The sequence below is a fragment of the Malaya genurostris genome, chromosome 2 (assembly GCF_030247185.1).
Source record: "Malaya genurostris strain Urasoe2022 chromosome 2, Malgen_1.1, whole genome shotgun sequence".
Lineage (NCBI taxonomy): Eukaryota > Metazoa > Arthropoda > Insecta > Diptera > Culicidae > Malaya > Malaya genurostris.
In genome coordinates this window covers 352,234,866-352,306,954 of record NC_080571.1, presented here as the reverse complement: position 1 = coordinate 352,306,954, position 72,089 = coordinate 352,234,866, and positions in this window count along the sequence as shown.

The following is a 72,089-nucleotide window of genomic DNA, read 5'->3' as shown; positions in this document are numbered from 1 at the left end:
GCATCAACTTTCAAGTCGCAGCATGTCATCCACCTACACGAATTGTAGTTTAGCATTATGAAGAAGCTCTTTGTCCCTTGTCCTGTATGTTTCATTTGTGACCAACCGGAATCGATAGTTTTTTGAAGTAAAACAGCTTTCACACTATACAGGGTCCGCCATCTAACATTTTTTTGAGCTAGCGGTTATTTCGACAATGGTAACCTTAATGTCACTTCTGATTTGACAGAAACTTAGTTTTATCCTTCCGCTGAACGAAAATGGTTGTGTATACGCTTGAGGAACGCGTGAAAATAGTGCCAACTGGGCTTGCGATCAGCTTGAATAAGACGCCGATTTTTGCCAAAAAATCATCTTCTCGGATGAGGCTCATTTTCATCTCGGCGGGTATGTTAATAAGCAAAATTGTTGCATCTGGGGGATGGAAAACCCTCACGTTATCATGCATCCTCAGAGGGGAGCGGGTCATATCGCCGAAAGCCATTTCGCTGAAAGACGTTTCGCCGAATGCCATTTCGCCGAAAGTCGTTTTGCCGAAAGGGTTATTTCGCCGAACTATATAAACTTACTTTGACTTCCCGGTTTCAGTTCGGAAATAGCAATCGAAAACTCTAAAACGAAACTAACGTCGATTTGTCAGAGATAGCGTGACCGATATTCTTAAACTATAATTCAAATGAAAGGCCTTGTCTGCTTTTTTAAAATGAAAACAAATGCTTATAATATCGTCATTAGTTAGATCACAACTTTTATTTCAGTGATTTTCAAAGTTTTCGATTCTGCTTGAAAAGTAATTCTGTTAATAGTTTGAGGGAGCTCAGTCAGGCGAATAAAGTGACCAGGGGAAACAATTGCACCTAAAATCGTTGATTTCAATTATTGTTGAAATTCTCTTGTACACCGTCACATATTTTCAAAAACATAATTCTTTGCGCTTCATGGGAGGCAGTTCTAGAAAACCGATGTTATGATCTTTATTACCTTTTGAGCCTGCCTTGGTTGCTTGGTTGAGAACCAAGAAATCTTTCAACTTATTAAAATGATTCGATGAAGCAATAGCTGGACTCAAAGATGCTTGTTTGACATTGCATGACTCACATAGTCAAAGTTTTTGGACAAAATTAAAATAGTTCTTCATCCAGCCTTCATGCTGATCTAGCACAAAAACTTTTTTCAACTGAAAAAGTTTCAGCCTCAATTTTACACCATTAAAATACATTTCGAGAATCCCTTGAGTAAACACTAGCTCAACAAACAAATGAATCGGGGGACGGGTGTAGCGTGATGAGTAAGTCGATGCCTTTCATGCAGCCCGCCTGAGTTCGATTCACAACCCCGCACACTGCCTCAGTAAGTTTTCCTGGTCCGAAGAGGTGAATAATCTTAAAGGTTAAAACTTCTAGAATCGAAAAAAAATATATTCAAAATGAATCAAAACTTTTAAAACTGATGCTTCATATTTTAATTCATCAATCCAATCTTTTGAACCACATTGAATTCAGTTTATTCTATAAACATATGCCATTAATTTTCCGCAGGATAAATAGTCAAGAGTTTCGAATCGCAGGCATTTGTATTTGTTCAAACTAAATTTCATAATACTCACTTAATGAAAAGTGATTTATAGGATGGACTTTAAAAAATTCTCCCGAAACACCAGATAATGAAAGGCTCACAACTGTTTTTGGCTAGCCAACTGTTACGTAACAGACGATATTTTATCAAACTATATTGTATTATATTCTAAATATTTCCATGTAACAATTTTGCGCGAGTTTTTCAAACGTGTGTCATTGAAAATTATATCTGCAAGGGATCGATCAATATCATCGCTTTTGTCCTTAGAAACAATAGCGTTAATAATCTGTCTTGAAAAATAAATTAATATATTAGCGAGTGGAGTTGAGAGTAAAAATTAAAATCCTCTTATGATGAAGCTTCATGGTTTCAGAGAGATTACCAAATAAATCTTAACTATCCTCAAGTCTCCGAAGATCATTACCAAATTTTGTAGTTAACCAATTTCTAATAGTAAAAATTATTTCACCCAGAAGTATAAAAACCTGAGCATATAATTTGCTTCAGTTTACCGATTGTTCTACGGGTCCTCCATTTTTTTTTATCTAAAACTGTTCCGAAAGCCATTTGAGATTGTGCAAATCATTATAATTTGAAACTCTCGACATTTCTCAGAGTTAACAGAAGCTGTTTTTCGATATTATGTTTAAATTAAAAATACATATTTCATTCGGAGTTCTCTTTCAATTCAAAATTCAAACTATATGAAAACCTAATTCCAGTTTTATGCAAAATATGGAAGAGTAGTCTTTCAAATGTACAATGGCAATATAATACTTGTACAAAAGAGGCGTCTAGTAAATAAGTATATCCGTTTTGGAACACTTTCTAAACTGTTCGGTATAAATCGCAAATCGAAGGATCACCTGCTACTGTCCAAGTCTAAATATTTTCGAAGCTTTAGTTATATTGACAGAATAAAAAATCCAGATGCATGTGTCAAAAATACTAAACACCACATGTTTCATAAGTTAACCATTACTTAAAAAATTAAACAGAACACTGTTTATTTTTGCTGTCTGATTTCGAATATGACTTGCCATAACAAAAATACGATCCAGTATCGATACCAAGATTTTTTTTTCGCTCTGAGAACATTCAACTCCCTCCCAGCAACCGAAAAACCGCACATTATTTTTCCATCCGTCTTCTCCGGCATTCCCCACAGTGTACCACACTCGTCGCCGAAAATGCTTTCAATTTAATCAACGCCAAAATGTTTTAGACGAGAACGGCTTCTAATTTTATCGCAATTCTATATCATAAAAAAATAAACCCCGACGTTCCAGCAATTCTAAGTTTGGAAGACATCCGTAATGCACAGTTATATATACCGGCAGACAAGAAAATTATTTCACGAGTATGGATGTAAGTTTGAAGCGGCATTGATACCGAATCGGATAGACACGGTCAATTTTCTTTTGGGTGAACCAGAGAGGAAAAAATCAGCACACAGGTACCGGGCAGAAATGCTTTCATTACGCATGATCTGTGCTGTCTTCGGAGACCGACGATGGTGGCATTGGTTACATTGGACGACGAGACAAGAGCGAGCGTCGGAAAAGAACTCAACACCACTCTGTGGAAACGCTGACATGCTGATACATGAATTTATGTGTTTCTTATTGATTTTACATTCAGTTTTATCTTTTTGTTTTCTACACACAGCTTTTGTTCTATCGATCGTTCCGTTTTTTTATGCAGCGTAATACATTCACGCTTTTGCAAAAGATTTTCTATCGAAAAGGATGTTATTTAGTCGCTTATGCAATATAGGTAAATTTTATAATTTAAAGGTTTTGATTTAATTTGCAGCACTAGACAATGCTATATTTTAACAAAATGCAAACAAAAACGATTAAGCAAAAATAAATCGTATCGTAATACATTTTCATAAGATACGCTTTTAGAAGTCGACTAAAAAATCTAAAGGTATCTCGAATTACATACCCTAACACTATGCCAGTCCCCATTTCACGTGGTTCTTATTAACCCTTATGCACTCGAATGGGTACCCGGGTACCTTTTCGAATTTCAAAATAAGAAATTTCTGAGTTAGGTTTAAACTAAGATTCTGCAATTCGGTCAATTCCAAGAACTAGTTGGACCATAACTTCTCATGCTTTGACTTTTCATTTTACAGTAAGGGGGGTCGAATGGGGGGGCTCAAATTTTTTTTATTACGTAAACACCCGAATGGGTACCCGGGTACCCACAAATAAAAATGCTTGTAACTAAGGCAAATTCCATCCGATTTGAATTTTTTCAGTACGGGTAAATTCAGAAATTTATCCACTTTTCGATGGCCGTGTATATTGCTGTAGTAGGTTCTTCTGGTTCCCGTTAATCCGGATTTCCGTAGAATGTTCCGACACTTGTGTTTTCCACCATAAATGTCATTTACTAATTTGAAACTTTTCCAAACCAGCTATTTGAGAAAGGCCGTACCAAAATGAAACATATGTAGAATACACAACGCTGCCAACTGTTGCAGGACATCTCACTTATACATATTTACATCGCCTGAGGCCGAGGGGCACGCAGACCGAATTGATTACATGTTCAATTTCAAAATTTATTGTTTTTGTTACATTTTCATTACACTCCTTATATTTTTATTACCTGAAATTTACTACTGCTTTCACTAATTTTGATTGCATTTAATTACATTGCATACATAACACAAAATTTGGTATTGCGTGCTCCTCGCAATAGGCCTGAAGTACATAATAATTTTCAAACTGAAGATAAGAAAGTGAAGTATATAAGGGAACATACATAAAGTACGTCACGCGTTTAGGGGGGAGAGGTTTCAAAAATACGTGACAATACATGGTGAAAAGATTGAGAAATGCTCGACAAAGGGGGAAAGGAGTGGTAGAAAAATTCAAAATTTTATGTTACGTACATAACGGATGCCCCCTGAAATATATAAACATAACAACTCAGCATAGCACTTGATTTCATATAGCAATTCTTAGATAAGATTACAAAAATACGTGAAATCCGTGTATAAATGCCTCGATGTCGGAACTCATTTAGGATATCCGGGTTCCTGGGAACCAGGAGCACCATGTCCATCTTTATGGGTACCAATCCCAAAGAGCTTAAGTTCCTGAATCCAACAGTGCTAAAATTACTTCAATCGGTTGAAAAATGCTCAACTTACAGCGATTTAAAAAAATGGGTACCCGGGTACCCATTCGGGTGGTTAAAGGTGTTTTTTTTTCGAGTGCACAACGGTTAAAAACGTACTGCATGCTGCAAAACGTTGTTGCACGTACGAAAATCAGATCACCAAATGTACATTGTATAAACAAGACGCAATAGTTTCCGGTCAGTCTGAAAGGAATCCATGCGCTTGATAACGAGTTATATTTTTTTTTGTAAAGAGGGCATAGTGTTACCCAAGTAGCTAACATTTATTTTGTATTTCTCAATTCTTCACGTAGCGTATGTGTGATTGGAGTAGCGTACGTTGCTTTCATGATGTGCAACAAGTTTCTTATTAGGTATGTTACACAGTATCAAAAATCGAATATGAAATTCCTCGAATTTAAAAAGGAGATTAGTGCGCACCGAAGCTTTTTTTAAGTAGGGAAGACCGGATCGAAGATGGCCACTCGCAATTATTTGATCACTAAATGTCACATCCCATCGGCTAAGCCCTCTACAATGCTCGAGAGCTACAATAGGCTTATATGCCGTCCTCTCATACACAGCGAAATGGAGCTGTTTTTTTTTATTAAGGATCTTTTAACTGGGGTCGGGTCACTAGATGTAAAACACATGAAATTGATTAAAATGCCACATAACTTAGGAAAAACAGTGAATTTTTAGTAGAAATCAAGCTACTTTTATTTGAAATGCACATCAAAACCGACAAGATATATCGTTGTACCAGATTTTGTCGGGGTAAAGCATCTTCAGTAAAGTTACATAGAATTATGAGCGCATTTTTCTGATGATTCGAATTATGTAACTGACCCCCCTAATTTCAAACAAATTTGATAAAGGTAACAAACTAATCAACGAGCTAATTGGCTCAAGTGGCATGTTCCTCTAGCTATCTAGAGATTTGTACCTGTGAATATACGATTTCACATACAAATACTCTAATGTCGTTTTTCATTGATTCCACTTGCTCGGTGCCAGTGTTTTGCCCTGACAGCCGATCAATGAAACAATTTTGGAAAGTTTGGTTTGCACGCTTGCTGCTCGATAAAGAAACTTATTTTACCTACCTAACAGCTATAGGCCTGGGGTGTCCTTTGCTGTATCAAGCATACGTCTCCACATAACTCGGTCCATGGCTGCTCGACGCCAGCCACTCAAGGCACGGATGCTTCTGAGATCACCCTCCACTTGATCGATCCACCTTGCTCGCTGCGCTCTTCTTCTTCTTGTACCAGTCGGATTAGATTCAAGAACCATTTTCACTTGGCTGTCGTACGATCCTTATGACATGCCCAGCCCATCGTAGACGTCCGATTTTAGCTGTCCGTACGATAGGTGGTTCTCCTAGCAGCTGTTGCAATTCGTGATTCATACGCCGTCTCCACGTTCCGTCTTCCATCTACACTCCACCATAGATGGTTCTCAGCACCTTTCTTTCAAAAACACTGAGGGCGTGATGGTCCTCTGCCAACATAGTCCAGGTCTCGTGGCCATAGAGAACAATCGGTCTAATGAGCGTTTTGTAGATAGTCAATTTCGTGCGGTGGAGTACATTTCTCGATCGAAGGGCTTTTCTGAGTTCAAAGTACGCACGTTTCCCTGCCAAAATACGTCTCTATATTTCTCTGCTGGTGTCATTGTCAGCGGTCACCAGTGAGCCCAGATACACAAACTCGTCAACCACCTCGTCAATATTCGTGGTGAGAGGCGTAGTGTTTCTTCTACAGAGCCTCTTCCTCTCATGTATTTTGTTTTCGACGCATTTATGGCCATTTCGATACGCCTAGCTTCAGCTTTCAGTCCGATGTAGGTTTCCGTCATCTTCTCAAGGTTACGTATTACAATATCAATATCGTCAGCGAAGCCAAAAAGTTGTACGGACTTTCGGAAGATCGTGCCACTCGTGTCGATCCTCGCTCTTCGAATCACACCTTCCAGGGCAATATTGAACAAGATACAAGAAAGTCCATCACCTTGCCGTAGCCCTCTCCGAGATTCGAAGGGACTCGAGAGCATTCGTGCATTATCTGCCATAGCTGTTCTCGATCGATTGTGTCGTATGCCGCTCTGGAGTCAATGAATAGGTGATGCGTGGGTACGTTGTATTCACGACACTTCTGGAGTACTTGTCTTATCGCGAATATGTGATCCGTAGTGGCGCGGGCTCCAGTAAATCCCGCTTGGTACGACCCTACGAATTCCTTAGCTATTAGTGATAGACGACGGCAAAGGATTTGGGAGAGAACCTTGTAGGCGGCGTTGAGCAATATGATTGCGCGGTAATTGAAACAATCTAGCTTATCGCCCTTTTTGTAGACGGGACATACAACTCCATCCATCCATTCCTGCGGTAGAATCTCCTCCTCCCAAATCTTAGAAATTATGCCTCTCCTCCATGTTTGAGCAGCTCGCTTGGCAACTGGTCATTGCCCGCGGCTTTGTTGTTTCTCAGCTTGCCGATCTCCTCACTTATCTCCGTCAGATCATGTGCTGGGAATCTGTCGACGGCTGTGCACCCAGATTGATTCCTGTGTCGTTCTCTGTATCCTGTGTTTCGCCATTCAGATGCTCGTCATAGTACTGCTTCCACCTGTCGATCACCTCACGTTCGTTCGTGAGAAGGTTACCACTGGTATCTCTGCACATTTCGGCCTGTGGCGTGTAGCCTTTACGTGAGCGGTTCACCTTCTCATAGAACTTCCGCGTGTCATTTGTGCGGTACAGTAGTTCCATCGCTTCGCGATCTTGGTCTTCCTGGTCCGGAAAATCGTGTTCTGTCTGTTCCGTGCCTGTCTGTATCGTTCCTCGTTCGCTCTGATGCGGTGTTGCAGCATCCTCGCCCTTGCTGGCTTCTGCTCTTCGACCAACTGCTGACATTCGCCATCAAACCAGTCATTTCCTCGATTCGATAACCTCGTACCATGTACGATTGAAGCAGTGCTACTCACTTTCTCTTTACAGAGAGCAAGCCTACCCGAGCGTCTGTTCCCCATGTTGAGGCGGCTCGAAACAGCGTCTGTTCTCCATATTAGGAGCGGCTGATTACCGTCCTTGTGTCAATGTGGGACTCTAAACAGTGCTGACACGATGGCCCTCCGGCGAGACAGGAGGTTGGTGCAGGCCTAACAAGCCGCCCGAAAAACACTTGTTACGAATAATCAGGTTATAAATACGACTCGATAAAGAAAACGGATGCAAAATAGTGGCCGAGAATTGCCCCGAAAGTGCATTTGTTTTATGCGGTGCAAATCAATGAAACACAGTGCACCGGTTTTGATTGCTCGACTGCAAGAAAAGTGCACAAATCGAGCAAGACATTGCACTAGTGTTCTAAATTAAAGGCTTTCAAATCGTAGTCGAATTACTCATATGCGATCGTCCGTAGGGGAGTTAAGGTTCTTGTCAATAATCGTTGTCCTTGTTGACACTCGCAATGATAAAAGTTTTATTTCAAGTACATCAGATTTCAGTACATATTCGTTAGTAATTATTTTTATTCAGAATTTTTCAAATTGTATTTCATGTGAAACAAAATGTTCCAACATTTCGATTTTTTTTTAAATTTATTTTATTATTAGTTGTTATTGCATTTACCGAATTTTTAAATTATCATCCGATGGAGACGCAAGGTATTTATGCGTTATTCATGGGCTTCAGTATTGACGTAATGATAAAAATTCCTTCGATTTACCATAAAAACAATGTGTTCTTCTAAACTCAATATTTTCAGTTTCTTGCTATTTCCTGAAGAGAGCCCCTTTATTGAACAGTTTCGGAAAATCGTATTGTTTTATTGTTATAACCGAAATATGTATTAACTAAGAATGAATGAGAAACTAAGCTATGTATAAAAATCGAACTTCGTACGCTTTCACAAATATTATTCATTGCAATTACTTGCACTTAGTGGTCTTTTTCTGGTGTTTCAAGGAGTACTTTTCTCATGTATCAGCTTAAGCCCGTCTATTCTGTATCTAGAAGTATCTCTATGACTATGACCACTCTTAGCCAGCCATTCAAGACTCAGATATCAGGTGTACAAATTTGCTTCCGCCGTTTTCCGATAGGTGGCTGTACCGGCTAAGGCTGGTTAAAATACATAGATGATAATGCCTTTAAAGTGAGTGTGTACTGTCCCTAACGAATTGTCATCGCCGTTTCAGTGACAGTTGTTCTTGTTTTCGTATTATTCACGCTCGAAAATGTCTGTTTATGTGCCCAATTTTCGCCATTTGCGGGAAATTTTACTTTTCTGTTACAATTTAAAAAAAATGCAGCTTAAGCGCATCGAATGCTCTCAGAAACTTACGGTGATGCTGCTCTGAGTAAAAAAACGTGTCGGGAGTGGGGAGTGGTTTCAACTTTTTAAAAATGGTGATTTCGATGTCGAAGACAAACATGGTAATGGAGGAAAAAAAACCTTCAAAAATGAACAACTAGAAGCATTGATTTACTACGAGCTCTTAAAACCGGGTAAACCATCACCTGAAATGGGAAGTCTTGCCCCACTCGCCGGATTCCCCAGATGTTGCCCCTTCTAACTTCCACCTATTCCGTTCGATGGCACACGACCTGGCAGATCAGTATTTTCAATACTTCGAAGAGTTGGAAAAATGGATTGCTTCATAGATAGCGTTAAAAGAGGACTTCTTTTTTCCAGCCGGGAAACGAAAATTGCCGTAAAGACGGGAGAAAGTTGTCGCTAGTAACGGACAATACTTTGAATAATACGTCTGTAAGCACTTTTTCGCAATAAAGCTTTTAATTTTGGAAAAAAACGGCGAAAGCAAAGTTGTACACCTAATACTTTCATTTGATCGATCCACCTGGCTTCAGCTGCACGTATGATAGGTGGGTCTCCAAGCAGCTGTTGTGGTGTGGTTTATTCGACAACTTGGCTGTTCATACCATGTGATACAGGACGTCGACGAACAGTTTACCCTAAAACAGATAGTATTTGGTCTCGAATTTTACTTGGTTTTGCGCTTGGTGTCTGACAATACTTTTTCGTCAAAGGACTATAATTTTGATTTTTTCCTATTTTTCCTTTTTTTCTTTTTAACGGTGAATATCACAAAAGAAAAAAGAAATATTGATAGTAGTTTTTAAAACTTAAGATAGTTTTAAAAAACTACTATCAATATTTCTTTTTTCTTTTGCGATATTCATCTAACCAGAGACCATTTTTGTAGAAACAGAAAATGTCGAAATTTTTGTAGAAACGAGAAAATGTCGAGACCTTTATCACTACTTTCCGACATACCATTCGGGTGATTCGCATTGTTCAGATACCTAAGCCCGAGTCCTCTGGTAGAAAGTAACAGTTAAGTTACTAAAAGATTTCTGCTTGCTTAAATGACCCTCTGTTACGTCTCACCTTCCCGTGTTATATACTCACATACTTGCTCTCCTTTGAGTACTATCATTCTATAATTTTCAATTTCTGTTTCTACAAAAATGGTCTCTGGCTAGGTGAATATCGCAAAAAAATAGAAAAAATATAATTATAATGATTTTTAGAGCTTGTACTGAATGTAGCAAAAACGTGAAATGACTTATCAGTTCATAAATAAAAACTTTATGTAAAATGACTTCTGAGTTCATAAAAAAAATTAAATGGTATATTGATACCTGAATATTTGTCAATTCATTCATTCTGATTCATGTTTCTCTCACTAATCTTTTCCATTGAACGAAAATTTTGAACATTTTGTTTCACATGAAGTACGTTTTGAAAAATTCTTAAAAAAAATCAGAAAGATTTCCCATAACTCCTGAAATATTCATGATTTTGTTTCTAAAGAGGTTTTCGGAAAATTTAAATAAAATGCAAATCAGAAGAACCATCCTAACTCCACAAAAAAGACAGTTAAAGGGTTAAAATTTTGGGAAAATCATCTCCAATACAAACTCTTTCGAACAGCTTATATCAATTTTATTTCGATTTAGGAGCAGTTTTTATATGCAAACCCGGATACAACCTTTGAAATATGCAAGTTTTAATGAGTTTTAAATGCTATTATGATGCCAGTTCTGATATATTTATTCATCTCAATTCGTGTTTAACCCTGCAGGTCACTTGTCTGGGACATATTACTGTCAGTGAATCGTCCCTCATAAATACGTTTAATTCATAAGGCATTATATATTAGGTTTTTTTCGCCATAGCATCCGTCCGTGAATCGTAATACAATAATAAAAAAACTGAGTTTATTCTTTTTTCCATTCTCAACTATACTTGTTCAAACACTCTACTACCGTTTTAATATATTGAAGTTCGTGATATGATTAACAACAAACTCATCGATGTACTCATCCAAACTAGGAAAAATGTCCCAAATCCCAGCACCTATTTCCGTAACAAAGTATTCCAACTATGTCGGATTTTAAAATCCCGCAACCAGCCACTAAAGCAACCGCAACTGACGATAAAGAATGTTTCGAGACACTGTCGCTGACTACAAGGCGTCTCTACTTGACGTGTTAGATTTTTCATCACCATCGCTCAGAAATAATAATGCCTACGGAAAGTCATACAGACGAAGCCCGGACACGGGGATTGTGGGTTGGTCTGGTAGGGCGGATTCTTCATATACAGGAATAATCGTTTTGCCAACATTGCTCAACAGTAGAACGAGCAAATTCGTCACTTGAAATTTCTCATCGTCAACAAATTATTTGCCCAGCTTTCTCTCCTGGGATCACCCACTTTCCTTCGGTGGGATGAAAAGACAATAGCAAGGCGGTCCCAGTTGCCTTGCGCTCTTACCCCCGCTAGCCCAATCCTAGTTGATGAATGCTCGACATAATCATAAGTAATAGCGAACGACGTAGCGAGTTTGTGTACACCATAAATACAATACAAAAGTGCTTTTGAATTATAAATATAAAATCTTATTATTTGACAGTGCGAGACACAGAGAGCGACACGCTCGTCGGACGCATCGAAAATTTTCGTATTGTTTTTGTATTCTAATAGTAGTATTAGATGCGCGGTGGTAACGATTCTTAAAAAGCGTGTAAAGCATTGCACCATAGCAAATAAATGTAGACAACGAGTTTGCAGTCACTGGACCGACGACAGAGACAGAAAGATAAGCTGACGAGTAGAAGGGTAAATACATAGCTCCGAATAAATTTGTAATTAAATTGTGACTAAAAATACGATCCATCTTGTCAGCGGGCAAGTGTACGAAGAGCCAATCCGAAAACAACGATAAAATATTAAAACAAGTCCTCTTCATATCGAAAGCCTATGAAGCGTTCGCGCTCTTCTGTCGCTTAGAAACGTCAGCACGGTGCTGCTACAACGAAACAATTTAACCTGTGTATTAATTGTTAGATCATATCTTCAGCAGACAAATTTGTACGAGTAATGTTGTATAAATACATACATTTGTTTATGTGCAACGGCTTTTGTCGCTCCCGACCTACGGTACGAGCCAACCTCAAAAACATCGGAACAATACGGCAGACACGGGGCAGAAGATTAGTTCACGATTGAGGGTACAACCGAAAGACAACACGCTTCTTCGGCGCCCCCGAGGAGTAATATTTTTTCCACAATATAACGAAACCCCGTCACAGGAACCAAAAGAAGAAACATAAATCGAACGCCTCGGTGCTCCTCTTCAGCACAAAAAGTACTTATTATGCTGTGCACATGCACCCATTCCTCATATTGGCGAAAAAACGGCGCTTTCGATGGCCTCCGCCTCCAGCCAATGGATCCATTCTCGCTCGGTTGGGATACGCGGGTGGTTTAATGTCTGGCCTGGCTGGGGCTGGTCCCCGTGAGACATAATGTGCATCCGCGTACCGGTAGCAAGTGAAGATGAACCGATTTCAGGTGGTCGACCGTGGAAACAATCGACTGGATGCAGTACACGAGGACAAAGAATGAGCAAACAGTAGTAGCGATGACTATTGATCATACCGTTTGCGGAATGCAGCATTCCCTTAGGTAAATGTACTCATTTGCTACGTGATACTAATAGATATAGTTTCGAACTCACGATTGAAGGAGTTTCTAAATGAGTACGGCTATGTTTGAAATATTTGTAATTTAACTCTAGCGCATGTTGTGTGTTGTGACCGTCAATATTATGAATCGCAGAGATAGCTCAAGAATTGGAAGTGGTTCAAATGTCACTGTCCCCAAAGCCCATTGGAAACGATTGCAGAAACTCAAAACTCTAAATTCCAATAGAAACATGATAGTATAATATTACATAAAAATGCAGACCTCTTTTTCGATCGGTCGCTATAAATCAATTATCGGTTTGAAGCAGATTTTGGATTCCCTAGACTAGATCACTAATTGAATTCATTCATATCTCAAATCGTTGCAACAGAATTGTAACACCAGAAGACTATTAAACTAGTTCAAACTGAACTGTTCAAGTTTACAGTAAGCAGTTCAATTTGAACTGCTCTGCACTGACGAGTATAAGACAAAACGTAAAGATAGTGAAATTGGTTATGTGCCCTAGCACAAAATAAGGTTAACCCCTAAATGATTATTAAATGGTTTTGAAATCCAATATTTACACTTTTAATTGTGTAAACTTGTATATCCAAATTTCCGAGTTTTTACCATATCTATCCCACAAACCAAAGGCTGTCGTAATCCGCCCACTATTTATAGGGATATCAAAGTTTTTGTGCAAATGCCATACCTCCGAGGCACGTCAAAGTGATGCATGGTAACAGAATTAGACACAATTGCTATTGTTTCTTAGTGAATGAAGTACCCTTCAGCATGGTATAGATATGAAGCTATATTGGCAATGTAGCATTACATTCGAAGTTTTTTGTTTCTTAAGGTAAAGTTCCACCTCAAAATTGCACTTGAGTCACTGATTACGGAGATATAACGGCATAAGGCTTGAACGCGACAAAATCTCTACAGATTAAATTCCGAATAAAATAAATTCACTGTTGGTTCAATCAAAGATGCATATTTTAGTCATCGGAAAACTAATTACTTTGGAGATCAGACATTAGGGTCAGATACAATTTCTCTTGAAACCGATTTTGTTGCTTTTGTTAAAGATTTTCGAAATTTGTTCATAGTTGTATTGTTTATATTGAGAGAGATTTCTCTTCAAGAGAGCCCAATATCGATATCGAGCGTCGCCACTCTGGGCAGTTAGGTGAATTCGCCGCTTCCGGTACGACATGGACTTAATTCACTTTATACCATTCCAAAACATCTTTAGCGTAGTGTCAATATGCAAATCAGTCCAGAACAGCGACCGAGTATCTTGCTGGGTAGGAATGGTGACAATCGCTTCTTTAGGCATTTCTCACAGTATGTTTCCTTGTTTACCGTTCCGATAGTTTTGATGCTTTGAGTTGCTGGACGACAGCTACATATTGCCTGCCAAACTAAATATTTTTTTTGGAAACTTGACCTTTATCTTCGTCCTGAAATGCTCCTGAATGCCGTTCCGTTGCATGGCAATATAAAAGGACATTCCGGGAAGCTGCTTCAAGTCTTCCAGCACATAAGTTTCATCGATCATTATCACTCTGGAAAACTTCGTCAAATATTCGCGATACAACTTGCGAGTCCGTGTTTTGGCCGTCACATTCTTTTTTTAATAATTATTTATTGGAATATGAGTTAAAATTAAATTATTAAGATTTAAATTGGGTGTTCAGCCACAAGCGGTGATTTTTCAGCCCTATATATATATATATATATATATATATATATATATATATATATATATATATATATATATATATATATATATATATATATATATATATATATATATATATATATATATATATATATATATATATATAATTTAAAATATCTACCCTCGCAAAGGGGTTTTTAAAAAGAGAGAACACTTTTCACTTCTAAGGTTAAACTGAAACTAAACTTTATTTTTGTTCTAACTTTACTCTAAGCCTAACCTAGCTAGCTGCCGATCGTGAGAACCCTGTCGATTTACTATTCCCTAGCGCCGGTAACGCGATACAAGATTTGTTTACCGTGTACGTGACTGATGCTGGGGCGACGATTGTTGTTGATGCTGCGGTCTTCATTCTGTGGGAATCTCGATCGTCTGCTATTGGTGACGTTCTTGGGAAACGCTGGCTGTTAACTCCTCCATCCCTTAAAGAAGCACGACCCGTGCGTTCGACTAATGCTGTTGAAGATATTTTGGTTTTATGATAAACGATGCCTAGAATTGTTGTAATCAGGATAACTGCGCATATGAAGGAACCAATTGATAAATGTTGTTTCAATTCCAAAGATTGAAGGTTCTTCCTGTTTTCGATATGTAGGTCATGTAACTGGGTTATGTTGACGTATTTTTCCAAATGTGTTTCTGCGATTTGGTTTGACCTTAGAGGTGCGATAATAGGGTGACGGAATTGAATTTCATAGTTTTCGAATAATTTGTTTCCAATAATGATGGTACAATTGTGGAATGAGACGAGAAAAATGCCTTTCAATTCTTTTTGATTAATTCCACACGTGCTGCTCAATGTAATTTTGTTGGTGAGCGCTTTGACTATTATGGTACCAGGTGCGGGTAATTCATATTCGATGGTTTGTGGCAATTCTGAGAAGGGACATTTTCCGTTCAAACCTCTAATCAATGGTGCGATGCAATCATCTGCACTGATGTTTGTCAATAGTTCTCGTTTACAGATAGTAATTTTGGGCGTTTCTTGGCATCCTGTAGAAACGGCTAACGTCTCGTTTACATGTTTGAAGATTACTTTGTGGTCAATGTTCACTGTTTTGTTGTTCACAGGTAGCGGTAATAAAAGCATTTTGTCAAACACAATAGGCTGTACGTTAGGGATATTGATGCTGATAATGATGTTATCTCCTTGATAAAACGCTGTAGTTGTCAGGTACACGCAAACTTCGTCTAAACTATCAATCTTGAATCCTTGCTTGGTTAGCTTTGCTGCTATGACCTCTAGTTCACTATTTGATAAAATTTGTTTGTTTATTATGTTGACCTTGACGAGTGATAAGCTATTTTCTATAGAATGTAATGAGTTTAAGAGCATATCTAATTGAAATAAGATTGAAATTTTAGTGGATTCAGTTATGATATAATCTTCTTTAAGTAAAATTTTAGCTAAACTGTTCTCATGATCCTTGATCTGATTGTTTACAATATTAATTCGTTCTTGAAAATTTGCATTGATAGATATTTGTTTGTTATTTTCATTTAATAAGCTATTTTCATTGTTTTTCAGTGCATATAGATCTGCATTAATATTTCTCAAATCCTGGGCATCTAAATTTCCGGTGATTAGTTTGATAGTGCTTCCTAACACTTCTATTGATCTTTTTACCTTTCTGTTTCTTGGGAGAAGGCTCATGAATGTATCATTTATCATTGAAAGCTTTAATTCGATTAAATTTGAAAAATCTCCTGTTTTATTGTTGATTCGATTCAACACATTTTTAATTGTAGTAATTGAATTCTGGAACTGGTTTAATTCTATAATGTGCAAAACCTTATCATAGCCTAAACTAATTCTTCCTTCTCCAACTTTCATAATTAACGCACCCGGATTATTCGAAATGTCATGTATTTGAATGAATTGAGGATAGGAAAAGGGAATGAGAGAAATGAGTGCGATGATCCGAAAGTCCATCCTGAAAGAAAGACAAATATTAATTTCAAAGTCTTTTTATGTTTTCTTTGTGAATTTCCCGGCCGGACCTATCGAGGATCGTTCTTTGTTTGTCCTCCATAGCTTCAGTCGGTGAAAATCTTTCTTTAGTTTTCTTTTTGATTCCTTGAATCCTTTTGAAAACTATTTCTTCGTCTGCTATGTGAGGTGCTTCTTCTCTTCCTTTATTGTGGAAGGATAAATTTTTTGATCGTGTCTTATCGTTTGCCAAAATTACCTCATCATAGAAGTTGTCTCTTTTTTCTATCATTTTCTGAATGTCAAGAGGCCGTTCGTGTTCGTCCTTTAGCCCAAAGAAAATCTCTCTCGGTTTGAAACCGGTGGCTGAATGAATCGTGTTGTTGTACAAAGTACAAGCAATTAAGAAAATTTCTTTGTGCGTAAGGTCATTGTACTGGGGCTTTATACATCGAAAGATTTCTGCAACTGTTGAATGAAATCTTTCGACCAAACCATTACTTTCACTGTGATTAGCAGGCACGAAATGCATCTGTACATTCAAATTATTTACCATACCTCTTATGTCGGCTGATCGAAATGCAGGTTCGTTATCACTTACGATAAGCTCCGGTGTACCATAGGTTGAGAAAAGTTTCAGCAGGCCTCTTCTAACATCGACTATATTCCTGGATTTTATTGGGATCAATACTCCGAATCTAGAGAACTTATCTACTGCAGATAAAAAGATGTACGGTTGAGTTAAAAATATGTCAATATGAATTATTTCTAATGGTTTTTTCGTGTTCGGTGTTGAGCCAAGTTTAATTTTGTATGGGTGTCGGTCATATTTGTTTCGATTACATATTTCGCAAATTTTGATGAACTGTTGAATTTTATGCTTCATTTTTGGAAAGTAGAACCGATTGGATATTTGTTTTTCGTTTTCCCAAACTCCTCGGTGGGCTGATTCATGAGTTTGTTCAATGGTGGCACTTTGTTCCTCGAGGGTTTTTAAGTCAACCAAAAGTTTCTGCGTGATGAAAATTTTGAAAGTCTTACATCGACTAAAGTAATTTTTGTATACTATTTGAATCGTATTTATCAAACTTTCGGGACACAATATGCAATTATTGCGTTTCAAGTCCATAAAATCTTTAAATATTGTTATCAATTGGGGGATACCAAATATTAATTTTGTAATGGTTCTTCTATGAACTCTCGGAAAAACCTCTTCGTGAATATTATCTTCTTCGGGGCCAACTTGAAGGATTATTTGATTACTGAAATAATTTAAAGGTTTTTCTGTACACGGAATGTATTCGGAATCATCCGTGTCTGCGGAATGTACTGTTGCGTTATCTGATGATAGTTCATTTTCGTTAACGTTAATTTCTTGAACAACTCTAGACAATCCGTCTGCTACGACGTTTTGTTTTCCAGGTTTGTATTGAACATCGTAATCGAATTCTGCTAAGCTTAAACGCCAGTGGATCAATCTTTGATTCGGTTCTTTTAAATTCAAACTGTAAGTTAACGGTTTATGATCGGTGTAGAGCGTAAATTTTCTTCCATAGAGGTACGGTCGAAAATGTTTACAACTCCAAACGATCGCCAAGAGTTCTTTTTCGATCGTTGAATAATTCTCTTCAGATTTATTCAATGTGCGTGAAGCAAACGCGATGGGTTTGTCTTTACCCAAAGGTCCTTGTGAAAGAACAGCGCCAATTGCATGATTAGAGGCGTCTGTAGTTAAAATGAAGGGTTTATCAAAATCTGGGTATTGGAGTATGTCATTACTAGTGAGGATTGCTTTACATTTTTGAAATGATTTAATGAACTCTTCAGAATGAATGATGGTTTCGCCTTTCCTAAGTGAATTTGTTAAAGGTTTCGCTATTTTCGCAAAATCTTTTATAAATTTTCGATAGTAACCCAAAATTCCAAGAAAGCTTCTAAGTTCTTTTTCGCTCTTTGGCAATGGCCAATTTTTGATAATATTAATTTTGTCTGGGTTTGGCTTAACTCCTTCAGTAGTAACGATGTGTCCTAAAAATGCAACTTCTTTACATAGAAACTCGCACTTATCTAATTGTACTTTCATATTGCATCTAGATAGTGTATCGAAAATTTTTCCCAAATTATCCAGATGTTCTTGAAGACTACTTGAAAAAACGATGATATCATCCATATAGATGAAACATCTTAGGCCAATGTGTTCTCTTAGAACGTTGTCCATTACTCTCTGAAACGTAGAGGGGGCATTCTTTAGTCCAAAGGGCATTCTCAAAAACTCATAGTGTCCATTCTCGACATTAAAAGCCGTTTTGGGAATGTCTGATGCTTCAACTTCGATCTGGTGGAAACCGGATGCTAAGTCTAGCGTAGAAAAATAATTGCATCTCCCGAGTTTATCGAGGATGTCGGTTATGTTCGGGATTGGGTATCGATCATCGATAGTCTTTTCATTTAACTTCCGATAGTCGATTACCAATCGCCATTTCTTTTGACCGGAAGCGTCCATCTTTTTCGGGACGATCCAAACCGGAGAAGTCCAAGGGCTGACAGAGTGTCTTATAATACCCTGTTCAAGCATTTTGAGAATTTGTTTTTGTACTTCCTCCTTATGACAAAAGGGGTACCGATACGATTTGGAGTAAATAGGCAAATCATCTTTTGTTTTGATGCTATGTTTTATTGCGTTAGTAAAGGTAAGGTGTTCTCCTTCTAACAAAAATACACCCTGATTTCTACTGATGACGTTCAACAATTTCGATTTTTCGTCCGAGTTAAGGTGATTCAATCGCAATTGATCGAATAAACGCTGGTTTATCGGCTTGGCAAATTTTGGTGAAGGTTGGGTTTCAAAATTATTTAATTCAAATTCCATGGGTTGACTAATATCGATTCGCGATAACTCGTTCGAACTATTAGTTATGGCTAAACAAGCTCGACTATTCACTGCGCTATACAAGCCTGAGTGCAGGAGTATATTGTTGCAAATAAAAGTATCTTCTGATACTAGGAAATCGCCGTTATTGATATTAACAGGAAAGCTTACGAATTTCGTCTCGTTAGAGTTTAATTGTATTCGTTGAGAATGAGGATATTTTCGTTGCATTTGAATTTTTCCAGAAGCAAATTGAAGTTCGTTACTAGCAGTAAGAATATTGGCTTTCAGCAATTGTAACGCCTCGTATCCAATTAATCCATCGAAATAAGGATGAAAATCAAAGATATAAAATTTCAATTTTTGTGTGCCAGGAATCTGAATAAAGGGGTTAAATTCAACAAATTGATTTATTTTATGACAACCATTGATATTTTGAACAGAGGTTGGCTCGGTAAATCTGCATTTTTGAAGGTTTACGTGCTTGGTACTAATGTAATTCTTGTTTGCACCTGTGTCTATGAGAAATTTTAGTAAGCCTTTGGAAGTGTTTATTTCGATGTAAGGGATGAAATTATTTACGTCGGATGAAAGTCTGCCGCCACTTGATGAAAATTTAGATCATCAATTTCGGCTTCCTTGCTATCGGTTTCTTGATTGGATTCTAAATGTTGGGGGTTTGTTTCGACTGGTGGAGGTTCGTTAGTGTTTTCATACGCAGTTTGATATTGTTGGTTATAATTATCGTAATAATAATATTCATTGGGATCATAGAAATAGGAATCATCACAATTTGTTGGAAATTCCTCTATTTGAAAATGTGGACGGTTCATATAATTTATCTGCCTACTTCTAATGGAGCTATCCACTTCCATTGGAGTTGGCTTTGGTTGTGGGTTTTGAGTCACTCTTTGAGGAAACGGAAATGGTCGTTGTTGGGGATTTTGAAATTGTCCTTGCGGTGAGAAGGAAAATGGTCGTTGTTGCGGGAATTGGAATCGTGGTTGTTGGAAGGGAAAAGGTCTTTGTTGTGTGAATTGAATTGGTCGTTGTGGTGGAAATTGAATGGGTTTTTGTGAAAATGGTGGAAATTGTAATCTATTGTTAAACGGTTTAATGGGCCATTGTGGAGATGAATTTGGCTTTTGTGGAATTGGTGGAGGTGTGCCAAATGGTTTATTTCGTGTGTGAGAGTAATTGCCTTCTTCGATGCATAATCGAAGAGCATCCTTTAAATTTGTTGGGGCCTGAGCCCGGATTATTGGTCCTAACGGATCCTTTAATCCTCCCAAAAATACTTTTAGTCCTAGCTGCTGATAAAAATTGTTCTTCGCTGCTTTCACAGCTGTGTGCTCTTCACTGATGTTTAGCAAATTCACTAACAGAGACACCACATGCGAGATTTTGCTGTAGAATTCTTCTACAGTGTTCACTTGGTGAATAGCGAAGAGGTCGCGTGTCAAAGACACCTCATCCCGTCGGTCGCTATAATGTGTGATTAAATTTTGCTTTATGTCGGTCCAATTCAAATTTGTACCGTACAATTCTAGAATATTGTCTGCTTCTCCCACTATTTTGGTTCGAATTGCTTGAATCCAAACTTGGTGGCAATCTGTTCCAACAGCTCTATTGATAGTTGGCATTAAACTATCAATGGCTCTAATAAAAGAATGCAATTTTATTGGGTTTCCATCGAAACTGGGAAGGTCTCGAATGATCTGGGGAGTCTGGAGAGATTTTAAAATACTCTCGGGATCTCCTGCAGCTCGAGGTAGCATATTTGTTCTAGCCTCGGCAGCTGCTACTTGAGCCGCTTGGGCAGCTTCTGACGCACCTAGAAGCTCCATTCTTAATTGTTGAATTTCGTCCTCCTGTGAGGCGATCTGTTGATTGAGAGCAGCGATGTGCTGTTCCATTTTCACTGATTTGTTTAACTAAAATTAATTTCACTTCACTACAATGTCAATAGCTCACTTTTAGGCAATAGCTAAGAAATGTTAAATGCGTTAAACTTATGTGATAATAGTTAATTAAAAGATTAAAATTACTTACGGTTAGGTTGCGATATTCTCTCGCTGTTAACTAGATGATGGGTCCGGTGCAGCTTCTTCTGGATCTCTTCACTAATCACCGATGTACATTCGGGGATGGCTCTTCGTGCCGAAAGAAATCACTTGAAAAAAAAAAACCGCACTACAATCCGAACGACTGCGCCATTTAAAATATCTACCCTCGCAAAGGGGTTTTTAAAAAGAGAGAACACTTTTCACTTCTAAGGTTAAACTGAAACTAAACTTTATTTTTGTTCTAACTTTACTCTAAGCCTAACCTAGCTAGCTGCCGATCGTGAGAACCCTGTCGATTTACTATTCCCTAGCGCCGGTAACGCGATACAAGATTTGTTTACCGTGTACGTGACTGATGCTGGGGCGACGATTGTTGTTGATGCTGCGGTCTTCATTCTGTGGGAATCTCGATCGTCTGCTATTGGTGACGTTCTTGGGAAACGCTGGCTGTTAACTTATATATATATATATACATATATATATATATATATATATATATTTATATATATATATATATATATATATATATATATATATATATATATATATATATACTATATATATATATATATATATATATATACTATATATATATATATATATATATATATATATATATATATATATATATATATATATATATATATATATATATACTATATATATATATATATATATATATATATATATATATACTATATATACATATATATACTAGCTGACCGGTCGAACTTCGTCTCGCCCGATATTTTTTTGAATTTATGTTTTCGGACAGAATAATTGTAAAATCTCTTATGCTGTTAATGTTTCTTTCCATTATTTTACTGATTACTTGGCAGCGATGAATTCATAAAAAAATGTAAATATGTTAAAAGCTTTTGTTACGCAAAAATTAAGCCAATGCACCATATCATCTTTGAAGTCAGTGTATCGAATAGCGATTGTAGATCTCTCTCAAACTATGGTTTCGATATATGAAATAAAAAGTGAACCAAAAATAACTAAGATGACTACTTTACATTGATTCCACAATCTACAAAAGCTGCCCTCGCGACTTATAGTTCGTCACTTCTCGCTAGTCTGGTGATATTATTTAATCGTGTTTAATGAATGTTCGTAGCGTGACCTTTTCGATTAACAATTTAGCGATAAAACTTTATTTTTACTTTTAATTTAGGACATCTGGTCAGTCAGTAATTATTTAGTAAATTTTTGACATATCAGAGACTCGGATGTTTCGCATCGCTAAGTTCGACTCCTCTGGTAGAAGGTAAAAGTTTAGATGCGAGAAACCTTCTCCTTACTTAAGGGGGGGTAGGGTCTAAATGATGAAAAATATCATCATTTTTGTTATTTTTTTCAGAATTATCGTTCAACAAAATAAATTCAAATGTTTTGCATGATGAAAAGCATCCTTCAAACAACATTTTGTAATTTTTTCGTGAAAAAATATTGAGAAATTAGTCGGTGAAGAGGTATTTTTTAGGACGCTTCTTAAAAATCATGATTAGCGGTGTCCACAGAAGTAAACAAATCAAAGCAGCGTAGTTAGAGTAGAAGTTTTTCTAGACCCCAACGTCTCTGTTTGATTTTTTTTAATTTTTGGTGATTGTTCAAAGTGGAAAAATCCGCCGTTTTGTAGTTATAAAACCTACCAAACAACGAAAAGCAAAACTTTGGGTCTGGTTTTTCATATGTAGAAAGTGTGTACAAAAAAAAATGGTGCAGTAGTTTTTTAATGACGATGGACACGGACTTTCAAAACTTGTTTTAGAGGAAAACACGTTTAAAGTTTTTTGTCTATAAAATCAATGAAAACAAATTATTACTCAAGGGTCTAACATTTTAAAAAAATCATATTTTTTCCTTTATAACTTGTTATAATGAACATTTCAAGAATATTTTGTCAAGTTTTGAAGTCAATCGAAGCAGAAATCTTAAGCCTGTGTGCCGAGTTCTTACTTCTTCGCAGTATAAGATGAACAAAAATGAAGGCCCATAACTTGCTGAGTTTTGTTCCGATAGGCTTGAAAATTTCGCAGAATATTCTTGAAATATTTTACTATCAGAAAATACAAAGAAAAAAATAGATGATTTTTTAAAAGTGTTAGACCCTACCCGCCCCTTAAATGAACCTTGGTACGTCGAATTTTTCCGTACTTTGATAAAAATGAGTAATTCTTGGACATACGAAAGTTCAAGTTAACATTCCTTTAAATATTGTGTCAATTAACCTTTACATTTAATAGTTTTATCAATAGTCGTCACATTAGTCGATACCACATCATTTTGTTTAGTAGCCCACCTACAATTAATGAATGGTGGAGTTCGGTACTGAGAATCTATATCAGGAAGTTTTATATGAAAATAATGTGCAATTTTTCTGCTATAGAGGAGTGAAGATGAGGAGTGATTGCACCAGTATTCAGCTTATCGTTCGAGTCAATGCATAAAATTTCACAACTAATGGTTTTCAATCCACCAGAATTTATCCGACGCGAACTAACTTCAGCAAGCTAAATGCAAGACAAACCTCTTTGTTTGATCTCATTATTTAAACAGGATTGATTCGTACAAAAATCGTTCTATAATGTGATTTGTTCAACTCACGCCTACGATGGCCAACATTAATCATATAACTGATTATATTGCACACAATGCATCTTCTGGTAAACAATATTAGAACTTTTGATCCTGTTTACGGTATAGCTATAACACTCATATGCGTTCCATCATTAAATCATTTGGCAAGCAATAATGTTGATACCCAATTAAGCACGTGGCTCGGAATGATGAACCACATGAATGTTGAATGATGAATCAAATATGCATGTGAAAACTTTACACAAAACTATTCGTTGCGCGCCAAAAGATTCTTTCAACGATCTAGTATTCCTTTCTTCGACGGCCAAACACTTATGCAACTCGTTATGCGCCAAACACTTATCAATGATCTAGCAATCATTGGCGACTTTTTCAGTGGAAAATTCCATTGTCCATACAAAATAACTTTATCGGTTTTTCCCACTTTTCCGGTAAGTTTTCCAAATTTTTTTGATGTACGAACCCGGTGGGGGTACAAACTGATCAAACAAAAAAAAAAGCATCTCAATCCGTCCATCCGTTCTTACGTGATGCGATTACAAAGAATGATCTCTGCATTTTTATATATATAGATATATAGATATATATATATATATATATATATATATATATATATATATATATATATATATATATATATATATATATATATATATATATATATATATATATATATATATATATATATATATATATATATATATATGATTTGGTTATTACCATGAGGACATCATTTGCCGTAATTCTGAGATTTTTGTGTAGGGAAAATTCTAAACCTACTTGTACTGTGTAATAAGGAAAAGGAACTTAATTACTAACTCACTAACTAATACAGAGAGCGAATCGATTCAATTGAAAATTGCATCGATTTTAATCGAAATTTGCTTATGATATTATGTAACATTACATCTAATGGTTCTATATTTGTGAGTCTGTGTAACTCATTTGTACTAAACCAGGCAGGACGCTTCAAAATCATTTTCAGAATTTTATTCTGAATCCTTTGAAGCGTTTTCTTCCTGGTGGAACAACAACTTGAACAAATTGGTACTGCATCAGGCATGGCTGGTCTGAAAATTTGTTCATAAATTAACAATTTGTTTTTTAGACAGAGCTTAGAATTTCTGTTTATAAGAGGATATAAACATTTAATATATTCCTGGATTCCTTCAATGTGATCCTTGAAAGTGAGTTTTTTGTCATACGTTAAACCTAAGTATTTAGCTTGATCAGACCATGTCAATTCCAAGCCATTCAGTTTGAGAATGTGATTATTGTTAGGTTTAAGGAATGAAGCTCTTGGCTTACGAGGAAAGATAATTAATTGCGTTTTTGCTGCATTTGGTTTAATTTTCCATTTTGACAGATAATCACTGAAAATATTTAAACTTCTTTGTAGGCGACTGCAGATCATTCTTAGATTTCTACCTGTGGCTAATAGACTTGTGTCGTCACAGAATAGCGATTTCTGACAACCAACGGGTAGATTTGGAAGATCAGAAGTGAAAATATTATACAAGATTGGAGCTACACTCGAACCCTGCGGAACACCGGCTCGTACGGGTAGCAATTCAGATTTACAATTCTGATAGCTAACCTGAAGAGTACGATCAGTTAAATAATTTTGAATCATTTTGAACAAATAAATAGGAAACTGAAAATCAGACATTTTTGCTATTAAACCTTTGTGCCAAACACTGTCGAATACTTTTTCTATGTCTAGAAGAGCAACTCCAGTGGATAACCCAGAAGATTTATTTGCTTTTATCATGTTCGTTACTCTGACAAGTTGATGAGTAGTTGAATGTTCATGACGAAATCCAATCTGCTCTGGTAAAAAAAATGAATTCTCATTTATATGAGTCATCATTCTCAACAAGATAATTTTTTCAAAAAGTTTACTGATAGAAGAAAGTAAGCTAATTGGGCGATAACTTGATGTTTCTGCTGGGTTTTTATCAGGTTTTAGGATAGGAATTACTTTAGCGTTTTTCCATCTCTTTGGGAAGTAAGCTAATGAAAAACACTTGTTGAAAATTTTAACCAAGAGTCTCAAGGCAACATCGGGAAGATTTTTAATAAGAATATTAAAAATTCCATCATCACCAGGAGCCTTCATGTTTTTGAGTTTCCTAATAATTGATTTAATTTCGTCAAAATTCGTCTCAATAATGTCATCGTGTGATAACACTTGGGTTGAAATATGCTCATATTTCAGTGAGACTTCATTTTCAATAGGACTCACAACGTTCAAATTAAAATTGTGGACACTCTCGAACTGCTGAGCAAGTTTTTGAGCTTTTTCGCCATTTGTAAGAAGTATTTGATTTCCTTCCTTGAGAGCAGGAATTGGTTTCTGAGGTTTCTTAAGAATCTTAGAAAGTTTCCAGAAAGGTTTAGAATATGGTTTAATTTGTTCAACTTCTTTAGCGAAATTATCATTACGCAAAAGAATAAATCTATGTTTAATTTCTTTTTGTAAATCCTTAACTATGTTTTTCATAGCAGGATCACGAAAACGTTGATATTGTCGTCGACGAACATTCTTCATCCGAATGAGCAGTTGAAGATTGTCATCGATGATAGGAGAATTTAATTTAGTTTGAGCTTTAAGAACTGAAGGATTTTCTAAAACAGTTTCATGATCCACATGATTTTCAATATGAGATCTGTAATCCAACCAATTAGCTCTATGATAGTTGAATATAAAACTAATTTGATTAATTATAGCTTCGTTGGAAAGTCTGAATGTTACATGAAGATGATCTGAGTCAAAGTCAGCATGTGTAATCGGTTCACTACAAATGTGACTTTGATCCGTTAGAACCACATCAATTGTAGACGGGTTTTTCACGGAAGAGAAACAAGTCGGATTACTGGGATGAATAACTGTGAAGTAACCAGCTGAAAGTTGATTATGAAGTATTTTACCATTACTGTTATTTTGCTTACAATTCCACTGGACATGCTTAGCATTTAAGTCCCCTATTACGAAAAATTTCGATCGATATCTTGTAAGTTTTTGCAAATCGCCTTTAAAGAAATTTAATTGTTCGCCGGTGCATTGGAATGGCAAATATGCTCCAGCGATGAAATAAATTCCATGAATGGTTTCTACTTCGATTCCTTTCAATAACTTTAGTATTGAAAGAAGGTAAAATTCGATGTTTAATTTGCCGTTGGCCAAAAATGGCAACCCCACCACCCATTCCAGTAAATCTGTCAAATCGATGAACCACATAATAAGGATTACTTTTCAATTTGACATTTGGTTTAAGAAAAGTTTCTGTCACAATGGCAATATGAATTTGGTGAACTTTGAGAAAATTATAAAATTCATCTTCACTCGATTTTAAAGATCGAGCATTTCAATTTAAAATATTGAAATAATTATTTAACATCACTGTTAAATTTTAAATTCATTATAATATTATTTGCAAATTGACATCCGATTTGAAATGCTTCAAATAGTGATGAAGTCGAATCCATTCGGATGATCATTTGAAAAAGTTGATCTTGTAGGTGAATCATTTTATTTTCAGTTATATCGCCTAAATCGACTTCATTTAAAGAAGCGAATGGCATTGAAGGAATATTTGTAGGTAAACCGCCATTAGAACTGCCATTAGAAGAAGATGGTATTTCCGATTTACATATTAATAAATTGTTTTCGTTAGAAGATGAACTGCAAGGCGTTCCTTGAAGAATTAAGTGGTAGATTTCTACCTGGTACGCTAGCGTAACTGACATTAGAAGAAGATGATGACGAGGTCGATCTACCTGTCAATAAATTGTTTTCGTTAGAAGACGAATTGGAAGGCGTACCTGTTTTTTGTTTTAAATTCGAAGAAATAAGTGTTTTAGAAGAATTAGGCGTGGCATTTGTTACGGTTTTTTGATTTTCTGGTATGTTCTGTAAATTTAAGGTCGTTGATTTGACTTGTTGTCTAAGCGAACTAGCGTTTAAAATTTTTTACCTGACAGTACATTTCAAATAATTGGATTTATGATTTCCATTGCAATTTGCACATGAAAGTGTATCAGTGGTTTCATTAATTGGACAAACGTCTTTCGAATGCGATTTTCCACAATTCAAACATCGTATATCCATATGACAATTTTTGGTTCCATGGCCGAAGCCTTGGCAACGACGACATTGCGTTAAGTTCGTAATACGATTATGCCGTTAATAATGTTCCCAATAAATTTTAATGTGGGAAATGAAACGTACTTTTTCTAAAGTTTTCAAATTGTTTACGTCACTTCGATTGAAGTGTATTAGGTAAAGTTCATGGGAAATTCCAGAGCGTGGTTTAGAAGTACCATTCGCTCTTTTTTTCATAAGTAGTACTTGGGAAGGGGCAAAACCAAGCAATTCTTTTATTTCATTTTTAATTTCATCAGTACTTTGATCATTTGATAAGCCTTTCAAGACAGCCTTGAAGGGTCTGTCTGATTTTACATCATATGAATAAAATTCATGAAGTTTCTTTCGGATAAGACGTTCATAATCTTCCAATCCATCAACCAAGACTCGACATTCTCCTCTTCATCCGATTTGAAATGAGACTTTTACTTCCGGGAGAAAAGTAGAAAGCTCAGTACGGAATGCTTTGAAGTCGGAGATCATCACCGTCACTGGTGGCATAGATTGATGTTTCTTCCCAGAACGACAAGCGTCCATTTTGGGAATATTTGAAGAATTTTCTTCTATGTCGCTACAATCGGATTCAAGAAGAATCTCGTAAATATTTTTAGACGGCATAGGATCAACGGAAGGGAAATCCGTCCGTTGTCTTTAATTTTACATTCAGATTCTATTAAATCGTGAATGTTATTAGAAAAATGTTGAATGACGGATTGTGATTTATTCCGTATTGAATAATTTTTAGCCTTAGGCTTGTTGCCTTTCCGGTTAAACGCAGGCATTTTTGAAATGAACGAAATTTTAAATTAAAGTAACTAGGCTAAACTAGTCTTCGATTACCCAAGTAGCAATCCGCAACTAGTTCTGATACGACCAAGTCCAAACTATGTTGCAACAAGAGCACGAATATGTGTTTTATGTTATACTGGTTAAAACATGGTGACAGCAATGTTTCATCATAACATAACTAGTTACGAAATAGTTATTTAGGTTTCCAATCACAACATCTTTGTGTTATATTGAATTAAATATGATTTATAAGCTATCGTTACTTAATCCAAACATATCTTTAATCACAACAAAGCTTCTAGCTACTAGTTGAAAATAAGTTTATTTGACTTCAATAGTAGCAACCCGTAACTAGTTTTGATACCACTTAACCCAACTGTGTTGCAACAAGAGCACGAACATGTTTTTTATGTTATACTGGTTAAAACAAGGTGACAGCAGTGTTTATTTATAACGTAAACATTGAACTAACTATCATTTGTAAGTTATCGTTACTTGATTCTAACATATCTTTAATCACAGCTATGTTTTTAGCTACTAGTTGAAAAAAGGTATATTTTCCGTTGCGAAACCATTATAAATACGTTAACGTATATGTGAATCGTTACTGTGAATTGATATAGCAATAACTTAGATATTATAAGATTATAACATATAATTTCTTCATTACTTCAGACAGTTATCGGTAAGTTTTCCCAACGTTATGATAACTAAAATGCAAACAAAACAACCTTTGTTGGCTTGAATATGGCGAACACAATATGGAGTCTCAAGAAGTGTATGAAACGTAAATAAAACCAGGATATTACTTTTTTCAAAACTACTTTTTGCCGATAATAGTGAAAGGCAGAAAAGTCATTTTTGTTCTATGCACTGTCATAAACACGAAGAAAATAATATAGGGATTGAACATCGATTGTGATAATATTATAGTTTTCATGATATATGAAATTTAATATGATGAGAAATCACTCTACTTGGAATAATTTTGAGCATTCTGAACATAGGGTTATTTTGTTGTTTAGTTTTTATATCTTTATAAACAGATTTGGATTGAAGGCGCATAAAAAACAGTGAAGTAAAATTGAATTCCGCTCGACAGTTTTTGGATCGTTGTGAAATTTGTACCTTGTATCAAGTTTGTGATTTAAAGTACTCTTCTGCTTTTTTATTGATGATAGAAAAGTATTTTGGATTCATTCAATGTTTATAATGTCGATGATGACTAAGTTTCAACTAGTTTACTTGGAAACAAGTTATTTTCAAGTTATGAAAAGATAAGTTATTTCAGTATGGCATTACAACGTAACGACAACATATTTTTAGCCGACTTAACAACTAGTAGAAACTGCGCTTTTTGAGTCATGCAAGTGGTTAGATGTTAGTAACAATCACTCAAATATCTGGTTGCAAACTAGTCACAAACAAGCTAGCGTAACAAACATTGTTACTTGGGTAGACTCCTAGTTTGGAAAAGTCCTGATAAAGACTTATTTTGAGGTAGTCTTAATAAAGACTGATTAGTTCGAAGAATAGTTCTTTGAATAGCAAGCCTTAAAAAAGGCTGATTAATTTCACTGATCACTCTAATATCACTCTTTGTATCACTTAGTTACTCTAATACCAATCTTTGTATAGCCTTGAGAAAGGCTGACTAATTATTAGTCTTTAAAAAGACTGTTAGTGATTCAGGTTGCATTGCAAAAGACTGAAACCTTGAATCAATAAAACTCTAGGTAGCCAGAAAAAATTTCCAGGAGCCAAGAGCTATACACGTGCGGTGCGAACGACTGTTCAACACCGACTGATCTTTATTTCATTAAATTCCACTGTCGAACTTGACTGTTTTTAAAAATTTCTCAGTACAGTAGTACAGTACAGTACAGGACAATTGAATTATGGTCTTACTAACTGAGTGACAAATGAATTTTCATCAAATTTAGAATTAAAATTGTCTTTTTTTCAACAAGTATCCCGTTCGAGGAAATGTTTTTTGGCGAAACGGTTTGACTTATGGAAAGCTCTATTGGTAAGCATCTTCATTAGCACCGGTACCTCTTTTGTTAAAAATATAATACTGAGGTGTGATATGCTCTAGTTTACAGCACTATACAAGTGACAAAAAATTTGGTCGGTTGCATGTTCCGCACATTTCTGGGAACATCTAACTAGCCTAGGAGATCGGTGATAGCTACTTTTATAATTAATCAATGAAAGGAACCGAGCTAATAAACGACTTCTCCCTTTTCCACGAATAAACTGTCATAAAGTTTCAAAATTATTTCCAGCGGTCCTAATTTTTCTCCTTGCTATTGTAGCTGATGCGTACGATTTGATAACAGTTCTTAATGTGTTGTATTAAGGTGACAGCCGCGCAGTCGGTTCAGTTAGCATGCCAGTCCATAGGAAAGAAACAGCGATAAAGATTAAAGACCACGTCCACCGTGCAGCGAGCGAAGTGAAATGAAGGTAAAACGATAGTTACGCGCTCTCAAACTGACAGACGGAGGTTTTCCTTCACACCTTTCCGTGCCCGCCGTATAGAGTTGGTTTCACACATCCACATGTTGTTACGGCAAAGGAATCAGTCCACCAGGAGTAGGTAGGGTAGGCATAGAGTGTGGCGGTAACTGTGCGATCGCGTAAACGACTTTTATCTCACTGAACTGAGCAGATAAAGGCCCGCGAAGCTACGCCACCGCGTCTGGTCTAAAGACCGGTTCGGTTGGCAGAGCGCGCGAGGTGACCACGCGTTAAGAGCATTGCACACAGGTATTAAAGTAAATAAACATTGTATACGTCACTTCCTTTCCCCCATGCACTCTCGCTTAACCCTTTGGGCAACATTCCATCACCGGTGCTGCGGACAGGTTCTTGAAAAAGTAAATTAATTAATATTATTATTATGATAAGTTAACCTGTCATAATATCAAATTATCGCCAATTTGGGCAAATGTCCAAATTAAACATGAAATATATATCATTAATAAAAATATTGCAACGAGTTCTCTTTGCAACGGTACAACAGGAGGGAGTTTGACGAAGATGAAACAAGACCGCCGCACACGTCGGGAAGTTGAAAGTCCAATTTATGGCAAACTGTTGAGCTCAAAACTTGATTTTTATTTGCAGAGCAACATGTTGTTACCATCTGCGTTTGGGAACTCATTAATTCGGTTTGATTAGCACTTTCCATCTGATAGCAAGTGTTGTTGAGTATTGAAATGTCCGATAAAATCACCCGAAAACATGCTCGAGACGTTCGGCAGTTGTAGCGAATGCTCATTTATGCTTACTGAAAACCAGATCAAATTGTGAAGTAAAAAATATCTGCCAAAAATTGCTCCCTGCAGGGTACAAGATTTTTTTAAGAAAATCGCAATAAGAAGTTAATATGTGATATTGCATCGGCAGGCGAAGTTTACCATTTCCAAAATCCTCAGTTGAAAAGGTATTATTTGGATTCGATTCAAAATTTGACACTGTAATATTTAATTTAGTTTTACTCAAAATATACCTGGTTTGAGAAATTAAATAAAAGAGATACAAAAAACCACTTGCTCTATTCTACTTATTTTTAAGATTATTTCGCGCACCTTTTGCAAGAGCTTTACGAGCAGGATTGTATATGGCATTAATGCGAACAATGTATAATAAATTAGGAGAACTTTAACGATAATTTCTGACTATATCAACACTAATATTATAATCCAGTAGACCGCAATCTAATACTGCAAGTTGACGTCAAATCTTTTTTATCGATAATTGTTTTGCTTATTTTCTCGATGGGATCGATCGTAGCAAGCGTGTGTGTCGTTCTCGAATACAATGTGAAAAAGTTTGTCTAAACCAAACTTGCATTTCAGCTGTTTTTATAAAGACTGTTCCAGAAAGTATGGACGCACTTTGATTTCGCTGTAAATAATTCACAAGTGTTAGATATTCAAATTTTATTCGATATACTGATAATATTAGACTACAACAACAACGATAATTTCTGAATAGGATTTGAAGCAAAAGTGGGACAATTCATCGATGTCTTTATTAGTAAATAAAGTTTTTCTGGTACGGATTTTATAAAAAAAAGTAAAATAATTCGCACGGAACATCGTTAGTTGTATTGGGTTTTCCGGTGCCGACGGTGCTCGGCGAGGAATGTCGGCGGCAGCCAAATGGATTTTTTGCGGGATCCGGCATTCCAATACATGCCCACGTCGGTAGCTCAGTCATCGCCGATGAGGAAAAAAACGTCCCGGATGGTCCCGTCCCGGAATAGTGCGAATAGACTTTTACTCGTTCTCGGTTTTCGCCTCCCGAATTAAGGGCTGAGGCCAGTATGAAGCCGAATCATGACATTCCCATGTTTTAGAATGTTGACGAATATAAAAAACGCAACTGACAATCTCTTAGAAAATTAGTTTAGATTATTCTGTGAAAATATCAGAATGATTGTTTGACTTTAGCGGTCGGGAAAGTCTTTTTTTTGAAGGAAGAATTGCTTAGCTGAAAGCGCCGTCTTTCAACTTGTTCATTGAATATCTCGCCCTCAAAAGCATGGATCAAAAATCTATCCTGACAAAGTCTGGATAATTTAGTTTAGATGCGATTAGTGCATAAAAACATATATGTAGTCGCGATAAAAATTAAGTGAATGGTATTTTTGTAAAGGTAAGTTCATTTTTATGGCATTATTTTTTTCTGCTTTTGTATCCTGGTAACGTAACGAAACATGAGAGAGAAATAAAATCGGCTCAGCAAGGCTGCCAAACAAGCGGATTTATTGGATTTTATGTGATGTAGTCAAACTTGTAACCGAATATCTCAAAACGTTCTTGGCCACTCGGCCACATCGAGAGTTATTTTGCACATTTGCGAGAGAGCATTGAGAGAAATGTAACACCCAGAGCGAGCTACGTGGTTATACGCGACCTACTGGCCTCAGCCCTTAAGAAAGGGAAGATATTTAAAAAATTTCCTTATTGAAGTCTTATAAAATCGAAAAATTAGGAGTAGGCTAAATACTGTAGATTTAATAAATTTTAATACGGCACTGCCAGTTTTTTTCGTATCTATTGCCGTCATACGTAGAATTTTCTTGTATCTCGCAGTGTAATTTTGGAACAGTTTTAGTACCATCTGAGAGTTCTCTTGTTTCATATTCTCTTCCTAGAAAACTTACGTAATATGCGTGTTTTTCGCTGTACAATCTTGCTCTTCTAACAAATATAACAAATTCAATTTAAAAAAAAATTGGGAGAAGATTTATAATTTTAGTAAACAAATAGTGACTGTCAATTATAATGGGTTACATATCTATAATTTAAAACATTTTCGAGGTTTAGAGAAACCCTTTTGTTTATTGATGCGTGGATACATTAAAAGTCATGACAAAAAATGGATTTCTTCTATACTTCTGATTGTTCACGATTGTGTAACTCGTGAAATCAAATACCAAACAATCAATCTTTCATTTAAAATTCACAAATCATTAAAATCTTCCGTTTATCGAAAAAACTGACTTTTAATTTATGGGACAACCTTGTTTGATTCCCACAACAAAAAAGAACCGAATCATGACATTTCCTGCATACTCGCAAACGAAAACGACGTGCTAAAAATGATCGTCTTTGTATCATTCTGTAACATTCACCGAATATTCGTTTTATGAATGAAAGGCAAATATTTTACTCTTGGTGGGCAGTTCCGGATGGTTGGATTGAATGTCTATCCGCGTGGGTCGAATATTGCACACACTGCTGAAGAGATAGGTATCTTTAAGCAATCTTTACTCATCTGAGCATAGTTTTGTTTATGAGACTGGATCAAATTCTCACTTTCTCATCATTCGAGCTAACACAGCCATAGAATGTCCCAACCCACACGGAATATCGAAAGACAAATACATTTTCCATAAAAATGTGACAACTGTCTTTGCCTCGCTCAGAACCGAGGATGGGTGTTTATTGAATTTCATAAAGGTACCGAACGCCGTTTTATATTAATTTATCACCCGGTATTATACGTTTATAATTCTACCATTATATATTCATTTTTGTTTTCAAGCCAATTAAGTGGACTGTTGCCTTCGGACCTGGCCTTTACTCTGGGAGAAGTTTCAGCCCGGCAGCACGCATATGAAACCCCGATATCTGGAACGCCGAGAGTGGACCGAATATCAGTTATGCATATAAATTTGAATAAAATTTAAGAACTTATTAATAGGAGAGTAGAATAACTTGAGTCATAATAAAGTCAGACATCATTTGACAAAAGACCGACCGTCCGACCCCGTGATGAGAAAGGAGCCGATTCAAGCTGAGCTGACGACGTGTGAACGTGTGGTCGATCATCTCGCGACTAACAGCCGAAAGCAAATCGAAAAGAACAAAAGAAAGAAAATTAAATCCCGACTTCGAGAAGTGCTTACGTGTTTTGTGTTATGGAACCATTATAATATAATGTTGTCCTCACCCATCGTCTTGTTTGTTTTTTTGTCTTTCTATGTTATCGAAAATATTTTGTTTTTAATATTTTCTGGGTCTTTTCGATTCACATTATAAATTTATTTATGTGTCATCCGGTATTATTCTCAAATCATTTATGCATATTCAACGAGTATATAATTTAATTTGATTTTTTTATCTCGTCTCTCATCGAACCAACACCGACAATCTTGACCGTTCTGATGAAAAATGAACATAATGGACATGCTTTCTGAATCATGAATGTTTACTGCAGTCAAAAAAGATAACTATGTTTGAGAACTTTCGGTTCCAATATCGAATATATAGAGAAATTCTAGCAAAAATTTAATATTGGTTACGAGAGCAAGTGAAGAAAAGACCCCCAGCTTCAATATGTTTTAAGCAATGAAAATCTTTAAGCGAAAACCTCCGCTACACAATCAGATTTAATCTTTTCCGAAATTAAGCTCGAAACTGTTTCAATTTTTAATTATATTAGTTTAAGGTTAAACAAACCAAGTTCCATTATACCTTCCGGTTCCGGAATTAACGGAAACCATGGTCAAAATTGAGGTACCGCAAAAAAAAGTTTTCGAAACTGGTTTCCTCTTTTAAAACTTTTAACGTTTTTATATTCATTATTCATATTTATGTCATAATTTTAGTGGAAATTATTCAGGCTCATTTATTACAAATCAGATACATACTTGTTTGCATAGATCGAAAGTCAATATTTTTTTTGGAAGCTGCATGCAACCTTAAGTCGATAGATAAGTGGAAAATATGTTAAATAAAAGGTTAAAACGAAAAGGGTCTGGCTGAATTCATCTGTCAGACGGAGGGTTAATGTAAAATTCATTCAAAAATATGTCTAAAAATATTTTACCTTTACGCTGTCGCCCTCCCTAATCATAATTTTTAAAGGATAAAATTTGAAGATATTGAAAATTTTAGAAGAAACCAGAATTCTTTATTATTAATTATCAATTTGAATTTACGAAATTAAAATAATTTTAAAACTAACAACACCGACGAATATTCATGCAAAAACACTTGGAGATTGATAAAAAAAGTTATCATCTCACTGTTAGGTTGAGTTAGAACGTTTTGATTGCAAAGCTTCGGAATTTATTATGAGAATATCTTTACGTATCTCAAAGTATTGTTCGTCGTCATCTACTACTTCTTATCATCTTTTTGGTGAGTGCGGACACCGCGTTGAAAACAAAAATCTATTTCTTTAATTTGTTTATTTATTTATTTTATGGAACAGGGAAAAGCCCACTGGAATTGATACTTATTGAGTCTATCTCTTCAGCAGGCATAAAACCTCCTCATCTTTTTTACCAACAGATTAATCACATCTAAATGATGCATACATTAATTATAATTAAATACAAGGTACACCTACAAACTATCTTAATATACTTAACACTTACAAAATTAAATGTTATTATTATGAATGACTTCATTCTTAGGTTGAGTTAAAAAAAACACAATTAAAAAGCGCCTGCGAGTAGTAATAAAAATATTTAAATCAAATACAGTATAACAACAATTAAATATAAGGATTATACTTGATACCGGTTCGTTCTTTGTATAATTCGTTCTAGTTAACTGGGGGACGAGAAATGGGTTGTTCTGGAGAGTTCTGCATCTAATATTAAAATTGAGTTATCCGAGACGACTGGAGCAGTCGAAGCAACTCAAGTCCATTTAGATTACATCTAAGTTCGTATCTGTGGCTAGTCTGTTCAAGGCAGCTAACGTAGGGCCGAACCGACGAATTTATGCTGCGTTGTACCCCGTCATTGTAATAAGGTGACCCTACAACTGCAGAAAACTCAAGAATAGAGCGAACCAGGGTGATATAAAATGCTTCCAAGTAGTGTATGTTACTGAATGATTTCGTAATTCGGAAGATAAATCCGAGTTGTTTGGATTCGTTAGAAACTATGTATGATATGTGTAATTGCAAAAGGTTATTTTGCTATCAAGTATGACTCCTAGATCTTTAATTCAGCTCACTCTATATAACTCGGTCCCAAGAATCGAATAGTTAAAAACTATTGGTTTCCTTTTGCGACTGAACGTTATTATAGAACACTTTGAAGCATTTAGTACCACCCTGTTGACTTGATAACAATTTTCGAAAATATCACGATGTTTGTAACTATTCTATTGTGTATCTCGTTGTTCTGGGTACGGTTGCTCTTCTCCTTCCTAGTCACTGAAATTTGGCGGTTGTTTTCACCTCCTTCCAGGCGCGAACAATTAGTGTGCCGCGCAATCGTACTTCATCAGCCGTAGAACAGCTTTCCGCCCCCTTGCATTTTCTGTTATACGCATCGGTGTTCATTCGTACCCACTGTGTTGTTTTAGTGTTTTGACAATTGTGTGTTTTTATTTATTTAACCCTACTAATCCTAGTTGTACAAATAACATATAATCTAACAATTTTTGAACATTTTTTTTATTTGACTAACCCTACTAACAATAAACCCTTTTATTAACATTTAGAAACGTGACAGTACAAATAACATTTAAATCTATACTACAAATTATCAGAGGACTTTGTAACAAACGACTATATGTTGTAGAAGAAATTTATCATCGCTTTGGCTATCAATTTTTAAAAACAGTTTGAAGTCATCTGCGCACGAGCGCTTCAAGCACTTCAGGGAGAGATTGATGTCGTTGATGGTTGATGTAAGGCAGGACCAGGAAAGGTCCAAGGTGACCACTCTGTGGAACACCAGAGGCGATGGTAAGCGAATTAGGAATAGTGTCACCCATTTTCACCAACAGTTTGCGGTCAACGAGATGGGACTTTATCCAGTCGAAAAATCTATTAAGGAATCCAGTGCGGTTTTTTTTTGCTAAAACGACATCATGATCTTGTGAAAAGCAGCGGAGAAATTGATATAGATACAGTAAGTTTGATGTCCCTTCTTCATCTCAGAAATGGTGTGCGATGTGTAACAGACGAGATTTGTGATCGTCCAGCATGAAATTTATGACAATCAGCTCAAACAACTTAAAATGCACACTTTAGAAGGGGGAACGGATAAACAGTTTGTTTTTTTTTATATATTTTCTTTTTAACGCGTTTTTCTGAAAACCTATTTTTCGAAGTCCGTCACGATCGTGCAAAATCTACTGAACCGATTCTCTTCAAACTTGGAACATACTTTCTTAATACAAAAAGGCCCTACGTTTTTGAAATTTTTACATTTTCATATTATGTTAGTTTTTCATCTCAAAATTTAGCGTAAGGTCGCGTTATTTGCTCAAATATGCTACGAACTGTTAAAAAATCAAAATAAGGGGGAGGGGTGAGAAATAACTCGTACTTTAAGTTAATTTAAGTTATATTCAAAAGAGGTTTTTTGGGAATGCTCTGTTACCGCCTTATTTTCCAATATTAACATACGCAAATTTAACTAAACATTCTTTTAATGATGCTTTATAATGTAAAAAAAGTTTGAATAAATTTGCTTAAGCTGTTTCTCCATAAAAAAATATAAAAAAGTGTATTTTTTATTCAAATGATCTCTTACTTCCCCTTTAATAACGTAATACGACGATAGTTGGAGCTAATATGTTTATCATCTTTTTTGTGTACGGAGAATAAAATAGAAGTTTTCCAGATGTCTGGAATTAGCCTAATGACAGAGAACTAATAAAAACGTTAGACAATGGAGTTGCGATGCTGACAACCCATTTTTTAACGCAATTGATGGAATACCCTCATAACCAGGATTGGAAGAGCATTTGAGAAGCCTGCGGTTAAAGAACCGTCAGATGGAAAACAAGTTACATTATTAGTGGCTTCAGCAATGAAATAAAGCTTGATTCAGATAGAGTTGGAACAAAGACAATTGTCTGTATTTCAGTTATTTATTATTGAATTCAAGATCTTTTTTCATACAAATGTAGCTTTTTCTTCATACTTTTAAGAAAAAATACGGATAAATTTATTCGTCACGGCTTCGAAGCAATTCTCGAATTTTGCCTTTATTTCGTCAAGAAAATGTAGACTACATATAAATGGTTTACAATGTTTACTTAGATACTACGCATTATTTCTACGACAAAGCTGGAATTTCATTTCATTTTTGGACATACCAAGGTCAAGATGCTCGCAATATTGATTGTAGTGGCGCATTATTCGATTGATTGGGCTATATTTTGCATAATTTGATCTAGTGTTTCTTTCTAAAAATAATTTCCTGGAACGTAATTGACGGCTAGGTATATAAAAATTTAATTGCGATAATAATGGAGCTGATTGAATGCGTTGAGAAATAATGTCGCTGATAAAATAAAGCATTGCAAAGTCGCGGCGTTCTTTAAGTGTTTGTATATTGATGAGCATGCAGCGTGCTTCATATGATGGTAGAGGAAATGCTGTCCAGTTTAATTTACGAAGTGCATATAAAAGAAATTGTTTTTGAATAGATTCGATGCGTTCTTCGTGAATAATATTGTATGGATTCCATACTAGGCTGCAATATTCCAAAATAGGTCTGACATATGTAGTGTATAATAATTTAATTGTGTATGGGTCCTGAAAGTTATGACTGAAGCGTTTAATAACGCCCAGCATGCTGTTAGCTTTATTGATTATGGTATTGTAGTGTTCCACAAAAGTGAGCTTGGAGTCTAAGATTACGCCTAAATCTCTTACAATTTTACATTTTTCTACAAGTTGATTTCCTAGATGTATGTTTATAGATATAGTTTCATTTTTCCTGCTGAAAGTTATTGAGTTACATTTTTTTACATTGAGTTGGAGTAGACTTTTGCAGCACCAAATGTGGAATAGATTGATTTCGTTCTGGAATATTACAGCGTCGTTGATATTTTTAATTTCCATGAAGAGTTTCATGTCGTCTGCATATATAAGCACTTTCAGATTTTTGAATATGAAGGAAATGTCGTTTATATGTAAAATGAAAAGGAGAGGCCCTAAGTGAGAACCCTGAGGTACGCCAGAAGTTACATTAATTGGTTCAGACAGTATGTTTTGGAAACGGACTACCTGTACACGATTCGTTAAGTATGATTTGAGCCATTCCAGAAGGCTATGTTCTATGCCATATTTTTGTAGTTTGTGTAGAAGTAATGGTATGTCAATACGGTCGAAAGCTTTGCTAAAGTCAGTGTAAAGAGTTTCTACGTAGTTGCCAGCGTCCATTGCATTCAGAGTGAATGTAATGAATTCTAAGAGATTTGTAGAGCGGCCTTTAAAAAAGCCATGTTGTTTGTTTGTTATTACATTTTTAAGTTGATTAAAAAGTTTTTCGTTTACAATTTTTTCAAATAATTTTGGAATGCATGAGATAATGGCTATTCCACGGTAGTTCCGAATGTTAGATTTTGCACCAGATTTAAATATTGGTACAAGAAAGGAAGATTTCCATGTTTTAGGAAAAGTACATTTATTAAGTGATAAGTTAAAAAGTAGTTGTAGTGGTAGTGTAAGTTCTTCAGCAAGATTTTTTAAGAATAGGCCTTTTTGAGGCGTCTAAGTTTTTCAGTGCTGTCGAGATGTCATGTTCTGATAGATAGTTTACAGAGATGGAGTTAGAAAATGCAGGTATGAAAGAGAAGTATTCACGGTCTCGGTCAGTTTCTGAATAAGATTTTTTTCTTCAAAAAAAAATTGCAAATTGATTGCAGATTTCTGTACTATTTTGCCCTACATGTTCGTCGATATTCATTTGAGATGGAAAATTGTTGCTATTTATTTTAGCTTTTGTGTAGTTAAAAAAGTTCTTAGGACAAGTCTTTATTTCGTTTTCAATTTTGCGGTTTTATTCTTCATGTGCTGTGTTAATGGCTATTTTGAGTTGATTGCATAGGTTTAAGTAATTTTGAAGATGAGCGTCACTTTTTTCTTGTTTGTAAGTTTTGTGTGCTTTTTGTTTTCTATTTTTCAAATGCTTTAGTTGTGAATTGAACCATACAAGTAATTTACTGTTATGATTTATCTTCTTCTTTTCATGGGCAAAGTTTCGGCTAATATTTCGTTTATAATGTGATAGAATTTGTTTACTTCGACGTCGACATTTCCTTCTGTACTCAGTATGTTCCGCCAATTTACTATACTTAGTCTACACTTGACTTCTTCAAAGTCAATTTTATTGTATTCCGGCACTTCCTCATATTCCAAGTCGTAGGGAAGGGATGCATTGTGTGTAAATAATGAATATTCAATTGCGGTGTGAAATGCTTCATTTTTTCATAATGGTAGGTTCGATGCATTCACACAAAAGTCTTCTGTGCAATTTGTGAAAAGAAGGTCTAAATAAGCGTTTTGTTGATTTTTTACGGAGTTTACTTGATGTAGGCCAAAATTAGAATTTTTGTCGAAAAAGTAGTGCGATGTTTCGTTTTCTCCTACGACTGGAAGTAAGATTGATTCATTTTCAATGTCAGAAATGAAGTCCGCATTACGTTGATTGAAGTCGCCAAAAATATGAAGCTTTATTTCAGGTTCCATATTCGAACTAATTGTGTCTAAAGATTGAAAGAATAATTCAAAAGAGAATTTGTTCGCATTTTCGGGTGGTTCCTCTCCCAATATTGAGACTTTGGCCCATACATGCTAAAATTCTTTATATTTAGGAGTAATAATTTCTTCAGAAGTAAAGCAACAGCTAATGGCTATGAGGACTCCACCTTTCAGTGCTTTCAGTTCCAAGGATTACGTCTAAAGAGGAGGTTATTAAATTTTAATGAATTTCTTTTGGCCGGGCCTTTCATGCCGTTTCATGCGGTTCATTTTGGCCGGGCTTTTCATGCGGTTGAAATTTTGGCAATAGACCAAAATTTCAGTCACATTTTGTATATGAAGCGAAGAAGTTTTTGAGAATTCTGGAATACTTACATTACTAATTTCTGTGTCTATTCCTTCGTCAAAGGGTGTCATTTGTTCCGAAAAAATCGGCTGATAAAATTTACTAGTACTGTCGCGTACTTGTTGTAAGTGACGAGTCCGCTCACTGGACAAATAATTTCGGTAGGCGTCGAGATCTGCTACGGCTTCGTCCGGTTTAAGTCCATATTCATGATGCACTTCAATGAAGATACGCTGGAGAAGTTCAGGTGATGTAGGAAGTCCTTCAGACGCGAGCAGCATTTTTAGACTTATTGGTGTTTGTCCTTCAATGCAGACGATGGAAAATTAGTCCTTCATGTATGCTAGATACAGCCGCACAATGTTGAAAATTTTCGGGTCACGAAGTCTAGCTTTCAAGATGCATGTTCAATCAGCGAGAGCATATTCACCGCATACTTCCACTAAAACTTGATGTCTTTCCTTGGCACTTTTCTTCCTGCTAAAGTTATGAAGCAACAATCCCCGCATTTTTTGGGCACAATCATCGACAAGTTTGATACTGCGTAGCCAATGGTACGAACATAATATCGAAATATACTGGAGAGGAAGCACCATATCAGTAGCTTCCAGGAGACAATTTACTTTTGTATGAGTGACTACGAAAGGTTAGCTAACACCATCTTTCATAAAACGATACGAAATGATTCCAACACCCAATTTATCACTACGTGGCTTATTCAACCAAAACATTTTGGCACAAATCTTCATGTAAATAAAAGAACGTGCCACTGAATCTAATTTGTTCTGATTCAGATACGTAAGCCTAACAAATATTTCACTTCTATTCACCGCTAAAAGGTAAGCAATAGTCTTGTACGAATTGTACTACTAAATTGCCATAAGACAATAGTTTTTACCGTATCGTCGATAGGAGTTATGATTACCAGTGAGTTTTAATTTGTTCATTAATACTCAACGATTTGTTTTAGTCTTTGTTAAGACGTAGAACCGTCTTGAGCTAGTTTTAATATTATCAGTGATGTAATGAAAAAAGCGAAAATGTTACCCGCAGAGAAGGGACTCGAGCCGGAAGCTAACTCCTTCCGGCGATATGGGACTGTAAGTGAATACTGTGGTGGCTAAGTAGAGCGAAGCATGCTTATTTTCGTCCAATCAATTGAACTTTCTCTTCATGTGTTTTCATATGCAGGGTAGTTTAATTGGTAAAACAATTTCCCCGGTTAGGAGTTAGCTACGGGTTCGAGTCCCGTCTCTGCGGTAACATTTTCGCGGTTTTCATTAAAACTGTTTTTTGCTTCAACTAAATCGCATTCATTGCAACGTGACCAGCCGAACAGATCGGTACTTGTTCAAAGAGTGTACACGTATGAACTTGGCGAATGGTATTCAGCATTTTAAAGCTTGTATGACAATATTTATCATTTTCACAAGCAGACATTTTCCCAGGAATCCATTGCGATAAACGAATTCTCCTCTCATAAATAAACGAGATTCCTCATAAATCATTTCCAATTAATTTTTCATTCCAGTGCCGCAAAAGCATAGCAGAACGCATCATTCGGCATTTATTGAATGATTATCCCATCAAAAGTGGTTGCGGAAGACAAACTGCGCAATCCCGGTTCATTGGTCGGCAGACGTAGTTTGTAATTCCCAGTGGTGCATGCCCCCATCTCCATCAGGTGCTTGATTGACTACCAGCGGACAACCGTTCCACGAAAAATCCGCGGAATTCATATACCGGCCGACGATCGAGAATTTCAGAAGGGCCCAATCTCAAATTCTTCCGGACTGGCGTCAACCACAAGAGGATTTGGTTCCTAATAACTGATCGTACTACACAGGTGAAAAAAAGCTGATCTTATTCGTTCTGGTGGACATACCGTTCTGGTGGTTGATGTTCAAGCGGATTTTTGATTTAGAATCAATTCAGTCGCCCTATATGTCATAATCATCAGTAAAAGCTTTTTTTGTATTTGTGTATTCCTGGAAATCGGTGCACCGAAGAACTCAAAAGCGATCCACTTCACCATGACCGATGGCCATAGTGAATAAAATATGACATCACGGAATGATTGCCTGCTGGCAGAGTAGAATTTCCTCAGCCGCAATGATGATCGACTTTTCGAATCTTCGTTTGCTGTCTTGCTGCTCACTCTCGATGTGTGCAAGCAATCAAAATGCATAATCATTTTTTCGCGATATTTTTCGCTCTGCAGCATGACTTTTATGTCATCGTCGTCAACGACAAACCATCAACTGACGCCGCCACCCGGAGTTGATGGTCATTCATACGCAGGAGTAAAAAATGTGTACGTTTGAAATGATAGCCAAGCAATAAATTGCAGCTTGTTCGGTCTAAATTCCAACTGTTGGCATTTTACGGTACTAACTAGCTCCAACATTTGTGCTGAAGCATGTTTCATAGAGAGCAGCAATAATTTGAACTATTTCCCCGATAATATTCTACATGACGAAAGTAATTGATTTTCACTCACATACTCATACACTATACTACTGCCCATTGCCCCCAAGAGGATGTTGGGAATTCCAGCTGTGGGATCGCCATTGGATACAGCACAGAAAACGCTCACAAAAAGGACCGCCGCAGATCTCAACTGGCGACGTCTCGTGCATATTTGCGAGTTATGAACATTATGCCAACCTGCTACTGATTGTGACTAAAAGCAAACCCAAACAAAGAACAGGATGGGTAGTCAGGTACAAATCATAAACAATTTTTTAATATTGGTCGATTCTCGCGCCAACGTGGTTGGGTTCAGCCAAACAGAATAAAAAAACAGCTAACGATCGATTTTCCAGTTCTTCCTTTTTCTGTTCGGTTCATCGTGCCAGCATCTTCGGAAACTATTCTGAGCGATCGAGAAGTGGACAGCTCGGTTACAGTAGCTTGCTTCGCAGTGGGAGATTAGCCTTAATCAATGGTTATTATCAAACATATTCCACACACCGCTGTTCGGGTCCATGATTCCCATTTGAGCACTTCGGTTTGCCGACAGACATAGGCGCGACGGAGCCAGAAGCAGGTTCCAGTCGACATTTATTTGTTCCGTTATAATTAGGTAAATGAATTTTGAACCAGTGTAAATTAAAGATGTAGATTATTGATACTTACTAACATAATTCAACCAGATATCAGTGTGCGGAGTTCTCGTCTGACAAACCCCAACAAAATCGTACCGAATTCCATAAACTTTCTCCCTACGCTGAAGTACATAATAACATAATTAATAAAATATAATCCCGAAAGCACTCATCGACGCAGCGGGGGAAACCAAGGGTTCACCATATAAATGAACCATCTTTCATCCGTGAAGGAAAAAATCACTTACTCCTAATCTTTTCTCGACTGCCACTCCTGCTGCGAGTAATGTGTTCCCACCGCGGACTAATTTGAGGGTGTATCGGCGCGCCACACGGGTCTTGTGCGGCCGCAACACAAACATTACTGACACCCCTGCTGGTGGAGAGTCAGTGAGTGGAACTCTGTACAACATGTTCGCTATAAATTATTTTTTTATTATTTAGTAATATTCCATATGTATTCTTGACTTGTAGTAACCAGAAAAGGTATTTGTAATATTTTTTATCGAAGGGTGTGATGAGTCGTCTACCGATTCACCTTAATTGAATGATCAATCCCAAATCGCGTTCAAGGATTTTGACAATTGTTTGCCTTTTAGTAAAGTGAGGTAAGCACAAAAATATTTAAAAATGCAACATTTATTCGAGTATCTAAAAAATATTTCATTTGCTGATAGTTATCCGAAGAATTATCTCATCTCATTTGTTGGGACAGTGAATGGCGATCATGAATCTTACATGAACAACGCAATCCTGAAAAATAGTTAGTATTCAGGCAATTGTGGAAAATGCGAATCATTTCTGCAACGCAATGTGATAAACCAAAGTCACCAAGTACCCGTATTTGTTTTAATTTCGCTAAATTTCCATATATATCATCAAACTAAACAAGGCGGATGGGTAATGTCTGAGACATAACCGGAATAAGGAGAGTATCGAAAATAAGCTATCCACATACATTCGTGTTGTACACATGTATTTGTGATGTTTTTTTTATGTTCAGATCACAGCATGCTGTTAGCTTTCGTATGTTTACTTGTTTGTGCGGTTGAAATTCCGCGTTTTCAAAATGTCGCGTATTGAAAAGGAAGTGAAAATTAAGGTTCTGGACACATGTCTAAGTGAGAAGGGTATTACTATGCGAAAATTGGCAAAGCGGTTTGGAATTCATCATGTCAGTGGTAAAACCATCATTAATAAGTTTGATGAACACTATTCGTTGGATGAGCTACCAGGAAAAGGCAGAAAACCCGAAAAACTTCCAACCCGTAACTAGTCCAGAAAGTGGTATCTCTAGTTTTGAAGAAAAAATCAATGTCAATACGTGATTTGGCCAAAAAAGCAGGAACGAGTGTCGGAATGATCCAGCATATCAAGAGGCGAAATCACCTGAAGACCTACAAGAAGCAGAAAATCTCGAAACAAAGTGTAGAACAGAAGAAGAGAGCAGCAACAAGGGCCCGGAAATTGTATTCGCGTCTTTTGCAGTGTCCGGATGCATGCGTTTTGATGGACGATGGGACTTATGTAAAGGAGGACTCAAAAATCCTTTCAGGTCCACAATGCTTAACTGTCGTTGTTGGGGAGGATATGAGCGATGCGGACAGGTCGATTCAAGTAGAGAAACTCGGTCGAAAGATACTGGTATGGCAAGCAATATGTACCTGTGGTTTGAAGTCAACCATTTTTTACACAACCAGAACTATAAATGCAGAAATCTATCGATCAAAGTGTCTCCAGGAGAGATTGCTACCTTTATATAAGAAGCATAGTACACCTCCACTGTTTTGGCAGGATTTAGCGTCGGCTCACTATGCCAAAACCACTCTCAATTGGGTTGCGGAAAAGGGTATAAACTTCGTTGAAAAAAATATCAATCTACCAAATTGCCCTCAGCTTCGACCCATCGAACGTTACTAGGCAATCGTGAAGAGAGTCTTCAAGAAGACTGATAAGGCAGCTGGGAACATGCAGGAGTTCAAAAAAATTTGGTCTCAAGCGTCCAAAAAATGCGATGCAACACTTGTCCGGAACTTGATGAAGAGCGTTCGATCAAAAGTTCAAAAATTCTTGAAGGAATAACTTAAATTTCAGTCGGTTTACATTATACTCAAGTTTAACCTCGTACAATAACGGATCAATTTTTAGTTTGAATAAAAAATCGTTTTTTATCATAATTTGAAAGAAAAATTTGTGGATAGCTTATTTTCGATACACTTCTTATATTAAGGAATCTGAATTCGAACCTAGAATTCTGAAACTGAATTCTGAAACTCAATTTTGATGCTAGATTCTGGGACTGGATTCTAAACATGAACTCGAGAACTGATTTCTGAAACAGAATTCTGCATCTATATTGTGGAGCTGATCACTAAACCTGTGTTCTGGAACTGAATTCGAGACAAGGATTCTGAATACTGAATCTGAATCCTAATACTGAACTCTGGACCTGGATTCTACTCTGCAGCAGAATCTTAATTACAGGATTCCGGTTCTGGTGTATTTTCAAATTCGGATCCAGAATTCAGCTCCGAAACTCAGTTCTAGAATCTGTGCAGTTCAACAATCTTCCGAATCTAGTTCCTGAATTCAGCAAATTTTGAAACTGAATTTTGAAATCAAATTCTAAAACTGAATTTTGACATTGGATACTGAAATACATTTAAAAGCCTAATCCAGGAACAACAACTGAGTTTTGGATCGGAATTCTGGTCCTGAATTTCGGTCTGAAGTTCCACACCTTGAGGTTCAGAACTTATTTTCAGAATTCAGAACCTGAATTCTAAACCTGAGTTCAACATCTGAATTTCGGACAGGAATTTCGGAACTACATTATGGTCTGAACCTCAATTTCAGTTCTAGAGTTCTGTCCCAAAATTCAAATCCAAGTCTAGAATTTATTTCCGATATAAAGTTCCCGAATCCAGGCCTAGAATCAAGATCCTGATCTCAGTTTCAGATTTAGGTTAGAAAGTTCAAGCTTAGAATCAAGTTTTGAAACTCGGTTTCAGTTCCAGAGGTCTGAAACTGGCCCTTTAATCTGGACGATGAATTGAATTTCAGATCTGGATTCTGGAAACGAAAAAAATATCTTGTCTTGGATTCTGAAAACAAATTTTTGAACTGAACTTTCTAATTCGACTCAGAGCCTGGATTCTGGTCTGAACTACGAAAATGAATGTAGCATCGAAAATTTTGTCTTCATTACCTATCGAAAATTTTAGATAACTTTAATTTTGAACATTTATTTTTTGAACATTTGGTAATAGTTAATTATTTTTTTAATAGTTGCCATTTGTGGTAGTGATTGTAGTTGTAGTTGTAGTTGTAGTTGTAGTTGTAGTTGTAGTTGTAGTTGTAGTTGTAGTTGTAGTTGTAGTTGTAGTTGTAGTGGTTGAGAAGTTTTTGGTTCAATTATTGCGTATGCGCTTAAGATAACCTATTGCTTCGAAGTGCTCCTAAAAATGAAATGATTTGGAAGGCTATTTGTAGTCTTTAAGGGGTTAGCTTTTTTGTACTTAGGGTACATAACTATTTGCATTTTTAATTACGTTTTGTTTTCAACTCGTCAGTGCATAGCAGTTCATTTGGAACTATTATGCCACTAGCAGTCCAACATAAACCGACCATTCCGTTTCAACAGACTTCTAAGTCGACATAACACAATGGTCATTCACTGGCCAGATGGTAAAATAGGAAGTTTGTTTGAGCACTCCCTTTTTATTTTTAGTATCATTCTATAGTACTTACTTGTATTAATTTGAAATTTGAACTTAATACGACTAAATTTGAATTTTAAATGATTTTTCAAAGTTGATCATTTCACACTTTTTTGCCTCTTATTTTCGAATAAAAGCGGAAACGATACTCGTCTCTTTGGAGCCACAACAGTAACTTAAATTTCGATGGCACCCGAGATAAAGTTATTTGGAATACAGTGTAGCACATGTCTACTTCATGGAAATATGTAAAATATTTTCAAAGTAGGAAAAAAATTCAGTTTGACTAAAAAGGAGGTAAAAATGTGATTTTCCCAAAGAAATGAAGCTTTAATGCTATGAAGCCAGGATACGCCACGGCTAGGTTAAAGTATATAGTTTCGAATGAGCATAGGTTGATTTAGCGCAAACTTGCGCAAGATGCTCAAATTTGGATTATAAAATAATGAGTTCTTACCCTGACAACATTATTACCTTCAAATTTGAATCACCAAATACTAACTATCAAAAATTGAACAACCTGCGCTTGTTTAGCAGCCGGAAATCATATATGTTTTCTTATTCGAACATATATTTATTGATTTTTTTTCTGTGATAACGTTATATTTATCCTACCTTAAAACTTTTACCGTAGTTTCGGAGTAATAAAATAATTTTATTTGAAACACACCTAACGATTGGTTAGATCGTTATCAGTTCTCATTTTATTCGTGTTTGTTGACAAGCAGAGCTAAGTAAAATACTTTTTCACTGTTTAAGAAGGCTGATCAACACTTATTTTAATACCGCAGGTTCATTTTTCTTCCAGGCGTAAAAACTGTGGCAGCGAAATGGTATTGCAAGAATCAGTGCATGCATTCATTTTATAAATACGTTCCAGATCGATTGCTTATATTGAAACGTGTACAAGGGCATGGAACAATTAATAACTCTGAATATGCAGTTGGGGATAAGTAAATTGATATCCGTAATACAAAAAAGTTGTGATGGACCCTCCAATGCTCACTATTAAAAATGTTAGTCTGTACTATACCAGTCTGTATTGTGTCGTAAATTTGTTTGCGTTTTCTGTCGCGTTGAAATCTAAAATGAGCTGGATGAAACATTTCATTATAATACTATCACTATTATCACTCCAGAAACAGAAAGTTGGTTTCCTTCGAATATAAATAAAGAGTTTAAAAATGTTTGTAGTGCATTTAATAGGATCTCAACGGAAGGGTAACCGATTCGAGAAGTGGACTTCGAATTGGTTAGAAGAATATACATTACCACCATCTGAGGCATTCTAACAGTACTAGAAAACCCTAGAAAATCATTTCATGAATGTAGTGGTCGATCTAAACGGTGTCGAACTAAGGAAATGAGAGCAAAATATTCAGTTGAGTTTAATGTGTATAACAAAATATATTAGTGTCCATATATGCAGATAAAATAAATTCACAAACATTAAAAAATTGAACAAAATCTCAAATAACATAAAAAATACTAATTTTTATCCATAATGCAATTTTTTTAAATTAATTTAAGAGAAAATTCGCCTGGCCAGCATTTGTATGAAGTCATTCCATTGTGCATCCATTGCTTCTACAATGATCCTATTGACACTGAGAATTCTCCTAGGTTGGAGCTCAAACATCCGATAACTGGTTTGTAAGACTAGCGTCCCGAAAAGCATCGCTTGTTATTCATGATTGTAGTAAGAATTATTTCTAAACGCTTGTCAAATAATTGGTACAGAGTGAGACACAAAGCCTGTTCTTAAGGAATTTGGAATTGCTTCTTCCCAGATTTACCCGACCAGATCTTAGAATGAATTAAAATTAAAATAGATTGAGTTGAACCGAGCAACATCCCTGCCAATGGTCATGCTTATTACTGAACCACTGTAGTAAGCATCAGGTCCATATGTAAAATAAACGAATAATTTACGTATCCTAAGAATATCCTTAAACTGTCCTTTACTTTCCCGAATATGAAACGATCCCAAAGGTGGTTAAAGAAGCACCACTGGTGCTGGTTTCAATTGTTATTAAGTTTAAATATCGTTACTGAATGTATTTTAAAACGAGTCCGAACTCTAAAACAGTGGGGTGTCAGGAAGTATTTTTGGCTTTTCTCACTTACTGTCACCCCCAAACTTTTCCCCTATACACGTAACAAGCGACTACTGGTGCCTGCAGCTGATGATGATGATGTCCCTGGTAATAAAATATGCTTTTCGGTATTAGTTTATAACTGGAAAATATGTTCAACTCTCGCCTGGCCGGGGCTTCCTACTTACAACGGAGAGGGAACAATTTAATTTCCAAGTGCGCGCAGGACGACAACCAAGGAGAGGGTGGCAAACCGAAATCGGACGCGAATAGGAAGGGTGGATTTACCGTGGATTGCAAGCAACAAGAACCAGGCTCAGAGCACTGTCCTAGTGAAGATGGGTCGCTCGTTTTCGCTGTCGGTTGTTATACGGCAGACAACAACACAACATAATAAACTTATCAACTTATTGTAAAATACGTTTATTGTGCGACCCGGGGAATGGCATATCCCTGCGGAGGGAAACCTTTTATGTGTTAAAACGATATAAAATAAAATAGCGCGGGCGATGAATAGTGAGGATAATTTCGCACAAGAATGTTCATTGTTCCCATTATCGACATTGTTCAGAGTGGTGCTTGTCGCAACCGGTATTGTTGTAACTTTTTTTATTATTCGCTGCTTATCCTCAAGTATTTTTCCGCTGTGATTGCAAGTGGATCAAAATATGACAGAATGGAAGCAGCTCTTCTTCGCTTAGGGTGCTAAATATTTTTAGTTGGAAATCATTTTGATAACAAGCCTTATGATAGACACCAACACGACACGAGTGTACTTAACAGTGTTGTCATCATAGTGACAGATTTTCAGGATGCAAAGTATTAAAACTCATTACACGCATGCTGCAAAGGATAATCCCCGGTCCGGGACAAATCCGATCAAAGGATGTCGATTGCGATCGCGCTCTACCGATATTTATGAAACAAATTAGGTTAATCTGCATAAGGGACCAGAACACATTTTGTGCCGGTGCAGTTTTAATTAACGAAAATATTGTCTACTCATAATATTTATGAAATGAAAACCTCCTTTATCCAACACGACAAAACCTTAAGCTCTTTTCGAGTTTTTTTTTTTTCGTTATCTTTTCCTCCTTACCATTGTCCTTGCATGATCAATACGAACTGCATTCCATCATGCCTACCGGTAACCCGCTGTTTGTTTACTGCCTCTTCTCCCGCTCATCGATTGCCCTCACGTCTGGAAAAGTGTCGTTCTTTGTCATTCCGCAGAACACAGAATACCTCTAGGGCAATATAAATTCTCTAGCCCTGCTACTGGCGAAGCATGAAGGGCAAAAGGAATAATATCTAAGACATGCCAAAACGTCCCCGGCGGTGTGCAGTAGATTGCCTGTTCCACTTCTTCACGGTTTTGTGCAAAAAGAGATTAAGCAATTATTATTACCTATTCTATTATTTACCTTCCATGACCGAAAATTTGTCATCTATATTTTAAACGGCTCTTCAGTCGAAACAGAACAAATGAAAAAATAATAGCAAATTGTACCCTCGACCAGGATTACACATATTAATTCAATAACACAAATAGAACCAGCGTTAAGTAAACATTTCGCTCCGATTCGTTTTCTAGAGCAGAGCCGCTTTTGTAATATTCTTGAGGACAATTAATTGAGTATTTTCCATTAACTTCCCCAAGCGAGGGTAGAATCCAGTATTCCCGTTCAGCCCGCTTTATGATGGGCAAAGTAAGCTGCAACAAAGCGGAGTGGAACATTTCCGATACTGAATCGATACTGATCAAACACGGGCAAATTTAAAACGCAAATCTTGAGCCCGGTGAACTGAAAATAGGGATTTGATCAACGCTTGAATCAACGTGTCTAGGAATTATAGAAACGAATCGGAATGCAGAACTTGCCAAAAATAATACTGTTGGGGTCCCATCCTACCGGTGCGTGGTCTCATCCCAACCCCAAGATGTTTCTCAGCTCGCGTGCTACCAGAAAATGAATAGGTTATAGCTTTTGAAAAATTACGGCAGCTCGCCATTTTTGTTCCGCATTATAAATTATGTTTTCTAATCATTTTCTATTTTGACAGTCGCCAAATTCACTTTGGACCTGTAATAAAAACGCGTAAACAGTGCTTCAGAATGGCAAATGTCATGCACCATTCGACTCAGTTCGTCGAGATTAGTAAATTTCTGGGTGCGTATATAACAAAAAAACGCATCCCCATTTCTCCGATATGGCTGATTCGATAGTCACAAACTTAGCTCCACATATTTTCATTTTAATTCCATATAGTGAAGAGAGAAAAAACTGCAAATTGAATAGTTTGCTTATATCAAAGAGGATGTCAATATGAGCTAGTTTCACAAAAATAGTTAGTAAAATTACTCTAGTTCGCTGGTCTTGCAAGTTGTTGACCACACAAACTCACAACGGGTATACCGGTCCTAAGATTCCGGTACCGGAAGTATCAAAAATAGTGGCTAGGATCTTTAAAAATGGAACTCGCTCATGTTTCTCAAAGATATCCCAATTGTTATCCAATGTAAGTTGTTTGATCCGGTTCCGGTATTCCCGGGTGATGAGTATTCAAAGTGTCAAACCGACTCATAGAACTGCGATGCAAAAAAAATTAAAGGGTTGTATGCAAGAGACGACCGAGCACGATTACATTAAAAATGAAATAATTCTAATAATAAATACAAAAATAAAGATGATGGTGGATGCACTAAACAGCGACAAATTACAAACTTACTCTTTTTTTTTCATTTCAAAATTTTTGAAAATATCCTTTAAATGAAAGTCAATTATGATGATTTCAAAGTTACTTAAAAGACCAATTTTGGATACGAACAACCTCAAGATATAAGTCTGGACAAAAGAAACGATTTTATATCAGAATAATTTTCAAGACAGAGAAGGTACAAACTTATTCATTTTTTTTATTCAATAATGTAATATAATTTTAGGCACACTGCTTAAGCTCTAAGATGCCAAGGGTATTTTCTAATCTTAATTAACGACTAACTTAAAACTAGAATAGTATCATTAGACTATGTCATATCGGGTTCTCGTAAATCCAGCTTTCAGCAGACGATCGGCAGTGGTCGATGAATTGAGTGTTGCATGAGTCTTCCAGATGGCGTTGGTCCGTGTGGGTCCGCGGGAAACTCCCTCAGGCTACGAAGGCCCGGCGGGTGGCCCGCATGCTGGTTTTCGACTGGAGCGGTCTTCCGTGGGCGGTGATGATGATATTGCCGAAAAGAATGAACGAGAAGTAAATATTGTGGAAAACGTGGTAAAAACTTATTCATTTTATAAACAGCGATTAGAGAAGAGTTTATATATTTTATGATAAGACACTTGTTGTTTTGATGTAAATGATAATTTAACTGAAACTAATTTTATATATGTGAGTCTGTGTATTATTTGTTCTAAGCTCCGAATCTTTTGAAGCGTTTTCTGGTGGGACAACAGCTTGTCCAAATCGATACTGCATTTTCATTGCATTGTTTTTGTTACACTTATTCTGGATCCCTTCTATAAGATCCTTAGTCTGGATCTCTTCTATAAGATTGTAAATTAATTTCTAACTATGCAATTAGGTTACACGATTATTGTTTAGTTCAACGCGCGCCACCGCGTAGTTCGTATTTAAATGGAGATTTCTGCATGCACACTACCCGTTGCCAAATTAAAAAATTTTTAAACTTTTTCAAATCAAGTTAAATGAGAAAAATCCATCAAAAAATCACCGAGATACAAGCGCTTCAAATTAGGTTCGAAAAATCTATCGCCGATAGTTCTATGTTGGCCTGCTAGTTACCGGAGAATCACGATAAGCCATGGGTAAACTAAAGCAGAAATGTATTATGGCATATCTTTATTGATTCCATTTTGTGCTATAGTTCATACTGCGCAAATCGAACGAGAGTTTGACATCATTCACTGCGACTGTCATTGGCTGGTGAAAACATAGGTCAATTCAATCCAATTTTTCAATGGTATGCAACTGAAATACTTGAATGACGTTACCGCATAAGTTTAAGTTAAATGATTTCGAATCGATTGGTAGTTAAATTATATAAATTCATCAACAAATGACTGAGTTATAAGTGTTCAAAATTAGGACAGAAAAATGTTACGCGGTTAGTTTTGCCTTTTTTTTTAAATTGACACCCAGCCTCGTACAGTGAAGAGTTAGCAAAAGCGACAAACCAACGAGCGAACGCATATACAATCTAGTCATCACCTCACTGGACGAGCTACTTGTTTCATTCACAGTCAAGCATCAACTGAAATCAAGAAATGATTTGCAGCATATATTTATAGATTCCTCTTCGAACTACGCATAATGACCCGCATAGCGTTTTGGGCGCCATGGCCACCAGACGGCTACCAAAATTTAATCAGTGACGGTTTTCAAATCCAATTTGACAAAACACCTTCACTGAAAATGTCAAAGATTTCAATGTGGAAAAATCCTGGTGGATACGGTTGTATCGTTTGAGTTGTATATCTGGCAGCGGCGAGACAGTCGGTCACCAGAATGTCTGCCAGCCATATTTTTCCAGCTGGCAGCGTTTAGTCAGCCATCTGGCAGCCATGCGTATGCGGGGATGCGGTGTTTTTATGCATGACGCAAAGCCTCCTATGCCGAACAAGAAAATGACGTCAATTTGGTCAGCTGGGATTGGTGGATGCTATTGAAATACTGAAACGACGTTGTCATACATGTTTAAGTTCAAAGTTTCCGAATTGATTGGTTGTTAAATTATGTCAATCCATCAACAAATGACTCAGTTATTAACGGTCAAAATTATGACGCAAATGGTTACGCGGCTATTTTTAATTGACCCCTGGCCCCGTATAGTGAAGAGTAAGGCATTTTTAATACCAAAAAAATGAAAGTTAGCTGCTAGCCAAACGGACCGAGTTAGGCTTAAACCGGTCCCGGACTCTGGCATCGGTATCAAAATTTGCAAAATGCAAACTCTCTTAATTTTTTCAGAGATGTCCCAATCCATTTTCACCAACTTAGATTCAAATGAATAATCTTTTGATTCTTTGTAAAATTCCTGAAATTGGTGCGTATCTGACTTCCGGTTCCGAAATTACCGAGTGATGAAAGGATGATGCACTTTTCATATTTTCATTTGTAGGTCACTGTAATTGACTTCGGCTCTACTGGTCCCCGGATTTCTGTTCCGGAAGTACTGGAAATAATTACCAAAAACATCAAAATAAAACTCTTTTCGTCTTTTTTTTGATATGGTTCAAACGATTTTCGCAAACTTACATTAAAATGTAGTCCTATGCAAAATTCCTGAATTTTATACGGATCCGTTTTACGGTTTCAGTGTTTACGGGTGATGGTTGTTTAAAATTTAAAACCCTCATTCGGAGAGACGGGATCCAAAAAGGATCTATCTCACTTTTCGTCGATATGGCTTAACCGATATTCTTGAACTTAAATTCATATGGAAACTTTTATGGTCTTTTACAAAATTCCTTAATTTTGTCCGGAACTGATTTCCGTTTCCGGAATTACAGTGCGATGAGTGTTTGAAATGACAAACCGATTTTCACAAACAGAAGGCTCAAATAATACTGAATTTCTGAACTGTAGGGAGTTTTAAATTGTGCTTGAAATTTTGAACCGTCATTTAAACCGATGCTGCAAAGAAACTAAAAAAAGGCGGGTGGGTAGTGTCACAGACAGAGCTAGAGAACGTGAATCGGAATAAAACTGACAGGCTTCTTACATGCTTCTGAACATAGATAATCGTTCCTATTAGAAAATTGTTGATTTTGCAAATTTTATTGCTTCACTTCCAGAATTGTAATGGTGCAGCTATACCAAAGTACGACTTATTGTCATCAAATATATTCTACCATGCAATTAAATAATACGGGACAAATGCAAGTAAAAGGAAATACAACAAAGCACTCAGTAGAGGAAAACTTCGCATAATCCTTTGAGAATATATTTTTTGTGTCGAAAATAGAGGTTTTAAACCTTGAGGTCATTCGCCTCTTCGGACCAGAAAAGATTCCTGACTTTATGTGCGGGGTTGGAAGTCGAACCCAGGTGGACACGCTATACCCGCAGTTCGTCTAAACCGGTTCCGGATTCTGTTTCCAGGAGTGTCGGTAATTCAGAGAGACTAGACAAATTTTCTCAAACTTCGTTTCAAATGAAAGGTCTTATAAACTACTAGGTTCCAATTAAAGTGTATCCACTCTGGGAATATTTTAATGGTTCTATAAAGAACCGATTTGCGGAGTTTATACAATGTTCACAACTGTTCAGTCCTATTTAACATTATTTATCTACCCCGAACTAGAATTCCGGGTCAGGACTGTGTTCTAGAACGGGATTCCAAAACTACACACTTAAAAAAAACCCTGTGGTTCTACAACTTATTAGATGCACATAAATGGAGTGTCGCAGTTAACACAAATTTACGTCGAAGAACATTTAATATTGTGTCTAAAACTCCATGCATGAACTTCGTTGAAATATAAAAAAAATACTGATAGCAACACCGCCGCGACTTGAACCGAGAATCATTGGATCGCAAGTATGTTACGTCTGTTAATCGACCAAGCCACAGAAGCATACATCTGCTTGGCTGGTAAGCAGAATTCAAGTTACTGTCGAAACCAGTAAAATTCAAGCTCATCTAACATTAAGTCATTACAAATGAGATTTTCCGTTATTTGACAAATTAGATCTTTATGAATTACATCGTATGAGGGATTAAGTCACCTGTAAAATTCAAATTTTGTGGTGTGTAGAATCGAAATCAGGTACAGGCTCAAAATTCAGATTCGGAATCCAGATCAAAAAGATGAATTCTGTACTTGAATTACGAATCTTGATAACGGAAAAGAACTCATTTCCTAAATCTATCTCCAGAATCCTTGTTCCGAATTTAGTTAAAGCATGCAGGCTCTGAATTCTGAAAAAAAAACTCTTAAACTGAATTCAGGAATTCAATTCTGAGACTTCTGAGACGGGGATTAAATACCGCTTCAAAAATCAGTCAAGAAAAGTTTCAGAATCCAGATCTAAAATTCATATTCTGAATTTTGTACTAGAATTCTTAAGTTAAAATCCTAAATAAAAACTCTGGATTACACTCCCGAACCGTAGCTTGAGGAACTTAATAAAAAAAAACGGAACAAGAAGACAAACAAGAGAAAAAAACGAAGACATTAGGCTTCGAAAAAGTTGTCGTCGATCGGCAGATTGCACACACCTACAAAATATCGTGTAAACTTACGTCTTCTAAGACCGACATATACGAGCGTCAAAAATGACTCATTTTTATATTAGATCTAACACATATTCAGGCCCGTGCGCAGGAATCATCCATGGAGGGGGGGTTTCAAGGGGAGAGGGGGGTGTCCAAAAGGCGAAAAGGCGCCTCATCCACTTCAAATTATGTCAGTTTATAAATTGATAAAAAAATTGATAAAAAATATGAATTTGTCAAGTTATTTGCACTTTAATATAATAAGTACTCCATTGTTCATGAAACTTAATTAAAAAAAAATTCTTCATGGGGGGGGTTAAAACCCCCAAAACCCCCCCCCTGCGCACGGGCCTGCACATATTTAATGCATTCTGACATATTTTTAAGTGTTGAAGCATGTAATTTTTCTCGTCTGCTGTGAAAGTAGTGTATGTTCAGTCATTTTACGAATTACGTTCTTATGATTTGAGTCATATGCAGATTTACGTCACCGGTAAATTTCATTATTTTTTGCTGTGCAGGATAGAGGTTATTACTAAACTAAACTCAGTGGTGAATCTAGAGAGGATAGAGGCGAATGAGGGGATAGAGGCAACATCTTTCGGTAACTTTCTTTTTGTCAGTTTTCGATAGTGTGTTTTGCTCGTTAAACCTATAAGTTTTCACGAGGGGCACCGCCGGAAGCAAATTTTTCTAGGTATTCCACTCTCTAATATATAAATGAAAAATAAAAGAAAATGGATTTAGTTCAGTCCACTAACCTTTCAAAACCAAATTTTTTGTGTAATTTTCTATTGGGAGTTCGGTCTTTTTTCATAAGACGGTTCTGTTATGAATATAAAAAGTACATTAATAGATGATGTCACTAGTTTCAAGAGGTTAGACATCTATCATTAATATTCAGTTCATATTGCTTCGAGAATCTAAAAATTTTCACTCTGCTAGTTATAAGGAGCTTCTCGTTACCTAAGCAGCATTTGCGGGAAGTTTTAGTTTTCTGTTACCCCCGGTAAACAACCAAAAAGGGTAAAGCCGGGGTAAAATAAATTATATAAAATATAGAAATAGTTTTCTGTTTAGTTGGAAGAAAAGCAACCATGCGATACATTGACGGGCGATCGGTATAGGCTGCAAATGATGCGTTTGAGTCGTGCATCAAAAGAAGAACGGCCAGAATACAGTTCGCTTTCACATCTCATCCAAGTCAGTCGATAAAACAAAACCGCTTACGTTCGGGACGGAAGAATCCCAGTACAGTATTGTGTAGTGAACAATAGAACGACCTCGAAATGAGTGAACCAAACGAACAAAATCAACCGCCGACACGAAAGAATACAATTATTATTGACTTCAGGTAGTGCAAAATTCGACCTTCGATACGAGAACTTGAAGGTTTGCTTAAGGAGCAAATGCATCTTGACATTAAACGTGTGCATTTACTTCAATGCAATAAGACAAATAATGTTGTTTGCATCCAGTTTTATAAAGATTTGTATGCAATTCAATTCGCAAAAGACAATAAACATTAAGTATAACATTCCAGTATATATGGAAGATAGTGCTATAGAAGTGCGTGTGCATGATCTTCCCTCAAGCATCATAGATCCTTATATTCGCAAAACTATGTCCCAATACGGAGAGATTCTCTCTATCGAAATAGAAAAGTGTAAGAACTTTTCCCCCGGTATTCTAAATTGCGTACGTTTTTTTCGCATGCGCTTGAAGAGGCCTATACCTTCTTATGTGACTTTTGGTCAGGATACAAGAATCCCGTGCAAATCACTTGTTACCTATGACAATTAGATGGCCACATGTCAATATTGCCAAAAAGCTGTTCACTACGGTAAACCATGTGATAAATTGGATAACGACCAACCCCAAGCAACCCCAGTATACCTGTGACAGCCACCAACAACAATGAAGCATCTCCTTCAACGAAACCATCAGTATCCCCTATAGAACAAAGTACACCAGCTGCAGTTAACAACTTACCCTCCAACCAACCAGCAACTGCAACCAATGTACAACAAGGCGCATCTACAGCAACTGGCAACGAACTCAAGACGGATATCAACAACAATACCACCGATGCGGCAATCGATGACGAGACGAGCCACGAACAAAGTGCCCCTCAATCCTCGCAGGAGGGAAATGGAAGCTCCTCTCCCCCTAGAAAAAGGGTGACAACGAGATCCAAACAAAAAATAAATTGCTTATTTGATAAATCGACTCAATCGAACACGTAATGCTCGTACGCAAATTGGACTGAATACAAATATCTTTTAAATAAAAACGGAATACAAGCATAGATATGATAATCTTATTCTCGTGCATGACAACGCTCAGCCTCATGTCGCAAAAGTCCTGAGAAAATATTTGGAAACGCTCAAAAAGAACATTTTGCCGCACCGGCTGTATTCTCCTGACATTGCTCCTTCTGATTACTGGTTGTTCCGACGCACCCATCCATGCACGATCAAACAGGGATCCCCTCTAAAGACGAGACATTTTCTCAAGATGGAATTCGAAAATTGCCCGAGAGGTGGAGAAAAGTAGTAACTAGCGATGAACGATACTTTGATTAATCTATAAATTCTTTTCATTTTGAAATAAATGTATTAATTTGTACTCTCAATAATTTTACGTTAGAAAAAAAATAGGAGGTCGAAATGGGACTATGGGGGTCGGTTTTGGACCATACTTTTCGAACCGAACATATTCATCACTTTCGTTACAGCCACATTGCCTTCAAGAATAACAATCCGAATGACATGTCCAGGGTCTTGAAATTTAAGTAACTGTTTCCTACAAAGTATTTACATGTGTCTCAAACAAAAAATAAGCATGATTTAAAGCACTTTCGAGGCCGATGTCCCTGAGGGTTGGGTCGGTTTCGGAAAACTCTAACTAAACAATATTATTGAAGAAAAAATTGAAGGCCGCGCTGCAATAATCTTTCGGTTCTTGAATCAGAGCATTAAGATTGAGCCGAACTGATAAAGATTTTCGATCTTATTTCCGTATTTTTGAAGTGAGAACCCCATTTCAACTTTTACCTGCAATACTGTTTTTTTTTCCTCGGTATACAAATGGACAAAAGTGTCATATTATTCTTTATTTAATACCGATTTCATTATAACTAGGGCTGTAATCGATTAGACGCATCGCCGGTGACCAAGTTTTATACATTTTTGTATGAATCATGATGACGGCAAAAAAAAACTTTCGTTCAAAGCACATGTGCATCGATTTTACACCCTTGTTGATTTTCATCTGGGAATTCGCATCCAGTCATTTTTCATTCCGGTTCGACAAACTTTAAACTAATATTTGTTTGCTCAACAGTTTATTAGCTCTCTCCACGAGTCATTAGTAATTAAAGTACTGAAAAATATCATTTATCATTCTCTCCAAGCAAAATCACTTCCACCGTCGAAAGGACACAAAAAAAAGTTACCCTACTTGTCATTATTTTTGTACTTTCGCTTCGAATCGACCATTGCATAGAAGGCGAAAGGGCCTTCTTACAAACAACATATGGAACGTCATGACATTACAACATAAAACCAGGGGATAAACGACATTAGAAAAATTGAATTTCTGGTCAAATTTATGGTCAGACTTTAAAAAGTTATAGCTTCACTGACCGACCCACTGATTTCTACTGATCGACTGCATTTGGACGTGTCGAAAAATTGTCTCATCGCATCGCAACCATCAATCATTCAAAGCTACTGCACCTCAGTTGCCCTGCCTATATCGACGATCATCAGTCGTAAGAGTGATTCTACGCTTTTCTACGAATGATGGAACCAGTACTATTTGGTTGCTACTGTTTCACATTCCGCGTGGAAAATATCAAATCATTCGCATCTCTTCCTTCCAAATCCAACGGATAGCCTTTTTATACACATGATGTTTTATTGCCGTCATTACAGTGTATTTTTTTATATTTCAAAGCGGACACGAACAGTGTGGGTAACATCAATTGGAGCTCATAAAACATATATTTCACGCTATATTTCAATTTTTGCGGCTTCGCTGCGCACAGAATACCAGAGGTGCTAAACGTTGCTTGAATCCATAACGATCCATTGGTCCCATTTATAAAAATAACGACACTTCGTTTGGATGTCTGATAACCAAATGCAATCGATGTTTCTTTTGAAGCCACCGCAAACCGTAATTTTCGGACAGTATCTCATAGAAGGTGGAAAATTTCAGCAAACAATAATACAATCAGGTACAAAACTAAGCGTATTTATCGTTCGTCCTACTATTCGAATTAATTTTTGGCGCTAGGTACGGTGCGTATTGCGTGCTCTAAATTTATTTAAAAATTATCGTTCGATATACGAACTGTGGTTCAAATACAAAATTAGTAATAGTATAATTATTGAGTGAGTTATTTCCAATACATCCCACAGCAAATTAAAACGCACAGTTCAAGAATCACCATTCCGACAGATGCTGAATTCGAATTCTATCATTATGCCGAACCTGAATAAACGACTTGGTGGATGAAATTATTCTACCCGAATCGAACAGTACGATGGTAGTTTCGCTTTCAAAGATATTTTATTCCTTCTGGAGCCTCTTTTGCAGACAGCTGAGTGGGTCAGTCAGTGTTTGGAATTGGATGGATATTATTAATTCCGTTTCAGTATGACTTTACATGAACGTGGACGGCGCTTTTACCATGCCGAAACATTGAATGTTGTATGATTCCATAAACAGTGGACTTGGGTTTAATAAAAATTGGTCAACTTTGCACTGATTAAATAATGGTGAAACCAATTCGGTGACAGAGTAAAATAAATAAATTTTTAGATTGAATCTTTAAGGCCTAAATCGAATCGTACCATTTTGGTTTTTTATTTCTGTCTTTATTACATCTAACAAGAGAAACATTCCCAGACCTCCATTACGGCCTGGAATTATTGTTTCAGATAATCACAACTGGAGAATATTGGCAATATTGGCGGGCATCGACACAATTTTTATTTCTAACTGTCCCATTTCCTCGAGCGGTTTTAATTAAAGTGGGTAGACGCCAGATCGCGCCAAAAGACCGCATTCTCCTTCGTGTGATATTTCTTGACGAAAGTGGAATCTTCCGGCAAACACTCTCGTATTGTATACCTCGAAGGAAAGGATCGTTACCCTCAGTTGTCCGTTTTAGCTTCTGCTGTACTTAAAGGTATCACAAACCGTCGGGCGGTCAGATTCAAATTTCGGTAATAAGATCTCGTCTTTGTTCACAAGTGAAAGGATATTATGAATAGCGACTAGACTGAGAACTCATCAAATGTATAAATTGGATTGTTTTCGTCATGGCTACCGTAACTCAGGCGTTGTACAGATGACCTAACCTTCAGATGACAAAAAAAATTACATCTGTTTCATGCTCATTCAAAGTACAAAAATAATCCGTATTTCTATTTTTCAATTGTGAAACTAAAATTAAACTAAGGGAGACCGGGGCTGATACGAATCAGTGCAGTAAAAATTAATTCAGTTCAATTGAAACTGAGTGTGGAACACATTGACGATCACCCTACTGCAGTAAACTTCACACTCTAGACACACTCACAACGTTCACTGACGTACCGAACGGCAGCCTTCAGTTCTCCACTCGTTTCTCTTCCAATCGAAACACAGTTTTACCACCGTCAGTTGATCTCTTGAAGTAACAAAATATCTCTTTCAATAGTGTGAGAGCGGCCTTCAAATTCGAATTGGTTCAAGATAATAGATTAAAGACAAATAGCTGAAATATCATTCACAGAGTATACATAAAATAATAGTTTTCTCATTCAGTTTTCATTTATAATACTTTACTCCATTTATAATTCGATTTGTTCGAACTTGCTCACTACCAAGAGCGAAGAACAATAAAGCAGCTAGACTACTTGGCGCTTGAAACTGAGCAAGCAAAACTTCAAACGACTAGGTACGCTTATTCAACTGACGATTAATTCTGGGAGCTTCACTTGAAAATGGAAGCAAAAGTCAAATGAATTAGTAGGGATATGCTGACGGTAAGTGGCCATAAATTTCATTTTCATTTTATATTATTCGATTAAAAATCAAATTTCACTGCACTGATCCGAATACGTTTTTATGTGACAGACTGGCGTCAGTTAGCTGGATGATCGTGTTTTTGTCAAAATTTTTTGGAAATATTTGATTTCTGTGCATTGAAATGATAGTCTAGTTAATGCTTTCAAATGTTAGTTTTGAGCTGAATTCAGTGATTATTTATTGCTTTCGGTTACGTGAAAAATAAAATTCTAAGGTTGCTGTCAGAGTGAAAGCGTCACGCGATGCGTCTAGGCGCGCGTGCGAGCTAGTTGCATTTGATCAAAGCAAACCTGTCAGAGTGAATGCGATGCGATTACAGTACATTGCATTGCATCGCTTCGCTTCGCATCGCGTTGCGCGTTCACTCTGACATCAGCCTTACTACGTCTCAATTCATTACTGTACGGGACCAAACCGGACAAAAAAAAACAGGGCTCAACCGGACACATAATTTTCAACGTGAAATTCTTAACGGATTCTTGAAACATACCTAAATATTGATATCGATATTTCCATTATACTTCTTATCACTTATTAAAACTAGGTTTACTAAAAATTTTAGTAAAACCTTTATTATATGTAGCGAAACTATCAAATTGTCTTTGGTACTGCCAGGGCGTAAAGTTTCAAGACAATACCTACGTTCCCAGGGAGCAGGATTATGTCTCACACTAGGCTGAAACCAACAGACAATCAATACGAAAACGGTTTCATTTCTTTTGTGATCATTAATTTATCTTAAGATTTGGCGCCCTACTGTGTCTTATTTTTTGTGTGAAACTTTATAGTCCGGTTCAGCCGCATAAGGAGTCTGGTTTAGCCCCGCGTTTCCTAAATATGAATTCTGGGAGTGTCACTTCATTGCGATTTGGTACAAAAACTAATGCATGTTTTTCTAGGTCCAAAATTGGGCATGGAAACAGAAGATTGAATCTACACAACTTCATAGATAAATTAAGGTCAAATGGGTGTCTTTTTTCAATTTCCAAATAGTGTCCGGTTTCACTCCATAGAGAGTCCGATTTAGTCCCGCATTTCCTGAAATTTTGGATTTTGAGTTGATCACTTCTTCACGACTTTTTACAGAAACTAATACAAATATTTCCAAACCACGAATTGGGAATTGTAGCTTAAAGGTATAGATAACTTGGGTTAGTTATAATGAATGCTTTTTATAACTTCTTGAAAATATCCGGTATAGCCTCGGTCGTCGTTCAAATTTTATTACTCTCATCTGTGTAGGAAAATATCGTCCATAATGCACCAGAGTCATTAAGATAACTTAAAAAAACTAGTGCATGGCATGGAAACACTCGATTATTTTTTTCTGTCTTCATATTTCCACTCTACATCGTGACTTCCACGAGCATGCTAAGCAGGCTTTACCCATTAACTGGTAACTCTAGAACCGGAGATCCAATCAAGAACAAAATTCAACAATGTGAAAATAAGGTAGGTGCGATATTGTCGGTAATGTAGAATAATCGTTTTGCTTATATCAATAATTTACAGCAAAATGAATCTATAAATTATAAGTCTATAAATTGAGACAACGAAGGCAAGAATAGCAGTTTTTTAGTTCATTAACCATTTCATTAACCGTGTACGTTTGTATTTTGCAAGTCGCAAATCATTATTGACCCGTTATAATTGAATGCAAAGGCCCTCATGTAATTGTCAGTTTTTGATAACTAAGTTAATTTATTTTGTAATTTTAACCAAACGTCAACCTCATGAATGAATAAACCTAAACTGTTCGTCGAAAAATGCTTAGCTTCTCGATTACCGACCAACATTTAGAAATCCCAGACGCATATCCTAATTGTGCATGCATCCGAAACAGATGATCTCGCTGTGTCAACTAAATAATAATGTTTACTACATAACCTATCGTTATCATTCACATGCCCCCCCGTACATCACTGAATTTTTCTTCAGGTTTTCGTAGCGCGAGCTGGTAGGGGAAAGTGGAGAATTTTGAACCACACTTTGATTAAGAATGATAACTGAACCGACAATAATCAAAATTCGAAAAGTAGAGGTTAACGTAGAAGCAAAATTTCAAGTTTTAGAAATTGCAGAGTTTGAAAAAGCGATTTTTTTTTTAAATTGTAATAACTGTAAAAGAGCACTCGATTTTGTCATTTTGAGAAGTCGTGGGAGATGTTCCTACGAAGTTTAAGTTTGCTTTTATGGACAAATTTTCAAAAAACAGATGATTTGGCAAGGGATTTGCAGCTGCGAAGCAATGTGTTCGTGACGAAAAAGATAATTAACTCAAAGCTGTGCAATGAATAATGCCTCAAAACTGCGTACTGCCTTTCATTGAAACCCATTACAGGACCGTGAAGCTTTGGTAAGATTTTGCGAGTTGTCACTACAGCCGGGAAGTCATCCAGTGGTACCGCGATAGTAACGATCCGCAGTTCCAGTCCATCGAGAGATTTTGGGTAATGATAAAGCGGAAGCTTAAGCAAGGTAAAACAAAATGTTCGGGACGCGATTCAGACGACCGAAATGTGGAAGAAATGTGCCAAGGAAATTAACTCCGGAGATTTGCAGCGTTTGATTGCAGCAAACAAGAGGAAAGTGAGAATTTTTCATTAGAAACGAAGAGAAATTATTTGTATTGATATTTTTATCCTTAAAGTACGTGAATTACCTTTGTTTTGATGTGTTGAACTTCTTTGTACGTCAAGTCGTTACCGACATAAAGATGATTTTATTATTGCGGTTTCTTAATGGAGCTTTAGTGATTCGACTTTCCCCCTAAGAATTTTTCTACAAAATAGTTGCCCAAGAGATAGAAGACCAAGTATCATACAACATTTTTTAGAGTGTAAATAATATACACGGACAACGATTTTTAAGATATGTACCAGCTTAGTTTCACCCAAAAAATATTGGAAAACCAATGTAGTTTTGAAAATACAATAACACAATTGGGGTAAAAAAACATTTGATTGCCGCAGAAACCACAAAATTCTTAAGTTAATTCTTAAGTTCTAATGAAAACAATCGATGAAGCTGAGATAATACGATGGAAGAATTTTTATAAAAATTGATGTCAGATAATGACCGATGAGACTAGGTAATATTTCGCGTAAAAGTTTGTTTTCCACCTATGCATCCAAGCTCTGTGAATGTAAAAGAATAAACTTACATATTTCTCTATTCTATGGGAAACAGAACAAATTACTAGAAATGGGCAATTCGAACGCGAACTATTCGAAAAGACTAATTCTTCTGAAAAAATTAATGAACCGATTGCGCGATTTGAATGATAAAGAGCATTTCAGCAATGACACGTTGAATATTGGTTTCGAAAGCATCGATCGCTGCTGGTTTATCCACATGAACTATTGACTTCACGTATCCTTACCAAATATAATCGAGTGGCAACAAATCACACGAACGCAGAGTAAAAAAAGGTTTTTGTATAATGATGAAAATTTCATTTTAAATACATATACAAAAAACATGCCTCAGGGAATTGAATATTGTGAAATGTACATTAATGAATTGTTTAATTTCAAATAATCTAAATAAGAGCGTGGGCATCCAAGAATTATCTGGAAAACAAATATTTTATTTTATCGCTCTTATATAACTATTGAGTGCGGTATGTATTCGTCGTACTATTTACAGAAAATTTACATACTGTGATAAGATCTGTAGAAGAACTTGCTCATTTAAAACCTCCTTGGAAAAGACCTTAAGGTCTACCAACGTAACCGATGATCTATCCGAAAACTTCCTGGAGTTTAGGCCTTGAGATCTACCTGTGTAACAAAGTGTATTATCAAACTTATCGTTCTCGGTCTGTTGAATGCTCGTATAGATCTTAAGATCTGTTTTCACTGAAGTTCTTGGACGGCTGAGAATGTTCCGAGAAAAGATAAAAATATACAAGTAAGCAGTATGTAGCTTTACGACTATGAGCATCATTGAAAACTATACATAGACTGCTGAATGCTCGTATAGATCTTAAGATCTGTTTTCACTGAAGTTCTTGGACGGAACAGCTATAAATATCAACAGTTATAGTAATCAATGTGTAGCTCTAAAAGTTTGAACTACAAACAAAATAGGCATTCGTTGTTGTAGTTCTAGCTGTGAAACAGTGTAGTCCCTAAGGACAATACTCCAAGTAGTTCGTGGATCTTGGCCATCAGGCACTAAAGCATCGGACGTTGTAGGATTGTTCATTTTATTTATACTAAAATCAAATGTAATTTGAAAACCCTTTTTTACGCACCCCCAGCTCTGCGCGTAAATTGAGGTTGTAGTGTATTCCTTTATTCTAACGGAAATTATATTTATCCCGTAAAAGCGCAAGGTCGTTTTTTTCTTAATATTTTGTTTCTATAAAACATTGCATGTTACGTTGGACTACCCAGCTAGTTTCAAAATCAAATTTGTTTTCAATACAAAGGCAGCAGTGTTTTGTGATCCGTTTTAACTTATTCGTGTCTGCGAAACTTCGAAATTATTTCTTTGAGAATTTTGGTTCCAGGTCATCCAGCATTTTCTTGAATACAAAGAAACAACCTATCTTCGATCAAAATGTGGCGCGAGTCGAACGGCGCATAAATCAAATCTATGAACAGTCCAGCCGCTGATGTACATAACGCATTGATCAATAAGTCCCGGGACTGACCCAGAGATGACGTTTGTGATGTCGAACTAATCTCATTTCATTACCAACTTTCAGAGAACATGTGTCAAATTTTCACATCAATAGCATCACAAACACTGAATATAAGTGACGTTACATATAAGCGATGTTACAAATTCATTTATGAAAAATGTAAATAACGAAATCCGTGAATTGATAAAACATTGCTTTTTAAAGAGAAAAATCATCGCAAGCCAAGCACTAGCTTGAGAAGTATTTCCCTCACTCGAATACATTAAAAATAATGGTTTGTGGAGTTCTGATTTTGAGCGTGGCCAAATGAAACAGTCAACCGGAAAAAATAAACGAATTTTAATAATCGTAATGTACGAACGCAAAATCAAAGTTCGTTAGATTAGATGTGCTGAGATGGTAAGCACATGAACTGGAAGTTCTTCTACGATCTTGTAGGAAAATCTAGGCATCTTTTCCAAATGGGTATCGCATTCGCTCACAATGCGTTTGTATGAAACAGTGATCTACTATTTTTATCCGGAGTCATACCGAAGAAACATGGAGACGAAACATGGATCTACTATTTTTATCCGGAGTCATACCAGCATTCATACTGGAAAAGCCACCCGAAAACGTAACAGGTAGCTGAACAATTATGGCGTCTGGTTTTTAGATGCTTGAGGTATAATTAAAATCGACTACCTGGAGCTAGAAAGTACTTTCAAAAGTGATTAGTGCATTGATTTATTGATGCGTTTGATGTGTGAAATAGTAAAAAACGGCCTCATAAAATGAACAAAAAGTCAATGAAAATATTAAACGAATTGGGCTGCAATCTGTTTCCTCACCCACCTTATCCACAATAACCTAGCCCCCGGTGACTACTTGTCCTTTACTGATCAGAAAAAGACACGCAAGTGGCTCGAACAAGACAGTCACCACTACAACTGAAGTCTATGTTCATGTCATTGACAAATAATTCAATAAGGATGGAGTCTATTCGATATAGAATCTTGTTTTGTATGAGTAATTTTATTAAATGCGAACGCACTCATTGGAACCTAGGAATCTTATGAAAACCGTGTACAGACGAAATTGTCTTATTTGCTAAAGGAAACCATGACAATGATTTTCGTTCCTAACTGAAGTTTCAATCACCAATTATCTGAAATATGCGTAAAAATATTTCCAAGCAGTTTGTGTAATGATATTGAATATCAATTCAAAATGATTGAGATATTAATGTTCAAAACCTGTTTGAACGGTATTATTTTCTGTATTCAGAATTTGCACAATGGTGAAGAAAACATAAACGTAGTCCTACGTCAAAAGATTTTGAGTGATTTTATTTATGTGACAATATAGAAGCTGAGACGAGACAAGTGTCTTAGTACCTTCCCGAGCAGAGTGTGAGATCAAATAGAAAACTCATTTTGATGTTGTGATGTTCGCATTTATCGATTACTCGATTTGCTGTTGTTTTGGTCGTTTTAAGTGGCAAAACATCAAAATCGAAAGCAAAAAGATATCCCGATGATAGCAAAAAGAAAACTATTTTTGCTAACAGCGAAAGCAAACTGAAATCTAAATAAGATATAGATTTTTTCTTGTTGATAGCAAAACTAGTTTTCAATTTTAAGTTATTATCAAACAACGAAAACAAAACTGGAATGCATAATCAGTTATTGATTTGCTTTAAAAAAACATTACTGAAAACAAACAAGTCGCGAGCATAAGCTAAAAATAGATTGGGCAAAAGACTCGGGATAGTATATCTTTAGGCGATATTACTTGCAACAATAAAAAAAGCGTCAAAAGCACCAACTACACCTCCACAGAGAGAGACTTGGGTTTCGAACCTAGGTGATTTGGAGTCCGAACTCTCTGCGAATGTTATGGACTGTGACGTTAAGCTGTGAAAGGATGGAGAATTTTCGATCATATGACAAGCAGTGTTGATTCACAAAGCTGTATACAGGTAGTTTTAGCCGACGCACACTCGTTTCGTCGCATCCTTCCCGCAGCCATCGTGAATGGAAGTGCGGCTATTTGATAGGTATGAAAATGTGCTCTTTGTCTTTCTCGTATCCAGAAACTGTAGCATGTGAACATCATAATAACAAACTGAGTTATTTATTTGATCTCACTCTACTCGAGTATGTAATCACTTTGAAATACGAATTTCTAGGTTCAGGAGAGCGAGCGCTTTAGAGTGAAGTCTTTTACAGCAAAGGCTTACTGGAAACGTGAATTAGGAATCTGACAATAAGGAATCTCAGATCATATGATATTTCGATTCCAAAAAAATATCTTACTTATTTCGACTAATTGGGACAATTAACGAGTATCTCACTTCTGTTCACAGACAGCATCACACTGATTTAGCAAATTTTTAATTCTTGTGTAGACTTAAATTCGGGATCGTTCGATGAAGATTAATTTCGGAGCGAACATTAAGCAATTCATTTGCATGCTTTAGATAAAATGGATTAAACATAGATAATTCATGGAAATCTGATTATTTAGAGAATAGGGTTTTCAAACTAGTTTTCTAAGTTTTTCAAATATTAATGCAAAATCGCTGTACTATATGGAGCTAGAGTGCTATAATACGATCTAGCTCAGAACCTGAAATCTTCAAAGCTTTTTTTTCTGAGGAAAGTTGTGCGGGATGTCAAGGTCTACATTATGAAAAATATGTTAGTTAGGAATTTATTCGCCAAGCACTCCTACAGCGCTCGAAAGTTTCTGATAGAAGACATATTACGCTATATCTCTGAAAAATGATGATTTATAACGTCGTTGATTGGAGTTAATAAAATTCTTTGATTTGGTGGCGCTAAAATGCAATCAAATATTCAAACTGTTTAGAGATGTTTTTAAAGGGTTGGGACAAAAAGAAGGGATGGGGGGGGGGGGGTTTGTGTGGTTATGTAAAAATTCACATAACTTGACGAGAATCGACACGTTATAAATATCATAGAAACATTTTGCATACCTTAGAATTGACGAG